General features: G+C 39.3%; 1 long non-coding RNA gene across 2 annotated transcripts; it reads left to right on the top strand.

Moving 5' to 3' along the window:
- Nucleotides 1–4,346: 4,346 nt before the first annotated feature.
- LOC103098856 (uncharacterized) lies at nt 4,347–16,751 on the top strand. Of its 2 annotated transcripts, XR_467823.2 has the most exons (3): nt 4,347–4,580; nt 4,674–4,958; nt 10,759–16,751. It is a non-coding gene; the product is annotated as an uncharacterized LOC103098856 (long non-coding RNA). The 2 variants fall into 2 exon arrangements; XR_008911281.1 differs by having other exon boundaries at nt 4,385–4,958.
- Nucleotides 16,752–72,089: the final 55,338 nt, after the last annotated feature.

A 72,089-nucleotide genomic window follows, 5' to 3' on the forward strand; every position in this document is an offset into this window, starting at 1 on the left:
GGAACAGATTGGACTTATGGTTCTATATAAAGAGCTCAGCATGAGGGGCAGGTAGATGGCTCAATGGAGAGAGCCAGGCTGGAGTTTGGTGAACTTGGGTTCAAATTTGTCCTTACACACCTAGGTTGTGTGACCCTGGACAAGTCACTGAACCCAGTCTTTACTGCTGTTCTGCCTTAAAACCAAAGCTTAGTATTAATTCTAATTCATTCAGGTTAGGGTTTTAAAAAACAACGAAAGAAAGAAATAGCTCAGCATGGAAACAATATAATGAATAAGAACCCTGTGAATGGGAGAAAAAGTCTTTTAGCAACCAAGAAACTATGAATTATCTCTTTGCCACCTGTGCCTCCCATACTTGAGCCCATTTTCCTTAGACCCTTTACATATTTGTGGTAGATTGTGTCACAGATTTTTTTTTGGCAGGGATGTGGGGGGAAGTTTCATATAACAATTGATCTTAATTTATTATCTTAGTAAATAAGCATTTTAAAAAGGTAAATTCTCAACTGATCATCACCTGGGTTGTTGGTGCTTAATCTCAAGTATTATAGAGTCATCCCCAACCCCTCAGAGCTACCCCTGGAATTCTGAAGGGGATCCTCATTCTAGGACCCGAGACTCAGTTGTGAGTGTGGGAAATGGGATAAAGAACCTCAGAACTTGTAGGTATTATACATATACTCCTTATTGTCAGAAAGTCCCCTTTTGTATCTTAGACCAGAATTGTCATGGGGCTGGCTAGCAACACTCCTGAGTGAATCCAGAACCACATTAAAATGTAATTGGAAAATATTTAGCTAAATAAATAAAAACACAACAAAACATAGACAAAGTTAATTTGTGGCTTTCTAAATTGATCTGCAGCCTGTGGGATCTGTATGAAGGATTTATCAGCCCTTGTTCCTATTTGAGTTTGACACCACTGTCTCATGTAATTCTCTTAATATTGGTTTTCTCTTGATGAAGTGGAAAGTATAGGTTCTGGAGTCCAAAGACATGGATTTAAACCCTGACTGTTACCGTTCAGTTGCTGGATGATCTTGGGCAAGTCACTTAGCCTCCAGGGGCCTCAGCTTCCTCACCTATAAAATGAGGGGATATACTTGGCAATATTGCAGGTCCCCTCAATATGAATATAGACAACATTTTTCCTGATCCTTTTGGGAACTGTTTGACTTTCTCAAAAATCCATCTTCTCTTGTTCAATTGATCAATGCCCGCTTATCCCAGCTTATTCTCTCCGGATCCCCACTTTGCCCCACCAAAATCATCATGTGTCTTCTCTAGGTCTAAAATGCAATTAAAAATGATAGAGATCTGTTTTCAGATGGGCAGGATGGAATGAGGAAATAGGCCTCCTATTCCCAGGAGGTCTAAAATTTCATTCCTTTCCTGCTGAACAAGAGAAAACCATTCTAGATTAAACTGTCTTGTTCCCCTTCCCTGAGGGAAAGATGAAGCCACAGTGCTGGTAGGCTGCTATCATGTAAGGGGAAAAACACTCCCTCTATCTACTGTCAGGAAGACATCACTTCAGATTCATATGATCCAGGCAGCTACATGGTTCAGTAGATAAGAGCCAGGTCTGGGCACCTGGTCCTGGGTTCCAATCTGGCCTCTGATACTTCCCACCTGTGTGACCCTGGGGAAGTCACTTACCATCAGTTGCCTGGACCTTACTGCTCTTCTTTCTCCCTAGGAACTGATTCGAAGATAGAAAATAAGGGTTTAAAAAATTTCATATGATTATAAATAAGGAGCTGTAAGAGACCTGGAGGCTCTCTAGTCCAACCCTTTAATTTTACAGATGAGGAAACTGAGGCTTATTCAACTTGTCCCACATCACTATCAAAGGCAATTTGGATCTTCTGGTTACATAGTGTTTTTTCCTTGAACCACTACCAGTTCTGAAATTTATTAACTATGTGACCCTGGAGAAATCACTTACCCTATCTGATCTTCAGTTTCCCCATCTGTAAAATAAAGTTAAAGGCACCACCTGTCTCACTAATCCTAGTTGTGGTAGCACCTGGTAAACTTTAACTTCCTTTCCTCAGGTGAGTAACAGTGGCGACAGCTGAGGGGGTAAATGAGAAAGAAGAGGGGGAGCTGGGAAAAAATCTGGGGAAGAGAAAACTTTTGTTTGGGCTTCTTCTCCACCTTAAGTCCTAATTTTAAATGACAGTTTAGGGAGTTTTTTTTAAAGTTAGACTTGTATGGTCACCACCTTCTTCCCACTGGTCCAGAGTTGGCCTGGGAACGTGGAGCCACTGAGGGTCAATATTAAGCTGCTGAGCCATCCCAATCAATCAAAGGAATGGCTTGGGCCGAGGCCTCCCAACCACGAAGATGCAGGTGCGAAGAACAATTTCTACCCTTTCCCTTGTCCTCTGTTTTAAAAAAATAAAAAGAAAGGGATGTACCCTGAGAGGGAGGTTTGGGCTTTTGGTATGGAGAGAGAGAAAAAAAGAGGAGAACCCCCCTTCCCACAAAGTGGGGTTCAGGGGAGACAGAAGATGTAACAGGTTGGCTCAGAGAGAGGAGAGGGGGTTTGAAGATTTTTCCCTTTCTGCTTTCTCTCTTTAGCTAAAGCTGCTCTCCCCAATTCACTCTTGTCCTTCTTGTCCCCTCTCCACTACTAGAGACCAAAGGATCTCCCCCTTGATCCATTCAATCACACTCAGCTTGGGGAACAGATAACTTTAATGTTAATTCAATCAGGTAATACAAATGGAATAATGGGCAGGGAAGAATGGGAAAAGGAAAGTGGGAAAAGGGGGTCCCTGCCTCTATCTAAACCCTTTTCCTCCCTCCTTGAGTTTGGGGGGAACTCAGGTCGTGGCAACCTGAGCCCCCTGAGAGAAAGTCAGGTTGACTCACTCCTGGGCAACAGGAGCTGAGATAAAGTCTGCTCAGGTTTCTCTTCAGAAAGTCCCTTCAATTGGGAAGTATTGGGGGAGGGGGAGGAAAGACTTCCAGTCACCAGCAGGAAAAGGGGGTAACCCTCAGGAGAAAGTCTTTATCTACCTTCTCTCTTCAATGTCTCAAGACTGAGTTAGAGTCTCTCCTCCTCAGGAAATTCACTCCTGGGGCCCCTCCCCCCATCCAGGTGATCAATTTTATATTCTCTTCAGTCTGGCACTTTTTCTCTAGTGCTAGCCTCTATCACACCTCTGGCTCAGTTCAGTGATTGACTGAGCCTTTGGTTTGCTATACAGATGGTTCAAGGAAATGGAGACCTGCCTTGGACTGGCCTCAGGAATGAGATGATTACTCTTGGTTAAACATTGGGAGAATAAAATGCTGCCAGTAGGTAACCAGGTATTGGGGATACTTAGGGATCCCAGCACAGAGAACAATCTCACCCTAAAATTGACATAGCATCGTACACGGAATCTTGAGCTCTTCAAAGTGTTTTTGTGTTTAGTCAAAAATTCTGGTCCTCTTCATTTACCGAGCAGCAAAGTAACACAGGCCTGCTTGAGAAGGGAAAAGAAAAACAGATGCCAGTTGGTAGCCGCTATTTTTTCTCACCTTTGTTCTTCTTTACTCTATCTATATTTCCCTTGCAGATCAGACACCTAAATAACTTTCTTTTAATAGATTTAATAACTGATTTCAACAAGGGGGCACAAACAGAAATCAGCTATTTAGAACCCTCAGAGAATGAGACTTTCAAGAGTTCTGAATTTTTTGAGGGGAAAGCCACATGTCCCCTTAAGCACAGGAAGGGAGGGGGCAAGAGAACAAGTATTTATTTCTCAGCTACTGCAGGCCAGGTGCTTTACAAATCTTGCCTCATTTAATCCTTGAAACAGGTTTGGGTGGTTGATGCTATTGCTAGCCCCGTTTTACAATTGAGGAAACTGAGGCAGGCAGGCGAGGCCAGCACTCTCTCCACCACTACACATAGCTGCCTCATACATTAAAAGAAAAAAGAAACAACAACCCAAACTGGCCACTCGTGGCAGAAATCTCCTCATGATCTCTGGTCTGAAATTTCACTGGATGATATTGGGAGGAAGCTCTAAGTCTCTGTGGATAACCCACCCACAGATAAATGGTGAGTCAACCATACAATACAGCTCATTCATAAATCTGGTAACTGCTTTAAAAATGTGGTGACAAGACTAGTTTTCCCTTACTTCTCTTTTTAGGCTAAATAAATATGCTCAGAGAATCCCCTGGGACCAGGAGTATCTCTGAGTCCCGGTAAGGGTGAGCTATTAGAATGGGCTTCTTTCTACTTTCCTTTTTCCTTAGGTTTGTGTCCTTGGCCCATGAAGGCATTCTTTCTGCAGGCCTACCTTCTGTTCCTCCTGCAAACCTTTGCCAGCTTCCCAGATTCATCTGCAAAGGCAGTGAGGCTTAGCCTGGCCAAATGCACATTGTTATCAGGTCAGGCAAGCTGGCTGTGTTCTGAAAAAGGGGGCATAATGCTGCTGTTCAACCCAGTGCCTGGAGTCTTGGGCTGCATGCATAAGAGGAGCCCAAGCTGCCTCCTCTCTCTTCTTCAAAAACCCTCACCATTCAAGTGGCAATAGAAGTAGGAACTAGCATCTAAATGGCTCTATAATGTATGCAATGTGTCTTACATATTTTCTATTCCTACCTCCTCTTCAAATCTTTCTGGGAATATAAAAACACACAATGACCTTTCTTCTCTTCAGTTCTCACCAGGCTGCCCTTTGGACTTCTCCTGTGAGTCCTCTTCATCTTGGAAGATCACTTCCACCCTGGAACTCACCTGGCAGAAGTGCCGCCTATACCTGGAGCCCTTCTCTCCAATTGGATGATTTCCTCCAGAACTTCCATTTAAAGAGGGATTTCAGCCCAACCATCTCTTCATTTTTCACCAGGCTGGACTATTCCAGATTTCTGCATCCTAACCCTATTGTGTAGGTTTCCCCCCACTGTCCTTTTCAACTTCTTTTTATGCTTTCCTCCATTAAAAGGTAAGTTCCCTGAGAGCAGGAACTATTTTTCTTTTGCTTGTATTTATGTTCCAAAAGTTTAGTATTGGGGCAGCTAGGAAGCACAGTGGACACAGGCCTAGAGTCTGGAGGACCTGGGTTCAAATTTGACCTCAGACATTTCCTAACCATGTGACCCTGGTCAGGTCACCATTTGCCTAACCCTTGTCTTAGAGTGTTGCTAAGACAGAAAGTAAGGGTTAAAAAAAAAGAGTGCATTAGCTTACTCTATGTTTTTGCCAGTTCACTCTTAAAGTATAATTAACTTAAGGTTAATTAAAACCCTTTAGTTTTTTCCACATAATCTTCTATCTACTAGCCATGCTGCCCCCATCTACTTGTATAATTTTTTAAAAGTTCCAGACTTTTCATTTATTGCATCTTGCTAAAGTCATGCTTGTGGGTTTTGACTTCTAGATATCATTACCTCCTTTTCTAGTTGCATACAAACAACATATTAATAATCCATTCTAAAATTTTGGCAGGAACTAATGTCTCTGACTTATAGTTTTCAAGATCCAGGTTCTCTGTTTTAGAGACAAGAATCCTTGTTCATTTCCAGGCCAGTGGCACCTTCCTCTACCCAGAATTCCAAGTTCTTTCAGTACACTGTTCTATCATTAATCTAAGATTCAAGATAGGTCCTCATTTCCTATTCCTCGTTTATCCTGTCTTTTAGTTTCTCTTAAATATCTTGATTCTACCTTTTCCAATCTGATGATCACTCCATTTGACAGAAAAGACAAGCAAAATAAGAATCACAGTTCTATTTTCACTTTAGTGAAAGATCTCATTACAATATCTACCTCAAGCAGTAAGCTCAATCTTTGCTTTTCTTACTTTAAATATAGTTTGAAGAAGTTCTTTTTGTTGTCCTCAGTGCTATTTTGTATTGCATGAGTATGTGTGTGTGTGTGATCAGCAGTGATCATGGAGTTAGGATTACAGGGCATAAGACTTCGGGGCTTTGATTACATTTCCTTATGGAGGATGTGGGGCATGACTATTGATACCCTTTTATTGAGATGATGAGTACTTCTCTTTAGGTCTAATCTATTAGATTAATTGGCTGGCATAATCTCTTGTAGGTCAGAGATAGCCTTTTGTACTGAGCCTGTTGAAAAGGGGGGGGTTATTGAATGAAATCAAATTTATAAGAATACAAGCCAATTGACAAATGGTCAAAGGTTATAAACAAGCTGTCTTCAGATGAAGAAATCAAAGCTCTCAATAATCATGAAAAAATCATCTAAATCCCTCTTTATTAGAGAAATGCAAATTAAAACAACTCTTAGGTACCACCCCACAAGTATCAGATTGACCAATATGACAATAAAAGAAAGTAATAAATATTGGAGGGGAGGTGCCAAAATTGAGACACTAATGCATTGTTGGTGAAGTTGTGAACTGATCCAACATTCTAGAGGGCAATTCAATGCCCAGTGAGCTATAAAACTGGGCATATCCTTTGACTCAGTAATACTACTACTAGTCTGTATACCAAAAAGACCAAAATAAGGGGAAAGGATCTACTTATACAAAAATATTTAAAGCAATTCTTTTTGTGGTGGCAAAGAATTGGAAATTGAAGGGATGCCCATCAATTGGGGAATGTCTGAGCAAATTGTGGTATATGAGGGTGACAGAATACTATTGTACTATAAGAAACGATAAATAGGATGTTTTCAGAAAAAACTGGAAAGACCTTCATGAACTGATGCAGTGAAATAGGCAGAACCAGAAGAACATTATACACAGTAACAGGAATCTTGTGACATGATCAACTGTGAAAGACTTAGCTACTCTCAGCAATACAATGATCCAGGACAGTTCTGATGGCTTTATGACAAAGAATGCTATCCACCTGTAGAGAAAGAACTGTTGGAGTGGGAATATAGATTAAATCATATGATTTTTCACTTTAGTTTTTTTTGTTTTTATTTTATATAAATATGTTTTTTTTATAACAATGAACAATATGGAAATAGGTTTTGAATGATAATACTTGTATAATCCAAATTAAATTACCATCTCTAGGAAGGGGGAGGGAGGGAAAGCAGGGAGTCAACAACTTCAGAAAACTTATGTGGAAAATTATTACATGTAATTGGTAAAATAAAATGTCTTTTAAAAATAAAAGAAAAAGAAGATTATTTACAGATTTGGGTCTTTTTCTTTTTGTTGGAGAGTTCTGCAGAAAACTGAGTTCAGATGAGAGAATAACAGAACTAAGAGATCTTAGTTCCAAGCCTGTGTAAGCCTCCCTATCTTGGGACTTAATAATGGTTACTTTGGGGGAAATGACACCTCAGAGTTGTAGGCAATGCCCCATATGTCTGAGAAATGAGTTATTTTTCCCAGTTTCCTGGATAAAGGAGGGCAAATTTTCTGACATATGTTTAGTACTTAATGAAGTTACTTTAAATATATTGTTTTTGAAGTGAGAAGAACTTTTTGAGTAGTCTTAGCCTCTTCTGGAAAAGAAGATGATGAGCATGGGCTTGAAGCTGGAAAAAATGGCAAAGAGACTAAACCACAACATGGGAAAGACCTGAACTTTGCTCTCTGCTATTAATATAAATTAGTTGGACTATGCAGGTGTAATAAGAAGAGGACTACTTTAAAAACAAAAAACTTAACTTCCATTTTATAATGGGCTAGGCAGTGGGTGTTAAGTGACTTGCTTTGGGTCACATAGGTAGGAATTGTCTGAGACCAGGATTTCCCATCTCCAGGTCTGGAACTCTATCCATTTTGCTACCTAGCTGCCCCTGAGGATTACTTCTTTAGAAACCCCAACTCTGCTTTCCTTCTGGTAGGAATGTAAACCACAGAATGGTGCCACCAATCCGGAGTCTATATAGAGTTCTGGGAGAGGGAAAGAGTAGAATTTTACTGATTATTCATAGTCCACTCAGAGTCATTTATGTTTTAATTTTCAGTAGAGTTAAATAAAGGCTGTTGTATACCTGATATTCCTTGTACTTTGAGTGACACATGTTGGAGGGGCTGTGACAAAGTAGGAATACGAGTGCATTATTGATAGAGCTGTGAATTGGTAGAGCCTTTCTGAAAAGCAATTCAGAACTATGTACAGAAATACATACCCTTTGATCCTACTATATCATTATAAGTATTAAAGAAATTATAGAAAGAAGAAAAGGATCTATATATGCAAAAATATTTACAGCAATTCTCTTTAGCCAGAAATGGGAAATTAAAGGGATATCCTCCTATTGTGGAATGACTAAAAAAACTGGAATTTAGGGAAATAATAAATTATTATACTATAAGAAATGCCAAAATAAACAATTATGGAAAGTAAAATCCAAAGTACAGAGGGTAGAGCATCAAGGTTGGAGTAGGGAGAATCAGGGTTCAAATCCGAGCTCAAACACTTCTTAAGTGTGTGACTCTGGGCGAGTCACTTAATTCCTTTTGCCTAGCCCTTGCTCTTCTGATTTAGAATTGTTATTAAGATACAAAGTAAGGTTTTTTTAAAAAAGGAAACTAGGAAGACTTTAATGAACTTATACAAAGAGAAGTGAGCAGAACCAGAGCAGTTTATACAATGATGACAAGAAGATGAGAGACCATGGTGTATAAGGACCTATTGAAGGGACTAGGGTTGTTCATTTTCTTCTATTTTTTTCATTCTTTTGGTTTTGTTTTATTGTTTCTTGATGTCTCATGAAGTTTTTTTCTTCAATTCCCCAATTCTAATTTTTAAAGAATGAATTTCTTCCATGACCTTTTGATCCTCTTTTTCCATTTGATTCATTCTATTCCTGAAATTCTTTTCTTTATTGGATTTTTGTGCCTCTTTTCCCAGTTGTCCAATTTTGCTTTTCAAGCTGTTATATTCTTTTTGCATTACTTTCATTTCTTTTTGCCATTTTCTTCCACTTATTTAATTATTTAATTCCTTTTTGAATTCTTCTAGCATCTGAGACTAATTCCCATTTTTCTTTGAAGTTTTTCCTGTGGTTGCTTGGATCTCCCCTATTGACTCCCCATACCCTATTGACTCTGTGCTTTGCTCTTTGTCTCCATGAAAATTTTTTTGTGGTTAGGTATTTCTTTTGCTGTTTGCTTATTTTCCTGCCTTTTTTTTTTCTTGCAATGTGGACTGGGAGTTCTGAAAGCTGCTAATTCTGTCTCCTCTGTTGATGGCTTTCAGGACTCAATACTCTAAGCTATTTTTCACTGGGGCTAAGGGTTTCACCACAGCACAGGCTTGAAAGGCACTATGGACTTCAGGGTCTCACTGCAGACTGGTGCCAAGGCCTGAGATTTCAAGGGTGGGGGGGTCTGAGGTGCTCTTTTGTTGGTATAGCCTGGGTCCCATGATCCTAAAATTGACCTGGCACAGTTGGTTGGGGGGGAGGAGGGTTGGCCAGCATTCCTCTGGGTACAAATTTCCTTCTAGTTCCCCCTAATCCCATGAAAAGTAATTTTCTCTGCCTATCTTTCACGTTATGTTCAGTGGGAGAGCCCCCTCATTCTATCCTGCTTTGACTCCACTTGTTTTGAGGCATTTTTCAAAGATTGGTTTGGAAGGATTGTCAGGGTGGTTTCAGCTTTTGCTGCTACTAAGCCGCCATCTTGGTTCTGCCTCCCAGAACTAGGGCTGTTTAGCTAATAGAGAAGAAAAGGCTTTTGCAAGTATCTGAAAAACTGTATTGTGGAGGTTCAAAGAAGTGGTTTGCACAAGATCACTGAGGTATTAAGTAGCAAGCAATACTCTTCCTTTTTTTATGTTAAGCAGAATTAGTCCTCTCTTTAACTCTTCTCCCAAAGCTCTCTTCACCTATCCGCCTCAAGACCAAGCCAAACAAGTTGAATATACCATATTGATCTCTCTTCTTTGGATTGCTCTAGTTTATCAATGCCTTTCCTAAAATATGGTATCTATAATTTACGACAGTATTCCAAGTGCCATCTGATTAGGGGGAAGGGACCCCAAGGGTCTCATTTTCATTCTGGGTACTCTACTAAGTTAGCTTTTGTGTGTGTGTGTGAATCCTCTCCTATCATCTGTCAACATATCATTGACACTTATTAAGCTTGCAGTCTACCAAAACCCCATGATGAGGTCTCAGTCCTTAAAACAGGTACAATTTGCACTGCCCAGCATCAACTCACATAGTGATTTGGTGATCTGGATTTTGAAAAAGCTTGATGCAAGGGTCATTTTCCTCTGGGATTCACAGCATGGGGAAGGTCAAGCAGGTCTCTGCTCAGGTCTGCCTCCTCCCTGAGCTCAGCTGCTAAGAGCTATAGGCTTCCATTGTAGGATCTCCAATGGATCACCTGACTTAGTCCTTTCTATTTCTGTTATTCATTCTACCTAAGATTAGGAAATCATAAATACATTCTCAGTGGCTGCCTATTTGTTACTGTTCAGTTGTTTTCAGTCATGTCTAACACTTTTTGACCCCATTTAGGCATTCTTGGCAAAGATACTAGAATGGTTTGCCATTTTCTTCTCCAACTCATTTTAAAGATGAGGAAATGGAGGCAAACAAGATTAAGTGACTTGCCCAGGGTCACCCAGCTAGTGAATGTTTGAAGCCAGACTTGAACTCAAGAAGAAGAATCTTCTTGACCCTAGGATTCATCACTCTACCCTCTATGCCCCTTCCCTGCCCCAGCCACATAGTAACCACTTAAGAAAAAAGCCCCAGGAAAAAAATTGGAAAATGAGGGGATGCCCTTCAATTGGGGAATGGCTGAACAAATTGTGGTATCTGTTGGTGATGGAATACTATTGTGCTCAAAGGAATAATGAACTGGAGAAATTCCATGTGAACTGGAATCACCTCCAGGAAGTGATGCAGAGTGAGAGGAGCAGAACCAGGAAAACATCATACACAGAGACTGACACACTGTGGCACAATCGAATGAAACGGACTTCTCTACTAGCAGCAATGCAATGATCTAGGACAATTCTGAGGGACTTATGAGAAAGAACTGTGGGAGTAGAAACGCAGAAGAAAAACAACTACTTGATCATGTGAGTTAATGGGGATATGACTGGGGATGTAGACTCTAAATGAACCTCCTAATGCAAACATCAGTAACATGGAAATAGGTCTGGATCAATGACACATATAAAACCCTGTGGAATTGCACGTCGGCTATGGGAGGGGAGGGAAAGAACATGAATCATGTAACCATGGAAAAATATTCTAAATCAATTAATTAAATAAAAATTTCAAATTAACAACAACAACAACAACAAAAGGCCCAAGGGCCCCTTCTCAAAGTGTGCAGCAATTCTTGCTCTGTTTACCACTGAGGGAGAGGGAGAGATTACATCTGTTTCGGCCTCTTGTGTGCACAGTAGATTCTGGCTTGACAACCATTTAAAAGTCTTTTCATCAACATGAGGTAAGTGATGGGAATAAACCCGAGAATACTTGCACATGCTTTGAATGGGAAGAGAAAGGGTCCCTTCATGAAGAATTTACAGAATGTCTCATCAAGCTATATAAGTTGATAGCAGACAGAGTGTACTGGACATGCTCCAAGGCCTGGACACAGAATGGCCAGTCTTTCCAGACTTCTCTCCCCACCTCTACTACTTTACAATAACTATTCTCTAACTAGGTCTCCTTCAAACTTCTTCTGTGATGTTGCTATTTTGAATATGAGTGTATAACTTTAAAGTGATCTCTCTTATATTTCAGAGGCATCTAGTAGGTGCAATAGATAGAGCATGGTGCCTGGAATCAGGAAGATGAATTCAAATATGCCTCAGACATTTACTAGTTATATGACCTTGGGCAAGTCACTTAACCCTGTTTGCCCCGGTTCTTCATCCGTAAAATGAGCTGGAGAAGGAAATAGCAAACCACTCTAGCATTTTTTGGCAAGAAAATATCAAACAGTTGGCCATACATGAAATGAATGAACAATAACATATTTCCTCCCATTGGGGGTGGTCCATGTTCTAGTCCTTCAAATATCTGAAGACTGCTAAAGATACTCTGAGTCTTCTTTTCTGCAGGATGAAAATTCCCAGGTCTTCTGATTATTGTTCAACTGTTATAGTTTTGTGTCTTCTCTATTGTGACCAGCTTTGCTGGACTTGTTCCAACTTGTTAATGTCCCTCTTAAAATGGGGTGTCCAGAGGGACCAGGTATGCCAGATGTACTCTTCTCAGACCAAGTGCAGCAGGATTATTATTTTCCGTGACCTGGATATAATATTTTACTAACTTCACTTAAGATCTCCTCATTAGATTTCTATTGTTTTCGACTGGGGAACCTGTCTGAGCCCAGATGGAAGCAAATACAAGGAAAATTCCATTTGCTTTAAAATTAGGTTACAGAGCGGAGTATTTGCCCTGCTTACTCTGTGCCTTTCTCTTCCCCCTGTGCTTCCACCTGTTACCCAATTAACACCCCATTATGCCGAACACCTGCACAGAAGCTATTAACAATATCCCTTCCAGGACTCTTGTCACCTTGGCTCAAATGCCACCTCTCTGTTCTGAAACACCTGTGTCTACTGCCAGGCATCACAGGTGTTTGCCTATAGGAAGGCTTTGGCGCTTGCTGAGTTTTTTCCTGAGAGGAGGAATTAATGTGGTAATTAATGCAGATATCCCCCCAGAAGCTCCTCTCCCTCAGCTCAAGGCTAAAGAGATGATCCTGACAGTTCTTTGAGTTTGAGAAAGTAACTTTGGGTACAAGTGAAAAAGGGCCACAAGGCCAGGGCAGTTCAGGGTGGTAGGAATGGGAAGAAAGAAGCAGAAGAGAGGATTAGGGAATTTTTTATTTGATTTTTTTCTTCTTCTCCACATTCTAGTGAAGAGAAGGATCAATGATTATAGTTTCTGAAATTCTAGCTTCTCAACCAACTCTCCTCAGATTTACAAGAGAAGGGTGAGAACTGAGAGCTTCCTAATTACACACCCAGAATGTACTTCATTCCAATTAACAAGTACTTATTAAGTTCCTACTATGTGCCAGGTATAGTGTCATGCCATGGGTATACAAAGACAATAAAGAAACTGGACTAGATGATCTCTTTTCCCCCCTTTGAATTTTTATATTTTTCAGTGAACAATATTCTCTTTCTTCTATCCTCCCCGTTCCCATTGAAAACAAGAAAAAATCCTTATAATAATGAAATAACAACCCCTGCCCTTTAAGTGCCCTTTAAGTGTCTGGGGAGACAACATTTACATATGTAAACTATGTATGAGATAAATGAGATCATTTTGGGGGGAGCAATAGTAATGAAGGAGAGGGTGAGGAATGGGGAAAGTCCTCATCTAGAAAATGGTACCTGAACTGAACTCTGCAGATATGAGGGATTCTAAGCTAAGGAGGTTGAGACTTTATTCTAGGTATGGTAAAGAACTTAGGCAAAGTTTTGATCCAGCCATAGCACTGCTGGGTTTGTACCCCAAAGAGATAATAAGGGAAAGGACCTGTACAAGAATATTCATAGCTGCACTCTTTGTGGTGGCCAAAAATTGGAAAATGAGGGTATGCCCATCAATTGGGGAATGGCTGAACAAATTGTGGTATATGTGGGTGATGGAATACTATTGTGCTCAAAGGAATAATGAAGTGGAGGAATTCCATGGAGACTGGAACAACCTCCAGGAAGTGATGCAGAGTGAGAGGAGCAGAACCAGGAGAACATTGTACACAGAGACTGATACACTGTGTCACAATCAAATGTAATGGACTCCTTTACTAGCAGCAACACAATGATCCAGGACAATTCTGAGGGACTTATGAGAAAAAAACATTCAGAGAAAGAACTGTGGGAGCAGAAGCACAGAAGAAAAACAACTGCTTGATCATATGGGTCGAGGGGATATGATTGGGGATGTAGACTCTAAGTGAACATCGTAGTGCAAACACCAACAACATGGAAATAGGTTCTGATCAAGGACACATATAATACCCAATGGAATTGCTTGTTGGCTATGGGGGTGGGAGGAGGGGAGGGAAAGAACATGAATCATGTAACCATGGAAAAAAATTCTAAATTAATTAATTAAATAAAAAATTTCAATTAAAAAAAAGAACTTAGGCAAAGGCCTAAGGATGGGCAATGGAATGTTGTGTGTATATGTGTGTGTGTGTGTGTGTGTGTGTGTGTGTGTGTGTGTGTGTGTTGATGGGAGAGGCAGCAAGGCTAGTTTAATTGAACCATAGTATCTGTGAAACATAATATTTTAAAATAAGTTTGGAAAACTAGCTTGGAACTAGGTTGTGAAAGACATTAAATGCTGAACAAAGGAGTTTATAATTGATCCTAGTATTAATAGGAAACTAGGAGGTCTTAGATCAGGGAAATTATATAGCCAAATCTATGATTAATCAATTAACTAATATTCATTGTTTATATTTCAGGACCTCATTTGTAAAATGAAGAGGTTGGACCAGATGGTCTTTTTCAGTTCTTTTGAATTTTTACATTTTTCAGTTAACCAGCATTTATTTTCACTTTCTCCTACCTTCTCCATCTCCATTATTTAAAAAAGCAGAAAACAATCCTTGTAATAAATGTAAGTTGCCAAGCAAAAAAAAATTTCTGGAGTAAACAGATGGAAAGCACCGTGAAATGTAAAATGGATAATTTCAAGTACATTAAATGGAAAAGTTTTTGTACAAATAAAACAAATGTTGCCAAGATTATAAAGAAAGCAGAAATTGGGAAAAATGTTCATAGCCCCTTGGATAAAAACCTCATATCTAAAATATATAGAGAATTTTCTCAAGTTTATAAAAAATGATACATTCTCCACTTGATAAATGACCAAAAGATATGAACACATAACTTTCAGATAAAGAAATCAAAGCCATATATAGGTATATGAAAAATACTCTAAATTACTACTGTTTAGAAAATTAAAGCCAAAATAATTCTGAGGTATCATCTCATACCTATTAGGTTGACTAAGATGACAAAAGGGCAAAATGGCAAATGATGGAGAAGATATGGGAAAATGGACACTAATACACTGCTGGTGGACCTGTGAACTGATCCAACCATTTTGGAAAGCAATTTGGATTTATGTCCAGAGAGTCATAAAACTGGGAATACCCCAAGACCCAACAATACCATTTTTGGGTCTGTTTTCCAAGAAGATCATGGAAATATGAAAAGAACCTATATGTTCCAAAATATTTATAGCAGCTCTTTTTGTGGTGGCAAAGAACTGGAAATTGAGGGGATTTTTGTCAATTGGGCAATGGTTAAACAAATTGTGGTATGATTGTGATAGAATACTACTGTGTTGTAAGAAACAATAAGGTTACTTTTTTTAAACCTGGAAAGAACTAAATGAGATAATGAAGAGTGAAATAAATAGAACCAAGACAAGATTATATATAGCTACAAACGTAATAGCTGAAGAATAACTTGAGACTATCCACCTCCAGTGGAAGAACTGAAAAACAGAAACAATGAAAGACACAATCTATATATTCATCTCTTTTTCTGCTATCATTTTTTCCTTTATTTTATTCCAGTAACAAATTTGCACATAAGTTTTCCAAGGTAACATGATTCATGTTGTCTCTCTTCCCTTATACATATCTCTTTACTGGCTGATGCCTTCTATGGTGTGGGGAGGGAGGGAGGATTTGAGATGTTTGAAAATAAATTCTACTAATAAATTTTAAAAATTCTGCATTGACCATGCTCAAGAATGCATGTCTTAGAGGCAGCTAGATAACACAGTGGATAAAGTTTCAGGTATGAAGTCAGAAGGACCTGGTTTCACATCTGGCCTCAAATACGTCCTAGCTGGGTGACCCTGGGCAAGTCACTAAACCTCAATTGCCTAATCCTTACCCTTCTTTTCTCTTAGAACTGCTATAAGGGAAAGATTTAAAAAAAAAATTTCTTATTATGCATCCTGAATCTTGTCTGAAATGATGAAATGCCCATTTCATCATTAGCACTCTGAAATCATGGTTGATTATCACTGATCAGAATTTTTAAATAATGTTATTTTGCCAATTACATGTACAAATTTTAACATTAATTTTCTAAAAGTTTGAGTTCCAAATTCTCTCCCTCTCCTCCCTCCCCTCTCCCTGAGACAGTAAGCAATTTGATATGGGTTATACATGCGCAATCATGCAAAATAAAATTCCAAATTAAGCATGTTGTGGAAAAAGAGACATAACTGATAACTGGTCAGTCTTTCATCAACTGTGTTGTTGTTATTATATAAATTGTCCCCTGGTTCTGCTAACTCCCCCTGTATCAGTTCATTCTGACCACCCCAGGTTTCTCTAAAACTATCCCTTTCGTTCTTTCTTATGGTATAATAGTATTATTCCATTAAATTACCATAACAACATTTACTCAACCAGTCCTCACCCAGTGATGGGCACTCCCTTAGCTTCAGAGTTTTTTGTCACTACACAAATCTCTTTCAGTTCTGATATTCTATGACTAAGATTCTGCTATGTGCCTGGCATGGTGCATTACATATGTATGATGTAAATATGTAGCTCTCTATTCCTGTGACAGACATGCTGTCAACACCCAGGATCAAGTTTACTTCGGGCTGTCAGATCCAGTTGGCTTCAGCTCTAGCCAACAACTTGGAAAAATCTCTCTATTAGACTAGCTGAAGTTGGTATAATTACCTTTGATAATGCTGATCTGACATCTCTTGATGAAATTGCCAAACAGGTAGCTGTTCTCATTTGTGAGTGATGATCTTGTAATCAGTCAACTGAGTCAAGTTTAATGGCTCTATTTTCAAATATATTTTGGCTTTTGTCGTTCAATTGTTTTTGAGTCATGTCTGACTTTTTATGACTCCATTTGTGGTTTTCTTGGCAAAGATACTGGAATGGCTTGCCATTTCCTTCTCAAGCTCATTTATAGATTGTGGAAACTGAGGCAAACAGGGTTAAATGATTTTTCCAGAACCACATAACTAGTAAGTGTCTGTGGCTGGATTTGAACTCAGGAAGATATCTTCCTGCCTCCACTGAGCCACCTAACTTTTTGACATTTGACTGTGAGGTACCAAAAAAAAAAAAGAATACTGGATTAATAAGAAGTAGGAAAATCATACTAGGGAGAACAAAGTTATATAGGAAGGATGCAAAGATATCACAAAAGGCTCCCAGCAATGATTCAATTCCTCCAGAGTGGTTGTAGCTTTTTTACCTGAATTTCATCAACTACTTACTGAGTTCTTGGAACCTGAATGGAAGCAATGCTCAATCATTATGGATCATGGGCTCTTATAGTTAGAGACAGAAGGGACCCTAGTGGTCATTTAGTCCAACTTCTCATTTTATAGGTGAGGAATGGGAGACCTGATTAAGTGACTTGCCCAAGGTCATAGATTTTGTAAGTGACAGAGTCAGGATTCAAACCCAGACCCTTTGACTTTGAATCCATTTTCACATGAAAGTAGCATAATATTCTGCACCCACCAAATGCTTAATGTTTCTTGAATGGTCTGTAGCACATTATTTACTAGAAATTGTAAAATTATAGAATATAAGTACAGGAAGGGTCCTTGGAGACAAAGCTAATGACATTCCAAATGTCAAGCCCAACCCCCATATTTGATAGATTTAGAAACTGAGGTTCAGTGAACTGATGTGTCCAAAGTCACATAGATAGTGATTACAGAGAGGAGTCTGGAACTCGAGTCTCCTGACTCCCAGCTCTTTCTCACCATGGGTTACTATTTGTTCTATAACTCCATCTGAAATCTTCTTGTCCATCTCCTGGTCCTCTGAAAAGTCCCAGATTTCCCATGGTCTACAGTTCTCCACTGGTGTCCTGCCCCATTCCATTCCATTAGAGATAGCTCCATTTTCCCCAAATCTCTCTCATCTGCATTGAGCTGCCAGGGGAGAAAAGTCCTTGGGAGATTTTCTCATCTGCTGTAGCTCCTTTTGTGGTTATGCTCAACATTAGAAGGGTACACAAGGGTAACCTCTGTGTATTCACACAGAGTCTTCCCTCTTTGATGTCCTTGGACCCTTTTTCTCCTCTTCTCTTCTAGACTCTTGCTTAGCTCCACAGCTTCCATGGATTTACTACCATCTCTATGCAGATGACACCTAGATTCACATATCCAGTTCTAACCTTTCCCCTGACCCTCAATCCCAAATTACTGGCCACTTTGGGGGTATTTCAAACTGGATATCCCAAAGTCGTCTCAAGGTCACCATAGCCAAAACGGAACTTGTTATTCCCTCCCCCCCCCCCAACCCTTTCCCTCTTCCAGATTCAGCTTTATCCCAGGTTCTTTGCTCACTCTACCCCACGCATTAGCAAGTCACTTAGCCTCAATTGCCTATCCCTTACTACTCTTTTGTCCTAGAATTGATATGGATTCTAAGAAAGAAAAAAGGTAAGGATTAAAAAAAAAGAACTGAAGTAGGTTCCAATTTCAATTTCCAAAATTTCCATTTCAAACTAGGTAGCAAGCAAACAAGGTTATAAAGTAGAAGGAAGAAAAGAATCAGGAAAAAAGGTCATGCAAGGTAAAATAGACTTGCCTCAAGTTATGTTGTCCTTGTTTCGACTCTGGTCTGAGGAACCCCAGGCTGCTGATCCATCATTTGGGGACAAAAACAACTGTAGGGAAAAGAGTTGTTTCTCCTCTGATCAAGAGAGCCCCTAATCTTGCATTGGTTCCTGTGAGACGTCCATAGGGATGACCCTCTCTGTAGTGACACAGAGAAGCCAGGGCAATCTGTTTATCATCTAGAGATGCTGTTGGGCCTCATCTTGTACCACATAGCTTGAGCTCTGTTTCACAACAGTGTCCTAGAGAATTAAGGAAAACTAGATGTGTTTGTGTATATGCCTATATATACATCCATACATGTATATACACATATGTACACATTTTATCTATATGTACACACACATGATTCATACACATAGGGTGTCCCAAAAGTCAGTGCAATTTAAAATTTAAATAGATTCGTTAGCCCAAAACTGTACTAAAGCTTTTGGGACAGCGTGTATACATACATGTTGGGTGAGTCTTTTTATGATCAACTCAATCCCTGAAGCTTGGACAGTTTCATCTGTCTCCTAGAATATCGGCACTCCAAGGTAATATAATACAGAATTCCTGCCCTCAAACAGATTATGGGCTCGATGGGAGGAAGATCTTTATCAAAAGTAATAACTAAAGAGTGATGATTTTTCTCATATAAAGTTGAAGTATTCCATAAATGTCAGCTATTATTATTCTGGATGTGATTTGAAAGGCATTAAAAGCTTGTCTGCTGGGGAAATATCTTCCCGTCTGCCAAATGCCTGAAATTCCCTTTCTTTAAAGTGATTTTTTTGAGGGCTTTCTGACTGTCATTTTGGCCAAGGGCATTATTTTGCTTTGGAGGGGAAATATATTGTAACTAGTAAACACATCAGAAGAGTTGAGCTTCTTTAATTAATCAATTACTTTCTACCTAGTGGTGAGTGAAGCCCTTGGGTACGAGTCCTGGGACAGGAGAACCTTTATGGATAGAAGAGACATGTGTGTGTGTGTGTGTGTGTGTGTGCGTGTGCTCTTCAGAGGGTAAGGCAGATGGGTTAGGCCAGTGGAGGATGCCAGGTAGCTGAAGAACAGCTTGAAGGCAACTTATCTGCATACTTAAATTGAACTGAGAAAGAGGACACACCACAGCAGGCAGGAATGAAAAATGTAAAGATAAACTTTGCCTACATCATACTTTTATTGACCAACCTCCTAAACTGTAGTCAATGCAGAAAACAAGTGTGTCAAACCTGGTCTCTGCTTCATCTTTTCATTAAGATCAAATCTGCCTTGACCATACTTTAGAAAGAGAAAATGGAATTTGAGGTCATGTATCTAGAAGTTACCTTGTTTCTCTTTTCATTTTACAGGTGAGAGAGAAATTGAGACCCAGAGAAAAATGCTTTCCCAAGGTTTTACACATAATAAGTTAAAGACCCAGTTTTGAACCCAGTTAGATCCTCTTTTAGGCTACTTTCTAGTCTGGCACCCCAGGAATATATTTATAATGTGAATAAGAAGGGAGGATTTAAAGCTGTCATTCAAGTTTCCATTGTAGATCTTTGATCTGGAGAAGGAAAGAATTGGAAGAAAGGTTTGAATACTAGCTGGTTTCAAATGTTTGAAAGATTCTTATGTGGAAGAAGGCTTAGATTTGTGCCACATAACATTGGAAGAGTTACAAGCAAGAAGTTAGAAGTTAGAGAGAGCAGATTTTTATTCAATTGAAAAAGAGGTTCTGGGTTGCCTTGTGAGATGGTTTTGAAGTACTTTCCCCATAGGATCATAAATTTTTAGAATGAGAAAAGACTTTAAATATCACCTAATCCATCCTTGACCTCCCTTCTTTTACAAATGAGGAAATTGAAGTCCATAGTAATTGAAGCTTGTCCATGGTCACATAGATGATTGGAGTCTTCAACTTCCACCATACCACACAATATTCTATATGATTGGAGATGTTCAAAAAGAGTCTAGATGCTGATTTGTCAAAGATGTTTAGGGTACCAGGCAGGGACATAAACAAAATAATCTCAAAGATTCCCTCCAACTGGGATTCTATGATTTTATTAGACTGTCAAGAAAAAGTGAAATGAGAAGAGAAGAAGGTCAAGGGCATATTCTTGGATTCAAAAAGTGGGAAGAGAAAGACAGACCAGTGAAGGAGGCAATAAAAAGAAGAGATAGACAGGAGAAGAACTAGCAGGCTGTGGGGTGGGCCAACCTCCCACAGGGGATGTGGTCTTGGAAGTGGGATGGTGTTGGTGGAATGATGGATGGGACACAATTTTTGCATTCAACCCAAAGCACAGGTTTCACAGGATAAACTGTTCCACCTTGGCTGAGCTCTGGCTTTATTTTATACCTTCATGATCCCACATCTACTTGGCACACAGTTTCATTCTCAACATACATGTTTCCATGGAACCTAACAACAGACAGGAAACCTAGGAAGATAGTCAATGAAACGTTATTGCTAAGTGCAGGATCAGAGGATAGAATCAACATGACCCAGATATAGGTCAGGGAATTCAGAGCACAGATTTGCCAGAATTTTTATGCCTAGAAAAGAGGGTTCTATCTAAGTGGTTATATAAGAATCCTTAGGTTTAATTTCATAAGTGGCCTCTCTTGGTAATATCCTAGGGGGTAATATCCTAGTGAGACATCTGTATTAGCCCTACAAGCATGTTGCTCTCATCTATTTTTCCTGGGACTAAGTAAGAATAATAATCATAGCAATTCCAATAATAAGGGAATATTAATAAGGAAAGTCACTTAGGGGAGTTTCAGAGGGTGTTTTCATCCTTCCTGGAGGCTGCTTTGCAGTCTCCGGTTTCCACGTGGACCATGTCAAACAGCATGGTCTTTGATGGCTCCAGGCACTAGGGCAGTATAAGGCACCAGAAAGTCAAGGAAGGAAAAGTTACTAAGGCAGAGGGGATGACAACAATATAAAAATAGTACAGAGAAACCAAGAATGAAGATGAAGGAAAGGTTCTTGATTAGCAACTAATAAAAAAAAAGTCAATTGAATTTGGTGTTCTGGGCATTACTGAAAACTTTCCAGAAAACATTCTCTACTTCCATAAGAGTGGCTGAGAGAGAAAAGAAAACTTATAAAAGACTTTGGAAGGAATAAGTGCTAAGGAAGGGGTAAGTCTGATTTCTTGGCTTTCTTGGCTATGAATGGAAAGCTGTGAAGAGGCAAAGTTCAGCTTTATATAAGGAAGACTTCTATAAACTAGAATTATTCAAAAGTGAAATGGGGTCCTAAAAAGGCAGGGGGCTATCCATCATTGGAGACCTTTCAGGGGAGATTATTGTATAGAGCAGCTCAAACCAGCATTCATTCCCCTCATAACCCTGTATCTGGCATCCAGACTTCGAAACCATATCCTTTCAATTCATTATTCCCCCTCCATACTCCATTTTCTAACTGCCCTTTATGTACTACCTTTCTCCAATAGTGTGTAAGGTTATTGGAGGCAATACTTATCTTTTTTGCTTCTATTTTATATCCCCAGTGCTTAACATAGTGCTAGGCACATTGTTGGTTGGTTGATTGATTTCCTTTGTACTCACAGAGGGGAAGTGACATCACTGATGAAATCTTTTGACCTGCACATGAATTGGGTTTAAGTGAGGCAGAGTTGCATGATTGACAACCTCATTCTCTATGCCAGAGTCATCAAAGTCCAATGGCAAGACAAAAGTCAAGACAACTGGTGATGGAACTTCCTTCCTTCGTTCCTTCTTTCCTTTGTTCCTTCCTTCCTTCTCCATTCTTGGCAGTGAAGTTGTTCTGAGTAAAGGTGAATTCCAAAGTGTGATCATACTTGTAGATGGCTGAAATGAAATGGGCAAGTGTGTCATTGGAGTGGAAGAGATTGAGAAACTCTTATGGTTAGGCTATAAGTAAATATAAAATAAAAACATTGTAATAGCAATATTGTGGAATGATCAACTGTGAAAGACTGAGCTATTCTCAGCCATACAATGATCCAGGACAATTCTCAGGGACTTATGACAAAGAGTACTCTCCATCTCTAGAGAAAGAATTGTTGGAGTCAGATGCAGATCAAAGCACACTATCCTTCATATCAGTTTATTCATGGTTTTATTTTGGGGATTTGGTTTTATATAAATATTATCAGATAACAAAGACCAACATGGAACTATGTTTTACATAATAAAACATGTATAATCCAGATCATATTACTTATCATCTCTGAGAAGGGAGAGGGAAGAGGAGAGAGACAATTTGAATCTTATAATTTCTGAAAACATTATGTTGAAAATTATTACATGTAATTGGGAAAATAAAATATCATTGAATTAAAAAAAGAAAAAAGTAAGTTCTAGAAGGCATATTTCCCCAAAATAAGCCTGTTTCATTCACGTTAAAAATTTATAGATTAATACATCCATCTTCTTAGATTATTTTCCCTAAAAATATCAGGATATTTATCTGCCATGTCCTCATCTATATTGGCTACCTCTCTGGTAATTTTATCATTAAGTAACTGACCTTGATTTTGAAGGCAACTGAACCAACCAGTTCTTGAAATAAAAGGTTCTTCATTATTCACTTAATTTCCATTTTCTTTCCCTGCCTTCAATAAATCTGAAGCTTTCCTTTGATTGTTCTAGGAGGATTGTGATTTAGATTATAATCTTCAGGCCATAAGGCTAAAAGTTACTCACTTTTTCTATCATTTCTATCATTGTAACTTCTATTCCTTGCAAACCCCAAAATGCTGATTCCTTTATTTTTGTATCTTTTTTAATCCCTTACTTTCTGTTTTAGTAACAACTATAAGACAGAAGAGTAAAACAAAACAAAACAAAAGAAAGCCAGGCAAATGGAATTAAATGACTTGTGAGACATACAACTAGGTGTTTGAGGCTAGATTGGAACCCAGGTCCTCCTGTCTCTAGGCTTGGTGCTCTATCTACTGAATCATCTAGCTGCTTCTCTTTACCATTACTTTCATTTTGCCTATTTTTTTTTTATAATTCTCAATAACCACAGATACAGGCCTTCTAACATCTCATTGTATTTTGGAGATACTCTAATCACATTGATGCCATTCAATTTCACCAAATTTTTATTCGAATATAATAATATGCCTCTTCTTTTTTGTGCTGGCTATGTTTCCATTGAAAGTATTCTTCCTTTTGTCCTTTTTATTAAGGACCCTTTTAAAAAATTACCCCAACTGTTGGCTGTGTTGGTACATAGCACACATCATGTTCACTCCTGATAGTCTGATGAAATAATAGTGTGTTAAAACCCTAGATCTCATGCATTACATTAAATTGAATTTTAGCTTGCATTAAATATGACCTGAAATAATTTTATAATTTTTACCAATTTGAATTCTGCATTAGTTGAACTTGTATTACCCTGACCTGACTATATTCCAAGCAGGACTTATGCAATGATTGCTTTCCGTCTGGTTATCTAGACCCCTTAAATCTTGCTGGTGACGATGACCAAGACCTTGGGTGAGTCACTTGATCTCATTGAGCCTTGGTTGCCTCTCATAAAGCATTGTTAATAATCCTTGCTCTACTTACCTCACAGGGTTGAAATGCTTTGTAACCTTAGTGTGCTATGGAAATGAGAGCTATTATTATCGCCCCCCACACTGTTCCCTGGTTGTTTCTCATATTCGGTATCTGCCTCCAAAGATCAGCTTTGTGATAATACAGTGGTTTACATTTATCTTACGTGTTCATGCAAGAGTTTACAGTTTGTGGTAGATACACATACGCTCACCACTCTATTGGGGTTGGAATGGAGAAGATGAATTTCTCATGTTTAGCTAGAGATCCCACAGGGAGGCAGGGTGACTTACTCAGGGCTGAGGCATGCCACCAACACAGCTGGGAATAGAACCTGAGAATTTTGAATCCCAAGCTGCACTCCACGCTCTGAAGTGCTGAGTTTGGTGTCTCTCCCTCTCTGTTTTTGTCTTTTTAAACTACTACCTTGAAGAGTCATCAATCCCAAGCTGCCAGCAGGAGATGAGGCTCTTGCTGTATCTCTGAATGCCTCTATTACTCATGGTACAGGCATTATCAGTGAGTCATTCAGATAAACACTCTTGGCAGCGTCAATACTAGGGCAGGAGGGAAATAATACAGGATCTTCATAAAGTCTTCATAATGTTTTTTTAAAAGTATTTAAACTTCAGTGACTTAGGACAGACCAATTGTGAATAGAACCTTATTTTTTCTTTTCTTTCTTTTTTTGGTAGGGCCAATAGAACCTTATTCTTCCTTCCTTCCTTCCTTCCTTCCTTCCTTCCTTCCTTCCTTCCTTCCTTCCTTCCTTCCTTCCTTCCTTCCTTCCTTCCTTCCTTCCTTCCTTCCTTCCTGACTTCCTTCCTTCCTTCCTTCCTTCCTTCCTTCCTTCCTTCCTTCCTTCCTTCCTTCCTTCCTTCCTTCCTTCCTTCCTTCCTTCCTTCCTTCCTTCCTTCTTTTCCTTTCCGTCTGGTATCTAGACCTCTTAAATCTTGCTGGTGACGATGACCAAGACCTTGGGTGAGTCACTTGATCTCATTGAGCCTTGGTTGCCTCTCATAAAGCATTGTTAATAATCCTTGCTCTACTTACCTCACAGGGTTGAAATGAACTACAGAACTACAGGTTGATCCTGATCTGCCTGTGTAATGGGTGTAGAACACTCCAGGCTTAGAGTATGGGTGATTGAATAAATTTGTAAAAAGGCAAAATGAATTGGCTTGTTAGGATTGCCATGAACTTTTATCTTGTTTACCATTGGATATAGATGGCACCTCCTTTTTCTCCCTGCAGGATAGAAGAAGTTCCCTACTACCGTGGTTGGACCCTTTATGGTGAAATTATGAGAGGACAGATAAAAGAGCAGAAAGGATGTGGGGGTGGCATCAGTTGGGCTTCATTTTGAATCACTGGAGAGAAGACATCAAATATTCATTTAAATATTTTATTGACAATTCTAGGACACGGTCTTAGAGCCAGAAGATGATAAGGAAGTTATTGGGTCAGTCACTCAGTCAGTAAACATTTATTATGTTAGGCACTTAAATGTTGTTGCTGCTGTTGGTTCTTCATTTTCAAAGGACCAGTGACATCACTTGGATGGTATCTTGACTTGTGCATGATTTGGATTTAAGTGAATCAGAGTTACACAAAGTTATCAGCCTCATTCTCTCTTCCTGAGTCATTGAAGTCCAGTGCCAAGACAAAATCAAAATGACTGGGGATGGCCTGGGATGCAGTGAATGACCTTGACATCTTCAATGTTTAACCAAGCTCAAAGCATTCTGCATCACCTGCTTCAGCAGCCTTCCTGGCTTTTGAAACAAATTGTTCTTATCTGCCCATTCTTCATGTCTTCACGTGTCTGGGGATGACACGCTCCTAACTTGCCAACAGGTTGGAGGCTTCTCAGTTACCCGTAACCTAGTTTGGCCTGCCTGTCATCCTAGTTTACTTGGTTGTGGCTGCTGGGTGTGCTATGGGCTTCTTTGAGCAACAGGTAGGAGCTGGGTGGCCGATGGACACCAAAGAAGGCAGCCCTGAAAAGGGCTCGACAGGCTCTCACATCAGAGGTACTAGTCTTCCCTGAACACCACATATACCTTGAAAGACAAAGAAATGAAAAAGAAAGGTCTTGATCTCAAGGACTTCACAATCTTTGGGGGAAGATAATATATACGTGTGTGTATGTGAGTGAGTGCGTGTGTGTGTGTGTGTGTGTGTGTGTGTGTGTGTGTGTGTGTATGAAAGTTGAAAAGGGAGAGGGTAAATTCCAGATAAGTGCAGCTAGGTGAGAAATGATGAGATGACTGCCTTGGGCACCCTCCCTAAATGGAGAAGCTGAGAAGAGCTGTCCATCGTCCATCCTATCCAATTCTATCCAAACAGAACTAGGGAGGAGTCCCAGGGACAAGAGGTACCAAGGATATATGAGTTTTAGAAACTGATGTAATCTTGTAGGAAGATGAGATTCTGGAGGGCATGAGTAAAGTCCAGAAAGAGTTCAGCCATGTGAGAAATGATGAAATGGGTACTCTCCTTAAAGGGAAGATCCTCTCCATAGATCCTGAAATAGAAAGGACTATCTATTTGGAGGGATTTGGATTAGACCATTTGTTGTTTTAATTTCATTCTACCAAAAGGGCAAACTGAGGCACATCTCCATGCAAAATAACACTTATTAGCAGAGGCATGCTACCTATCAATAAATGGGTCGATAGCTTACCTCCATTCATGCCAAAGACCCTGAGCAAGAGGAAAGTTTCCCTTATATAGGTTTTTGGGTAGTACAGAACAAAGAACAGAACAGGGCAGATGACCTCATGGAATTGAGTACAAAATAAATAGTTATAGAGCTGGGGCAGAAGGAACAACATGATTGGTTGGAGATTTGTTAATGGGGTCTAGGAACGACTCCTCTTCTCTCATGAGACCAAGAAGTGCTTATTGTTGGAGTCCAACTGCAAGATAGTGGCCCAGACTTTTGGATAGAAAACCAGACATACTAGAAGAATAGTTTGGTGGTATAAAGATTTCAGGCCTAAAACTCTCTTTTTGTCACAGAGTCCCCAAGGTTAGCAAAATTCTTTGAGGTAAGAAAGCATCAGCAATTTAGTAGGAGAGATGGATTTCTAAACTTAACCCTTTACAGACTGAACCTAGTTCAGAGATAAAGAACCATGATTTAAGCAGTTACAGAACAAAAGCAATTACTTGTAAGTTGGATCAACAAAAAAGCTATAAGATCAATTTTGATCTTCTCAATTCCAGCCCTCTTACTTTACAGATGAAGAAATTTAGGCTTAAGGAAGGCAAGCGACTTTCCTAGGGTTACAAAGCAATAATTCCAATTGGCAGGATTTTAATTCAGGTTTCTGGACTCCAGAACCACCTTGTTTTCCACTGTATCCCTCAATCTCCCTATTTGTCAGAGGACTTGAAATAAGAATATGATGTATACCAATTATATCATGAGTGTACGAATATATGACATTTATTGAGAGCTTATTTCTATGTTTTAAGTGCTGGAGACACAAATAAAAAATAAGTGACTGCCTGTCACATGGGAGCCTGGGGTTCAAGTTCCCTATGAGGAGGTGCTTCTCTCATTTGGGAGCAGCTGGGAGGTTCAGTGGATAGAGAGCCATGACCAGAGACAGGAGGTCCTGGGTTCAAATCTCTGACACTTCCTAGCTGTGTGATCCTGGACAAGTCACTTAACCCCCATTGCCTATCCCTTACCGTTCTTCTGCTCTGGAACCAATACACAGTAGTGATTCTAAGACAAAAGTTAAGGGTAAAAAAAAGTGAGGTGGTCCCTACTTCCAGGGAGTTTAAACTCTAATTGGTGTAAAGCAACATACATAAAACAGTTCAGCTGTAAGATAGATGACAAAGCCCAGAGGTTCATAGGGTTCAATAGAATATCAGATGACAGTACCTGGTGGAGCACAGGGAAAAAACTGGTAAGGCCTGGAGTAATCCTCTATCTCACTGGAAAGCTTATAGTTGGTGATTCCCAGTTTATTCAAGTAGTATTAAAGGCCATATTTTTCTTCCTTCCCAGCTGTCCAGGGGGCTTGGGTGACCCAGGAGTCATTGGAGGAAGAACAAAGAAAAGACAAAGTTCTAATTTACAAGATCTTTAAGGAAATGGATTCAAATTTTAAAGACTAAGTCATTAATAGATAAAAGATCAAAAGATCTGCTCAGGCAATTGTAAAAGGAAAGCAAAACCAAGCTATCAATGTTATCAATAATCATATGAAAAATGTTCTAAATCACTGATTAGAAAAATGCAAATAAAACAACTTTGAGTTTCTTCCTCATACCAATCAGACTGGTAGAGATAACAAAAAAGGGGAAAATGGCAAATATTTCCAGGAAGATGGGGAAACAGGCAAAATGGGGCAGCAGTGCCAAACTCAGATAGAAATGGGGGCCGCTAAACTGCATGTAAGAATCTCTATAGACCTCTTATTGACTTAGAAAACTTCATATTAATATTATCTATGTTTTATTGTCATTTTATTTTTCATTAAATATTTTGCAATTATGTTTTAATCTGATTTGGGCTGCACTCAGGACTGCATGCACAACATTGTTAGTGCTGCTGTAAATTGGTCCAACTATTCTGAAAAGCAATTTGGAGCTATGCCCAGAAAGTTACCCAACTATGTGCACCCTTTGACCTAGCTATAGCATTACTAGGCCAATAACTCAAAGAAAGCAGAGGAAGAGAAAAAAGGATTTATATGAGCAAAAATATTTATAGCAGTTTTCTTCATGGTAGCCAAAATGGGAAATTAAAGGGTCATTCTTTTGGGGAAGGGCTAAAGAAATTGTGACATATGGATGTAATGGAATGGAATCAAGCCATGAGAAATGATGTCATTTCAGAGGGAACCGGGAAGACCAAGATGAATTAGTGGAAAGTGAATTGAGAACAAGAACAATTTATACAATGATAACAGAGAAAAACAACTCTGAAAGACTTTCAGTCCCTGATCAATACAGTGATAAGCCTCAGGTCCAAAAGAATGAAGATGAAACCTTCCACTAACCTTCTGGGAGAAAGATGATGAACTTAAAATGCATTCACGCACACAAATATTATCTTTGGATATAGCTAATATGGGAATTTGTTGTGTCAGACTACCTAGATTTGTATTAAGGGATTGTTTTTGGTGGGAGTTATTTTTTATTTGCTCAATGATTGGGAGGGAAATGGAAGGGACAGATTAATTTAAAAATTTGTTACTTGTCAAAAAAAAAGAAAAGAAAGAAAATATCATCTTTCTAAGCTCTTTTGGCCCTGCTTGGGTAGTTGAGAGACACCTTCTCAGGTGGGTGGGCATACAGATTGGTTTCTAGAACTGCCAACCCACCTGGAATCTCTTGCCTTCAGAATTCCCAGTGTACATTTCCAAAAAAGAAGACTTATTTCCTAGGACCTTAGGGATGCATTGAGTGTAGCTGCTTTTTCTGCTCAATAAGAAAACCCCATAGATCTCTTTTAACTCTTTTACTCTAGGATTTCTTCCAAATGGGCTTATTCAGGTCTTTTCTTTGCAGGGGTGAGTAATTGGAAGGCTAGAAATTTGCTGGAATTGCCTTTCTGAAGCAGGTGAGGCAAATTTAGGGGCTCCCAGATAACCAGGCAGAGGACCTAGGTCCCAAGAACTTGCTTTTAGCCTAGAACAAAATAAAAGGTATTTAGCACCCTCTCTACCATCCCCATATTTGGGGGGCAAAGATTCAATTTCTTTCCAGGGTGATGTATTTGGTGGGCAGCAGCTAGAGGCTTAAGAGAGGTTCCAGACACTTTAGCTAATTTGTTCTTTAGCTAATTATGATTATCTCCTAAGGACATTCCTGTCCTGAACCCTCTTCTTCCTAGTCTATACCATCTCACTTACTGATCTCATCAGGTCCAGTGAGTACAATTATCTAGAGGATCCCTAGATTTATATATCTGACACTAGCATCTCTTCTGAGCTCTAATCACCAAGTACCAACTGCTTTCTGGACATCTCAACCTAAAAATCCCATAGACCTCTGAAATTCAGCATGTCCAAAACAGAACTCATCATCTTCCTCCCCAAAGCCTTGCTTGCTCTGAACTTTCCTCTTACTGCCAAGAGCATCACCATTCTCCTAGGCACCCAGGCCTGAAACCTCCGTATCCCCCTCAACTCCTCACTCCCATTCCTTCCATATATCCAATCTGTTGCCAATTCTTGTCAATTCTCACTTTGCAACATATCTCTTATATGTCCCCTTCTTTCCACTCCCACAGCCACCACCCCCATACAAGACCACATCTCCTCACACCTGGCCTATTTCAATGGTCCTCTGGTTGATCCCCCTGTCTAAAGTCTGTCATCCTCTGTTCATCTTCCACTCAGGTGCCAAAGTGACCTTCCTAAAGTGTAGATTTGAACATGGCACCTCCCTCAGTAGAAACCCAATTGCTTATCCCCATTAGCTACAGCAGTGGTTCTGAAAGCATGGTCTACAGACTGCTGGGGGGCCTGAAGACCCTTTTGGGGAGTCTACAAGGTCAAAAGTAGTTTCATAATTTCACTGAGACATTATTTGCCTTTTTCCTTCTTATACTTTCGAGAGTGTGCAGTGGAGTTTTTCAGAGGCTACATGACCTGCGAATGAAATATTTCACTGCAAATATGAAGACTGAGTTAATATCTCATCTGCAGAATTCTGTTTTTTCCTTACAAATCTACAGACATGACCAGACTTGTTGTTTTTACATGTTTTCATATAGCACCAACAACTAATTATGGAAAAAAATCTTTTATGGGAATGCTTGGCAACAAACACAAGAGGTGCTGAAATATTCAAAGCGTTGAATACTTTTTTTGAATCTCATGGTTTGTTCTGGCACAACTGTGTTGGCATTTGCATAGATGGTGCACAAGCATTGATGGGCAAAACTGCTGGTACCTTGGCATGATTCAAGACAGTGGCACCAAACTGCTCTGGTACAGGTCATTGTATTCTTTACCACCGGGCTCTCTCAATTAAAACGATTCCAATTTCACTTAAGAATGTGCTTGATGAAGCAATAAAAAATATTAATTTTATTAAATCTTGGCTCTGGAGAGGTGATGAAATGTGTGATGAAATGGGAAGCTTGCATGAAATAGTTCTGCTCCATACTAAAAAACCATGGCTGTCTGAGGAAAAGCTCTTCTGTGGGGGAGCCAGAACCCAACTAGCATTTTTCATGAGCACCATTGTTATTTGAAAGAACAACTGAAAGATAAATGATGGTTACTCAGACTTGAATATTTGGCAGACGTTTTCAGATATGAACAAAGTGAGCCTGTCACTTTAAGGGAAACAACTGACGGTATTTGTTGCCAATGATGAACTACTAGCTTTCAAGTGAAAATTAGAATTTTGGAAAACTTGTATCTACCACTGTGAACTTAACAGCTTCCAAATACTTAAAAGACTTTTCTGATGAGAGCCGTAGTGATACAAATGACTATAATTTAAACAATATTGTATAATGAAACATGCCAACATTTGGAAGATCTGCACAACTCATCGAACCCATGTTTTCCAAATGACCAATGCATGATCACATGCACAAAATCACATATGGTAAAGGATCCATTCAAAGTGAAAGAGCGACATGTGGATTTTAATGTAATGGAGTATGAAAAGTGTATTGGCTTGGTTTCAGATTACACATTTCAATGAACTTTTAAGAAACTACCTCTTTGGGGGTGGAGGGCAACTAGATGGCTCAGTGGATAAAGAGCCATGCCCAGAAATGGCAGGTTCTGGGTTCAAATCTGACCTCAGACACTTCCCAGCTGTGTGACTCAGGGCAAGTCATTCAGCTCCATTGCCTAGCCCTTACCACTCTTCTGCCTTAGAACAGGACACAATATTGATTCTTAGACAGAAGGTAAGGGTTTAAAAAACACAATGTGAAGTTCTGATGTAGTTTCAAGGAAGAATATCTACAATAATCTGAAAAGCCATTAAAACACTCCTCTCCTTTTCCAGTGTCATATTGGAAGGAGACTGAATTTTCTTCACTTACTTTTACCAAACAACATATTGTGACAGATTGAATTCAGAAGCAGATATGAGAATCTAGCAGTCTTCTGTTAAGCCAAACATTCGAGAGATTTGCAAAAATGTAAAACATTTCATTCTTCTCACTCAATTGTTTTTGTTTTGGGAAATATAGTTACTTTTCATAAAATGGTATTTTATGTTAATAGATAATGGGGTTATTATGGTTATTTAAAATGAATTAAATAAATGTTTAAAATTTTTATCAGTTTTAATTCTAATGTGGTAAATATTGATAGGTATAACTGACATAAACAAAAACTCTTTGAGTTTGCCATCAATTTTTAAGAACATGAAGGGTCTTGAGACCAAAAAGTTTGAAAACTTCTGACTGTTAGTATTGAAACCCAAATTTTGGATTTTAATGCCTTTTCCTCACTTTTCCAATTTTGTCATTCTTTACAACCTTCAGCAATCTGGGGATACTGATCTCTTTGCTGTTCTTACTTATGACCCTCCATCTCAAATTATGCACCTTTTCACTCACTGTCCTTCCTCTATGTATGGAATGTTCTTTTTCCTCCTTTCTGGCTCACTGCTTCCCTGGCTTCTTCAAGGCTCAGCTCAAATTCCACCTCTTGCAAGCAGCCTTTCCCGGCACTGTCAGTGACTTCCCTATGAGCTGAATTCCCATGTATCTATCTTTTCTGCACTTAGTTATAGTCATTTGCTGTCTCGCTCATTAGAATATGAGCTTCTTGACACGGGAGCAATATTTTTGGCTTTCTGTGTTTCCAAGACTTAATAAAGTGCCCGGTACATAGGAAAACTTTCCTAAATGCTTAATATTGTCCCACCTAGCTAAGAGCCTGAACCCATTCTACTTTTTCCTTCTTGACCCCACCTTTCACATCTATAAGCAAATACTATCCCTGGTTCCACTTCACAGAGAGCCAGAAAAGGAATAATTTGTTATTGCTCAGTTGTTGCACACTTCTTATGACCCCACTTGGGATTTTCTTGGCAAAACTACTAGAGCAGTTTATCATTTGCTTCTCTAGCTCATTTTACAGATGAGGAAACTGAGGCAAACAGGATTAAGTGATTTGCCCAGGGTCATATAGCTAGTAAGTATCTAAGGTCAAATTTGAATTCAGGAAGGTGAGTCTTCCTAACTCCAGGCCTGGCACTCTACCCACTGTGCCACCTAGCTTCCCCAAGAGAAGGAACAATACACACACCTATTCATAGGAGAGAAGGGAGGAAGAGTCATGTGGCAGGAAGAAAGCAGTGCCACAGCATATCTGCTCCCTTCTCCTTGCCAAGATTATAGAAGATCCAGTGATAAGACCTCACAGTTCAGAGACAAGGACATTTCTTAAGATAGAGAAATAATTAGCATTTGTCTTTGGTTTAGTCTTCAAAAAAGCTCTGTTATTACTCATTGCCTTCTCTAAACCTCCCAGGGAAGGCCCAGAGGAGGAGGTTTAGCTTGGAAGCTTGAAAGAAAAAGTTAAGAGACTCTTCCCTGTGGTAATGTTATGATTCAGCCCTTTCACAGTCAAGTCCAACTCTTGACCCCATTTGAGTGTTTCTTGGCAAAACTACTGGAGTGATTTACCATTTGCTTCTCCAGCTCATTTTATAGATGAGAAACTGAGGCAAAGAGGGTTAAATGACTTGCTCAGCATCATATAGCTAATAAGTATCTGATAACTCTATCCACTCCATCACACAGCCTGCAGTCATGGACCAAGGCTATATAGCAGTGATGGTAAACCTTTTAGAGTCCGAGTTCCCCAACTGTACCCTCATGCCACATGTGAGCTGCCCCCCTACCCAGGCAGGGGAGGGAGGAAGCGTTCTTATTGGGCTGATGGACAGAGGGATGGATGATGTGAGAAATGTCCTCATGCATGATGGAGAGGGGGAGAGGAGCAGCCCCCTCCAGCAGCGGTGCCATAGATTCCCCAACATAGCTATATAGGAGAGCTAGAATTAGAACTCAGGTCTCCTGAGTTCCAGGAGTCATCCACAATGATATTATGAGCTACAGGAGATATATGAGGGCTGAGAAAGTCTAAAGGAGGTCTTAATACAACTCTCAACTCTTTTTCTCTCCTCTCCCTTCAATCCTTAATTCCCAACTTTCCACATCACCTTCATTTTTCATTATTTCCCAACATGGACTCTTCTCTCAAAGCAATTCTTTTATATTGTAATTTGTAAGATTACAAACTTAAAGGAAAAATTCTCCAAGCATTAGAGGTGCCCCAAAGTAGAATGGTTGTTCAAGGCTCCCCCTGACTGGAGATCTCCAAGCAAAGGTTGAAGAGAATCTGGACATTTTAAAAACAAACATCCAAGATGCTCTTTATATGCACTGGATGGTCTGTGAGATTTCCCCTTCCAGCTCTAAGATAGGATCATTCTGTAACTATACCTGACAAATATGCCTTCATCTGGGGCTCCCTTAGAGGAACTCATCTGAAGTGGAATAGTGGAAACGGATACAATAGATAGGCTCTTTCTTTACATAGTTGTATTTTAGGATTGAATGGATCCATTCCTTCCCCTCTGGGGTACAGGGTGTTGCAAATATAACAGGAATTACAATTTCCTCTACATCAGGATGCCTACAACAAGAGGACCTGGAGCTCTCTCTCCTCCCATTCTGGAAACAGCCCTGAGGAATTGGAATAATCCAGGCTGACTGCCCAGAGCAAAAATAATAAGAGGGGGCAGCTAGGTGGCTAGAGAGGCAGTCCCAGAGATGGGAGGTCCTGGGTTAAAGTATGACCTCAGACACTTCATCCCCATTGCCTAGTCCTTACCACTCTTCTGCCTTGGAACCAATAGTTCTAAGGTTCCAAGAAGGAAGGTAAATTATTTAAAATAACAATAATAATAATAATAACAATAGGAGAGAGCAATATCCTAGTCTCCTGTTGCCATAATGGAAAGTGATGCTACAAGGAGCATAAATTCAGCTCTGGTGTGTGACAGGGAGATCCTGAGCCTGCATGCTTTGTGGGAAGATGTTTTCCTATAATATTAGGAAGGCTGTTTTCCTATAAGGAAGATGGTTTCCTATAAATTCCGAGACCTTCAGGGTGATGTCTGAGGTTATGATGGCTCTGTACCAATGAAGAGCTAACTTTTTTTGGCACAATAAAAATCACCCTTCTCTGGTCCCGCAAATGGGACAGCTGAGCAAGCTGGGTCCCTGGGAAAGGGGATGAGCACCACCTGGTGGAGATGCAGAGGATGGCAGAGAGTAGAATGAACTGAAGGAGATTTCAATAGAAAGTCGAGAGCAATGGCTGCCATCTGCTGGAGGAAATTGGAACTAACAACATAAAGGGTAAAACTTGGGATGGAGGTTGGAGATGAGCTGCATTCGGTGGGTAAGTGCTGAAAATGAGACCTCTGGTCAGATAATCATCAGATGCAAGCAAGAGACCTTAGATCCAGGCACCCTTTGGTCCGGATAGAACCGTGCCTCGCAGAGCGTATCTTCCCTTCCTCATCCACCCCGACATTGTTCCTAGAGTGAAACAACTTTTAAGGTCCATTCAAAGCCAACTCCTTTCAGTAAAGAATATTTATTAAAAGCCTCTTTTATCAGATATTTCCTAGCTGTGTGACCCTGGGCACATCACTTAACTCCCGTTGCCTAGCCCTTACTGCTCTTCTGCCTTGGAACCAACACACAGTATTAATTCTAAGATGGAAGGTTAAGGGTTAAAAAAAGAAGAACCTCTTTTTATGCAAAGCACTATGCTAGGCACTGGGGTTGGGGATATAGAAATTAGCAATGACCTTCTTCCCTAGAGCTTGCTGAAACCTTTGTTTTGTTCATTTCTAATGAACTTATCATATGATTCTATATTATAGGTATCTATGTATGAGTCTTCCCCCTTCATATATTGTATTGTAAATTTATATCAATAGTACCTAGTAAAATACTTTGTACATGGTTCAATGGGGATATGATCCGGGATTCTGACTTTAAATGGTCACTATCACAAATATGAATAATATGGAAATGGGTCTTGTAAAAGCAGTGGGATTGCTTGTCAGCTCCGGGAGGGGGGAGGAAGGGGGTTGGAAAAATCATGAATCATATAACCATGGAAAATATTCTTAATTAATTAATTTTAAAAAATAAACAAAATACTTCATACAGAACAGATGCTTTTGAAAAAAATTTTTAAATTGAAAACTTCAATTGAATTCTACTAATGAATTACATCAATCCACTATCTATTACACATCTACTTTGACTGGATAAACAGCACATGGAAAACTTAAAGACTACCTAGATGACACTTATATAGTGTTTTTTTTTCACCCTTTACCTTCTGTCTTAGAACTGATACAAAGTATTGGTTCCAAAACAGAAGATAAGTAAGGGCTTGGTAAATGGTTTAAGTGAATTGCCCAGGGTCACTCAGCTAGGAAATGTCTCAGGACAAATTTGAACCTAGGATCTCCCATCTCCAGGCCTGGTATTCTATCCACTGAGCCACGTAGCAGCCCTTATGTAGTTTTTAAAAGTTTTCAAAGCACTTTTACATATATTATGTGTATGATATAATATAGATTAGGGAAGATAGACACTAATGATATTTTGATATAATAATATGTTAATTATATATTTTAATAATATAAATCATTAATATATTGTAACAAAATATATTAATATATTATAATATAATAAATATAAAATTATATGCATTTTCTAAATATAGAAACTGAGGCTTAGTGAGATGAAGTGATTTACCTAACATCGCACCTTTAATAAGTTTTATATGCAGTGAATGAATGCAATTCTTTCTAACTCTCAAATCCAGCCCTCTGTCCACTGTCCCAAGCTGTTCTGAGCACAGAGAATATTTAATCAACAATGAATTTTTTTTCATCTATGAAAGAATTTACCAAATTATTCTTTTAAGTAGCTGGTTTCCCATATGTCATTTAAGACAGTATTTGGATTCCCTCCTAACTAACTTACTAACAACTTTTAGGTTCATAGAAAAACTGTACTTTATATCTTCTGTCCAAAACTGGCTCTTTCTTTTGATTTCCCTACTATTGTAGATTTGGAGTTGGAAGGGACTGTAGAGACTCTCTAGACCAACTCTTTCATTTTATACATGAGGAAAGTGATCCCTCAAGATGTTAATTGCTCTCTATCTTCAATTCATCACCTGCATTCTTACCTTTTTACATTGTTCTAGTAGAATGTAAGCTCATTGGAGACAGGCACTGTTTTTAGTTTTCTCTTTGTATCCTCTAGAATGATGCCTTCCACGTAGTTGATGCTTTCTTTTTTTTAACCCTTACCTTCTGTCTTGGAATCAATTATAAGACAGAAGAATGGAAAGGGCTAGGTAATCAGGGGTAAGTGACTTGTCCAGGGACATACAACTAGGAAGTGTCAGAGCCCAGATTTGAATTCAGGTCCACCCAACTCCAGATCTCTCTCCACTGTAATACCTAGCTGCTCCTGTAGTAGACACTTAATTATATGCTTATTGGATTGGTTTTGGTCAAATTCACATGTATAATAAGTATTAAGGATTTAGACTCAGACTCTCCATCTCTGAATCTCATAACATACTCTTTTTTTAGAGCTAAATGGAAAATCTTACACTGAATGACATATTTTGGTTAGACTAGGACAGTGATGGTGAACCTTTTAGAGATGAGTGCAGTGCCCTCTCCCCAATCTCATCCTCTAGCCTCTCCATCTCACTTCAGACAGGGGAGGGAGGAAATGCTCCCATTGACTGCTGGGCAGAGGAGCAGGGGAAGTGAGGAATGTCCTCAGGGACATGGAGAGGGGGAGGGGAACTGCTCTACCTCAAGCCCTTATGGATTTCTAGTGATGATCTCTGGTGGGAAATGGCAGGTGTGCCCACAGAGAGGGCTCTGCATGCCCTTTTTGGCACAAGTGCTATAGGTTCACCATCATTGGTCTAGGACCTCTTCCTCAGAGGGAGGAGAGGGGTCAGAAAGATGGAAACAAACAGAATGATGAATCCTTAGAAACACCAGCCCTCCTCTGTCAAGCATCCTTACCTGGCTCACTCATGTTTGGTATATTTAAGACTGCCTAGAATCTGTTTTCCATAGATTGTTACATTTGCAAAGGTGTTCATTTTCTTTTCTCTACTACTGAGTATAAAAGCAACCTATGAACCCAAATTCAGAAGCCCCTCAAGACAATTTGCCACTCTGAAAGAGCTAATAGCACCAAATGGGACTTGATGGATGTTGTGGCATGTACTGACTGAATCAGGACAACATGCAGTTATGCCACATATTTGGGCAGCTAGGTGGCACAGTGGATAGAGCACCAGACCTTGAGTCAGAAGCACTCATCTTCCTGAGTTCAAATTTGGTTTCAGACATTCACTGTGTGACCTTGGGAAAGTCACTTAACCCTGTTGGCCTAGTTTCCTCATCTGTAAAATGACCTGGAGAAGGAGACAACAAATAACTCCAATATCTTTGCCAAGAAAACCCCAAATTGGGTTACAAAGAGGCAAGAATGACTGAAACAATTGAAAAAATAATGTCATGGATTAGCACGTGCCCTCTATCATTGGTTTTAATATCAATAAATATAACTTGTCTCTAAGTGTGGGCTACATCTCACTTCCTTAAATCTAAACAAACTTTTATAGGTGAATTCTAAAATTTGGCTTCACAAATGCAAGGTGAGAGATAGGGAAAAGATCCGTGGGTTTTTCTGGATTTCAAAGTCAATAATAAGGCAACACTATGACATGAGTCAAAAATTTAAAGCAGTCTTTGACTGGATTAAAAGAGAGGTAGCATCTTTAAAGACTGGTTTTCAGCTAGGATCTTTTGATTTTCCTTTTCAGTTTGATTTATCCTGCTTTTCATGGCTTCTAGTAGGTCAATTCTGGTTTCCAGTTTGCTTATTATTTCATTTGATTTCTGTGCCTCTTTTTCCATATGGGCAATTTTGTCTTTTAAGCTGTTATTTTCTTTTTGTATTACAATGAAACAAGCCAGGACACTCCTGAAGGACTTATGTAAAGAATGCTATTTGCATTGAGAGAAAGAATTATGAGAGTAGAAATGCAAAAGAAGAACATATGATCTCACTTATCACATGTATATATAGATATGTGATTTGGGGTTTAGGCCTTTAACAGATTGCTCAATAGCAAAAATTAAATTAAATTAAAAATTAAAATTAAAAGAGAGAGAGAGGGAGGGAGAGAGAGAGAGAGAGAGAGAGAGAGAGAGAGAGAGAGAGAGAGAGAGAGAGAGAGATTGCCCAGGCTAGTGGGGATTATTTTTGTACTCCCCCTTTTACATTCTACTTGTTCAGGCCACATATGGAGTCTCATGTTCAGTTCTGGTCATTCCATTTTTGGATAAATGGAATGGATAAATGAAAGTGTCTAGAAGGGAACCAGGATAGTAAAGGATCTTATAATCATGCATTAGGAAGACAGATGGAAGGAACTAGGGATGTTTAACCTGTAGATGAAAAGATGTGGTAGATGGGAGCAAGGAACCTAGTCTCTCATCTTAAATACAAGTATAATCCCTGACTGAGTATGAGCTGACCTAGAATACTTATTGATTGATTCCTGGTAGATTCTGATGTTTCTTCCAACTATAAAATCCATTGGTTCTAGGACTTTATCTCTTGACTTACTCCAAGTAGCCAGTAACATACTGGCTGGTCCCTTAGAAAGGCTGTGCCTATCCAAAATGAGAGGATTTTCCTTTTATTTGATATGTTTATGGTTGACAGGTAATTTGGACTATTCAGACCCAGGGATCTCTAGGTCTATAATGACACAGTCTGGCTGTATTATCTCTTAGGAAAGAGTGAATAGTCTGACTATATAATCACAGTTTGACAATAGTCTGCCTATTGACTTCTGAAACAACCACTTTCTTCAATCAGCATCTCCCAGATATTGGACTTACTGGGCCAATCAAGACAAATAGTTCACTTAGCTGGATTTAAAAGTAGAGAGGACTATGATAACCTAGTTTAAAATTTCAAGAGGGATGAACAGAAAAGGCTTTTCTGTCTCGGTTTAAGCAATATGAGTACTTAGTCATGTGCCACGGGCGAGGTCCAGCCTCATTCGCAACTCCAGGGTTTCCGGACAGATGGCGAACAATCAGTCAAAAAAATAACAAATGGAAGACAGCTTAATCATTATGGCCATGGGACTGCTTTGCATCTGATAGCTGCTCTGCCATTCCCATGCCTGGGGTTTATTTTTATACCCATTTTCTTGGCACACAGATACATTACCTAACACACATGTTCAAAGAGAGATAATTGGAAAAGTGATACATTAACTTTTAACAAATCACTTGATTAACATTCTATATTCTTGTATTGTGATTACAGATAGAATAAAAGGTTGCACACAAGATAAATGATTTTGTCACAGGTGGCTTAATTTTCTCATTACCCTGTGAGAAGTTTTGATCTTACAAACAACCAAGGAAAATTACTTATTGCTTTTAATAAAGTGGAATAATTAATCAACAGTTCTTAAAAGACAATTCAACAATCATATCATTGAAGTTGAGGGATACTGGGAACACAATTCAAATTTAGACTGGTCATTTCTCAGGGTTCTTTACTAGGAAGTTTCTGAGGTACTGATTTGTGTAATCGAGTTACTGAGGCATATTGAAGCTTGATGTACTTTACTTATTGTATGGGCCTTTATGACTGATTTGTATGCTGACTTCATGAGAATAGGTTTCTCTGAGTGGGAAAGTTCTGGGCTTGGCCTGTAGCTGTGGTTTTACTGGGGATTATGTACCTAAGTAAAAGTTAACCCATGATGGTCTTTTGGGGTTGGATTTGAGGGTCTGATCTTTTGGTGATGTTTTGGGGAATTAGGGTAGAGGTATTTTGCTCTTGCATCATTCCTTCTGAGACTAGGGGGAATGATAGTCATGTCAATTCATAGGTAAGGGACATTGATAAGAGAGGTCATGCAAAGGGGATAGAGATCACATCTTGCCAAGGGCCATTCTGTGGCCTTCTTAGCTACCACACGTGACTCTGTCAAGGCGCCATGGCCTGAGGGCTCCCATCAGTCATGCCCTTTGGATCCTGCAAGGTACTCGTTACTTTCCAGAGATTTATGAATGCAATCTTTTCTGATAGGCTTGGGCAAAGGCATCCTCCTTTACTTAAATAACTCTAAAGAATATACCTAATTAATTGGAACATACTTTGTGATCATATACCTAACAAATGTGGGGAAAAATCAGTTATGGCAGGTTGAGTCAAAGTTCATAGGATCATAGAAGGAGCTGGAAGAGAATCTGGAGATTTGAACTCTAGATCTGGCACTCTAGCCACTTGATCCATTTGAGGCCCAGAGATGTTTAGTGTTGTGCTCCAGTTCATAGAGGTAAGAGTATAGATCAAGAATTGAAAGGGGGGGAGGCGGCAGCTGGATGGCTCAGTAGATTGAGAGTCAGGCCTAGAGATGGAAGGTTCTGGATTCAAATCTGACCTCAGACACTTCCTAGATGTGTGACCCTGGGCAAGTAACCTACCCCCCATTGCCTAGCACTTACTGTTCTTCTGCCTTGGAACCAATACACAGTGTTGATTCTAAGACAGAAGATAAGGGTTTAAAAAAAAGAATTGGAAGGATTCTCAAAAGTGACCTAATGCAACCTACTCATTTTATAGATGAGGAGACTAAGACTCAAATAGGTTAAATGACCTGCCCAAAGTCATACAGACAATGAGCATCAGAGGTGAAATTCGAATCCATCTCTGACTTCAGAGATAGTACTCTTGCCATGCAGCATTCAGAGTTTTAATCTCCTATTGTCTAGCATCATTTCTGGTGTTTTCCCACGGCATTACACTTAGATCTAATATCTAATGGTAGATCTAAATCTACCCTTTTATAAATGGGGAAACTGAAACCTAGAAAGCTAATATATTTGCCCAGTGTTGCATGGGTACTAAGTGGTAGAGCTAGAATCTGAACCTAAATCCTCTGACTCCAATTCTTTCCACTTAATCATGCTTCTTGGAGGTCATTATGAGAAGGTGATCCTTCCAGGCCTTCCTTCCTTCCTTCCTTCCTTCCTTCCTTCCTTCCTTCCTTCCTTCCTTCCTTCCTTCCTTCCTTCCTTCCTTCCTTCCTTCCTTCCTTCCTTCCTTCCTTCCTTCCTTCCTTCCTTCCTTCCTTCCTTCCTTCCTTCCTTCCTTCTTTCCTTCCTTCCTTCCTTCCTTCCTTCCTTCCTTCCTTCCTTCCTTCCTTCCTTCCTTCCTTCCTTCCTTCCTTCCTTCCTTCCTTCCTTCCTGACTTCCTTCCTTCCTTCCTTCCTGACTTCCTTCCTTCCTTCCTGACTTCCTTCCTTCCTGACTTCCTTCCTAACTTTTTTCTTTCCTTCCTTCTCTTACTTCTGTCTTAGAATCTATACTAAGTACTGGTTCCAAGAAAGACAAACATTAAGGGCTAGGCAACTGGAATTAAGTGAATTACCTAGGGGCAATCATCTAGGAAGTGTCAGAGGCAATATTTGAAACCAGGACCTACCATCTCCAAGCCTTGTTCTCAATCCACTAAGCTACTTCTTCTGTATTTCTTAAGAGTAAATATGAAATTGCACGAGACATTTCTGGGGTGTGTTTTATTCATTGACCACTCTTATCATCAGTCAATTCTCAGTCTTTGCCTTTCTTTGTAATGCCAGCTCTTAACACACAGCAGGCCCTTACTAAGTATTGGTTGGCTGACTGGTTGATTTGCTGCTCAATTTTTAGTAATGAAAGTTTGGTTTGCTTGAGCTTTTCTCTTGGTCCACCTGGATGAACATTGCTCTCTTGTGGTAGAAACATTCACATCCAATGTGACCACTGAGCAATCTTCTGACCAACAGGGTTTTAGCCTCCAGGACTTTTCCCCTGGGTGCTTTTGTTTTCTGAAAAACTCCAGTGACAGAACATGATTATGTGGTTTGCAAAAACAAAAGGTTTACAATCTGGTACTGGCTAAGAGACAGAAAGGAGGAACAGTGGAATAGACTGGGGGCAAGCAACCTCAGCAAGACAGTAGATAAACCCAAAGATCCCAGCTTTGGGGACAAAAATCCACTATTTCATAAAAACTGCTGGGAAAATTGGAGGACAGTGTAGGAAAGATTAGGTTTAGATCAACACCTCACACCCTACACCAAGATAAATTCAGAATGGGTGAATGACTTGAACATAAAGAAGGAAACTATAAGAAAATTAGGTGAACACAGAATAGTATACATGTCAGACCTTTGGGAAGGGAAAGACTTCAAAACCAAGCAAGACTTAGAAAGAGTTACAAAATGCAAAATAAATAATCTGGAGTACATCAAATTAAAAAGTTTTTGTACAAACAAAACCAATGTAACCAAAATCAGAAGGGTAGCAACAAATTGGGAAACAATCTTCATAAAAACCTCTGACAAAGGTTTAATTACTCAAATTTACAAAGAACTAAATCAATTGTACAAAAAATCAAGCCATTCTCCAACTGATAAATGGGCAAGGGACATGAACAGGCAGTTCTCAGCCAAAGAAATCAAAACTATTAATAAGCACATGAAAAAGTGCTCTACATCTCTTATAATCAGAGAGATGCAAATCAAAACAACTCTGAGGTATCACCTCACACCTAGCAGATTGGCCAACATGACAGCTATGGAAAGTCATGAATACTGGAGGGGATGTGGCAAAGTTGGGACACTAATTCATTGCTGGTGGAGTTGTGAATTGATCCAGCCATTCTGGAGGGCAATTTGGAACTATGCCCAAAGGGTGATAAAAGACTGTCTGCCCTTTGATCCAGTTATAGCACTGCTGGGTTTGTACCCCAAAGAGATAATAAGGAAAAAGACTTGTACAAGAATACTCATAGCTGCACTCTTTCTGGTGGCCAAAAATTGGAAAACGATGGGATGCCCTTCAATTGGGGAATGGCTGAACAAATTGTGGTATATGTTGGTGATGGAATACTATTGTGCTAAAAGGAATAATAAAGTGGAGGAATTCCATGGAGACTGGAACAACCTCCAGGAAGTGATGCAGAGTGAAAGGAGCAGAACCAGGAAAACATTGTACACAGAGACTGATACATTGTGGTACAATCGAAGGTGATGGACTTCTCCATTAGTATCAATGCAATTTCCCTGAACAATCTGCAGGGATCTAAAAAAAATACTACCCACAAGCAGAGGATAAACTGTGGGAGTAAAAACACTGATGAAAAGCAACTGCTTGACTACAGGGGTTGAGGGAATATGACTGAAGATAGACTCTAAATGAACACTCTAATGCAAATACCAACAACAGGGAAATGGGTTCGAGTCAAGAACACATGTGATAACCAGTGGAATCGTGTGTCGGCTATGGGAGAGGGAAAGGTGGTGGTGGGGGGCAGGGAGGAAAAGAAAATGATCTTTGTTTCCAGTGAATAATGTTTGGAAATGACCAAAAAAATAATGTTTAAAATTAAAAAAAAAAAGGCTTCTTACTGCACAGAGAGCCTTAATGGTCCTAGTACTTTGTGGAAAATAAAATATTCTCTCTCTTTAAGTTTTAATCATGAGAGCCTACAGCACCCTGAACAGCCTAGATGCTAAACCCTTTATAAACTGCACCCCCGTCCCCATCTAGTCTTTTATAATTTACTCCATTACTTACTCCACATTCTAGCAATACTGGTCCCCTTGCTGTTCTTTACACAAGACATTCCGTCGACCCAATCCATGCCTTTTTGATGCCCCCCCCCCCCCGGCTTCATGTGCCTCTTTGTCCTTCTTTATCTTCACATCCCCTTAACACCCCCCCACCCCACCTTCCTTCAAATCTCAACAAAAATCCCACCTTCTGCAAGAAGCCTTTCTGGATCATCTCGATGCCAGTACTTTCCTTCTGTGATTACCTCTCCAATTTTTCTTGTGAATATATCTTGATTTTACATAACTGTTTTCATACCATCTTCCCCATTAAACTGTGAGTTTCTTAAAAGCAGGGGCAATCTTTTATTGTCCTTTATATCTATAACAGGCTTAACATAGTGCCTGACACACAGTGGGTGCTCAATAAATGTTTCTTCAATAACTGGTACACTCTTTTCTCTCTGTCTGTCTGTCTGTCTGTCTCTCACACCCTTTACTGAGATGGAATTGTATCAGGAAGAGCATGAAGCTATACAGACTCTCCTGAATCATATCCAGATAGAACCCAAACTGCTTACAAATGGATGATCCATTGAATCAGTCATGTGAGGAGCAAATGCAGACCTATAAGGCATCTTCAGGTGGATTGCTCTTCCTGGAAGCTAGAATTTAGTTGGAGTATGTCAGCACATCGCAATGTCCAGAACAGCCAGTTCAGTCAGGACTATAATGAGAGATAATGTAAAGCCTCTAAAAACAAAGTTGCATCTTGATATCCATGGCCAAAAAAGGAACTGTTAGAGTCTGATTGCAAATCAAAGCATGCCATCTTCCACTTTATTCCTTCTTAGTTTTTTATTATATATATGATTTGTGTCTTCTACCTTGATAAGAACAATATGGAAATATTTTTCGCATGAAAGCAAGAAACCCATATCAGTCTATTTTCTACCTTGAGGAGGGGGACAAGAGAGGGAGAAAATCTGAATCCTAAAATGTCAGGAAAAAGTTGCCAAAAATTGTTTCTATGAATAGCCCTATCCACATTCAGAGGAAGAACTGTGGGAGCAGAAACACGGAAGAAAAACATCTGCTTGATCACTTGGGTTGATGGGAATATGATTGGGGATATAGACTTTAAGCGATCACCCTGGTGCAATTATCAATAATATGGAAATAGCTCTTGATCAATGATACATGTAAAACCCAGTGGAATTGCATGTTGGCTATGGGAGGGGGAAAGGGAGGGAAAGAACATGAATCATGTAACCATGGAAAAATATTCCAAATTAATTAATTAAATAAAAATTTTTAGTTAAAATCTTTTTTTCTATGTATAACTAACTAACTAATAAAATAACTAAAAAATTAATTAATTTTTAAAACTAGGTTGAATTTTGCCACCATCATATGCATGTAGAGGAGTTTGAGAAGAAGAAAAAGAGCCTTCTTGATGCAAGTTAATAGAATTGCTGCAATTAAAAAACCCCTATAACAGTTGGTTTCTTAAATGGAACAACTCAGTTAAACCTTTGGGTTTGGCTATATTCATTGGAATCCTCAGGAGTTTTCCCTGATGTAAATCTGTGTCTGTGTGTCCTTAAGCATGCTAGCCCTTGGGAAATTCTCTAGGAGAGGCACTTGTGGCACAATTTTAAGCCCCTCCCTGCTCCCCAGATATTTTGTGGGCTATGTACCTCCCTGAGGAGTTGTGGGACAGGCTAAGTTGATGGCAAACCAATGGCAGTCATGCCAAAAAGGGCACTAGCACACATTTTTTTTTTACTAGAAAGTCAGAGGGACTAGGAGTGGAACTGCTTCACTCCCTCTCTCCATGAGCCTGAGGACATTCCTTACTTCATCCACCCCTCTTCCCAGCAGCCCAATGGGAGCACTTCCTTCCTCCCCTGTTTGGGGTAAGGTGCTGGGGTGGGGCTGGGCCAGTTCACATGCTACATGAGAGTGTGGTGCAAATGACAGCCTGTTGAGTTTGTAGTGAAGGCGATTCCCATGGTGGGGTTGGAGAAGAGCTAGGTTTGAGGGGAGCATAGCTCACAGCATGGCACATAGCTGGAGGAGAGCAGAGTACTGGGGCCACTCTCCTCCTCCTCTCCATGCACACATCTCATCACCCATCCCCTTGCCCAGCAGCCCTAGGGGAGCATTTCTTCCCTCCCCTGTCTGGGGTAAGGGAGGTGATGGGTGGGGAGGGGGGGCAGGGCCCAGCACTAGGTCTTGTGGGGCAGGACATGGCAGTCAGTCCCTGAAGTGGCAGGCATGGCACTCTTTCTCTAAAAGGTTCACTATCACTGGTCTAAGGCTTCTGAGATAGGTGAATTGATTGAGATAAGACATTCCTGAGAAAGCCTATTACTATGTGCTGTGCCTGTCTGAGTTCTTCAACCTCGTGATGTGTTTGGGAACTGAGGACGTGAGTGCGCTATCTCCCTCAGAATATCATAGGCTATTCCTGAGAGAAAGATCCAGGGCGCTGATTGAAGCCATTCCACTTGGGCAATGGGGAACGTTCTTGCTCAGGTAGTGGAGGAATGTCATGAAATAAACCAAGAGCTGTTGGTAATGGCTATGGCTCATGGCCTCAAAGAACCAGGGCTGGGAAGTAGAAGCAAGTCAAAAGCCATCATGAAAACAAAACTTGAGGGATCTAACAAGGCCTGGGGTCAGACTCTAGGGATTAGAAACTAAGGAAAGGGATCCAAGATTTGGCAAAAAGTTATCTGCAGGTGCATTTTTATGGCTGGCTGTGCACAGCTGGCCCCTCCCTCCAGCTTCCTCTGAATTCAGCTAAGCTGGATAGCTCCCGCTGCCTGCCCTGCCTGCTCTCCATGACAACCAGCATCTCTAAGCAGTGGTAGAGGGGGATGTGGTGTAGGTCTCATACCAGCACAGGTGCGGAAGCCCACATGGTGAGGATGTGGGTGGGTGTTGATAAAAGCCACCATGGCAGTAGGGGCCACCAAATGAACAGCATGTGTGATGCCTATACTGTAAACTCAGCAGACCGTCATGCTGGGCTCGATTTATTTTTCTTTTCGCTAGCTCTAATTTGTGTTAACTCTGATATGTGCTTCCCATTTTATGTTAATGAGATGATTTGCACCGGGTCTTATCTTTTCTGGGTGCCTCTGGGCAAGTCACTTAAACTTTCACTGCCTCAGTTTCCTCCTTTATAAAATGGGGATAATGATAACATCTAATTCACAGGGTTGTTGAGGACCAAATGAGACAACTTATGCAAAGTGCTCTGGAAATACTACCTCATTCTTTAAATGCTAGCCATTATTAGTCACTTTTAGTTTTTCCTAGACCAGTGATGGTAAATCTTTTAGAGACTGTGTGTTGCTCCCTGCCCCCACTGAGACCATGTGCCCTGCCCTGCCCCAGCTCACAGCCTTACCCTGGAGTGGGGAGGGGAAAAAGGAGGGGAGTGATCGGATACTCCTCTCAAGGGAAGGAGTAAGTGCTTTGATTGGGCTTCTGGGCAGAGGGGCTGGGAGGAGTGGTGAAGAGGGGTTGGAGAGCAGTTCCATGGAGTCTCTCTGCCTTTCTAGGAAATAACTCTGGTAGGCAATATGTACCCACAGAGAGGTCTCTCTGTGCCATCTTTGGCATGCATACCATAGGTTCACCATCATGGCCCTAGACTATTGTTGACAATTCAGGAATTTGGATTGTCTGGTGTAGACTTCTGAATTAATCTGATAAATTGTCTTGAGTCTCATAGGAGGGATATATTGTTGCCTAGATTGGTATTCTGAAATGCTGCTAGGTGGTGTAGTGAATAGAGCACTGGACCTGGAGTTAGGAAGACTAGAGTTCAAATTCAGCCTCAGATATTTACTAGCTATGTGACTCTGGGCAAGTTGCTTACCCTCTATTTCCCTCAGTTTCTTCACCTATAAAATAGGTATCATAATAGCATTTACCTCCTGAGCTGTTGTGAGGACTAAACAAGATAATATAGTTTGCAAACCTTAAAGTGCTACATAAATGCTAGATATTTTAATTGTTGTCCTTGATGATGTTGTAAAATAGCTTATAGAGGGGATTATTCCCTTCTTTAGTCATTGTCCTACTTTTAAAATGTGTTAGCATATAAAAGTGTCTCATATTTGGGTTCCATCATATATTAGCTCAGCAGGAAATCCAATACTGTTGAATCTCAAGTGGAAGGGAGGAGGTGCAGCTGTTGTGTCCAAAGAATGAAATGGCATTGTTGTCTATGCTGAAGATACATCTAGCCAGTGAATTTATAATAATAGATGCCATTGTTCTAATTTAATTTCTTTTCATCAGCTTATAAAAGTCTTCAAGTTCTTCATTTTTATATTTTAATTATTTTATTTTATTAATTTTAATTAATAATATAATAAATTATTTTAAAAATAATAGATGCCATTTTCAAGGTGCTTTAGAGGTTCCAAAGCACTTATTTACATTATCTCATTTGATCCTTACAGAAAGGCTGCCAGCTAGTCAACATATCTTTTTTTAAAAAACTCTTACCTTCTATCTTAGAATTGAAAGCTGTTCCAAGACAGAAGGGGATAGGCAATGGGGGTTAAGTGACTTGCTCAGGGTCACACAGTTAGGAAGTGCCTGAGGGAAGATTTGAACCCAGGACCTCCCATCTCAAGGCCTGGTCCTCAATTTACTGAGCTGCCTGGCTACTCATGATTATCACTGTTTTTCATATGAGGAAACTAAGGTTCAGAGAGGTTAAGTGACTTGTTTCTGATCAAACAGCCAGGAGATTAAAAAATAAGTCTCTCCTTGCTTCAAGTTCATCCATCTTTCCACTACATGATTCAGCAGTGCCAGTGTCATCATTGTTGGGATAAGAAAGACATTTCCCCGTATGAATCTATGCATTAAGTGCTATAACTAGAGGAAAGACTCAGTTGGGAATTCAGTAAGGCTGCACGTGTGTGCATGTATGTGCATGTAATCCATGCTTGGATCCATGCATGACCATGTTGTATGAATGGACATGTCTTGCTTGTAAACATGTGTGTTCATGTGTGCACACATGCGTGTGTTTTGGGGGTGTGTATGTGCATTGGATGTGTGTGTGGAGAATTCTCTTCTTCAATAAGAAGAATCATCAGAGAAATCTTAGGGCTCAAGATACTATCTCTGAGCCAGCTGTTAGTAATTCCCTGAAATGACTGTGTTTTTTTTGTATATAGTTTTTAGCTATTCTTCTGTGAACGCCTTGTATCCCTCTACTCGGCTGAGGTCCTTGGATGCGGTAACTGTCTCAGTATTGTATCCTTTCCCCAGGACCTAACATAGCACCTTACACAGAGAGGCATTGAATGAATGCTTGTTGATTGATTTGTTGACTGATAGCCTGTCTGTGCCCACATGTCATGCCTTACATGTCCTACTTCTGTGCCGCTATGTTGCCTTGGGATCTGGGCACAGTGAGCATCCAAGGAAACCACGTCATTGTCCATAACTTCAAGTTCACTGAAAAGCATGTACCTGATCAAAACCTCACAACGCAGGGTAGCTCCATGGCTCAGACACAGAGCCAGTCCTGGAGATGGGAGGTCCTGGGTTCAAATGTGACCTCAGACACTGCTTAGCTGTGTGACTTTGAGCAAGTCACTTAACCCCCATTGCCTAGCTCTTATCTCTCTTCTGCCTTGGAACTGTTACTTGGAATCAATTCTAACACAGAACATGAGGTCACCTCCATATTTTGAGGGGTCTAGAAGGGACTGATAATATAATGGCCGTATCTTCCAGAAGATATTGGCAAGCAAGTGCCCCCTCCTTCTTCCTCTAGAGTTTTCCTCAGCTAAAATCTGTTTTTTTGTGTTTTTTTTTTTTGCTACAGATACACTCTCAGTGCTTATATTGGAGTTCAGGGGCCACCTCAGAAAGTTTAAAGCAAGGGGCAGCTGGGGAGCTCAGTGGATTGAGAGCCAGGTCCAGAAATGGAAGGGCCTGCGTTCAAAAGTGGCCTCAGATACTTCCCAGCTGTGTGACCCTGGCCAAGTCACTTGACCCTCATTGTCTAGCCCTTACCGCTCTTTTGCCTTGGAAGCAATACACAGTATTCATTCCAAGACAGAAGGTAAATGTTTAAAAAAAATTCTAAAGTAGACTAGGGCTCCTGTGAGAAGTGAAGAGGCCCTTGTAGGCTCTGATATTAGATTTCTGAAATATAAGATTTATCATCATCTAATTAGAGAAGGTTTGGCTGAACAGGAAGAATTTGAACATCTTACCCAAATGATAGATTAAAAATGTTAGGGTATATAGTATTCATTTATTCCTCTGACATTCATTTGAACTGCCTAAAGGCTAGCTTGATGAATAAATAAGCATGAATTTATTTAATGTCTCCTTGGACTTTAGTCTCTATAATCCTGGGATATATAGCACAGTGTCTTTACACACATAGTAGATTCTTAATAAATATTGACTGCCTGGAGTCAGCCACAGCTCTATAATGTAAAGAGCACCAAATCTGCAATAAAATTCAAATTCTTTTTCTGTTATTTACATCCCTTATGATTTTGGGGAAAATCCAGTTTAATTCAAACAAAATTTTCTTTTGTTGTCATTGTTGTTCGGTTATTTTGTTCATGTCTGACTCTTTGTGGTCCTGTTTGAGGTTTTCTTTTCAAAGATACTAGAGTGGTTTGCTATTTCCTTCTCTAACTCATTTTACAGATAAGGAAACTGAGGCAAAGAGGATTAAGTACTTTGCCCAGTGTCACATAGCTAATAAGTATCTGAGGTCAGATTTGAACTCAGGAAGATGAGTGTTCTTGACTCTAGGTCTCATCCACTGTGCCACCTACCTACTCAAATACATTTCTTAAGTATGTTTTAAGTTCCAGGCACTGTGGTTGGTGCCGGGATATAAGAACACAAATGAAATAGTCCATACCCTTGAGAAGCTCACATTCTGTTGGTGGGGGGGAAACATGTTCATAGAAAATAAAAATACAAAATGTATAAAATGTAATATTGAAAAATTAATATTTTACCAAATGTAATATTTAGGAATTGGTTTGGAAATATAATATTAGTTTTAAAAAAAGATTATTGTGGTCGCCATTTGTAAAATAGGGAATCCTTAAGTCAGGAAGATGATAGTAGCTTTTAACAATATAATTTAGATATAAATATAGTCTAAGAAAGAAATAAGGAGGGAAGGAAATACAAAAATATTTCCTAGCCTACCACCCTAATCTTATGAGCCCATGAGAGTGTCTTTCACTGGAGCCACCAATACCGAATCACAGAAAGACCCCCAGCCAAAGACCACCTCTCCTCTACCTTCTCCATGTCACTTCCTTTCCCTTTGCACTGGTCAATTACATCTCAGGAACCAATCTCTCTATTTGGAGTGTTCTGGTCAAGCTAATGGGCTGGTTTGGATGAGCAGAAAGTTCACAACCCTGGGAGGAAGGGGTTCCCTTTACACAATATCTAAGCAGTGGAAGGTGGTGGTATGCTTCTAGCAGTGTGTGAGGTGGACACTGAAGGTTGGTGAGCAAGAGGACTAGTTAATCCTTGGCTGACCCCCACTATTGTGTGGGTGGCACCCCTCTTCCTAACCTCCTCCTATAGGGCCATGGATTTTTCCCTAGTCAATACCCTTGTCTCTGCCCCTTGGGGGTAGATTTTCTTTCAAATCTACTGGAGGAGTTAATCCTGGCAAAGGGAAAAATTCCCGGGGTACCACATCACATACTAGTTCCAGTTTGTTGACAATGCCCACCAAGAAACTCACATGCACCTTGCTGTTGGTTCAGATTCCTATGCTTTGTGCTTTTAGGAAGCCACAAAAATATAAATCAGTAAATTCTTTTTTTGTTCACCTTGAGCCTTGAACTGAGAAGGTCCTGTCCATTAGGCAGAGGAGCTCTCTCTCCTTCCTTCTAAATATACTTTGTAAAACAAAGTCTCCTACTTCTTTTGCCACCACCCTCTTGGATGCTTCACTATTCTTCACAACTATCCTGCTTTCTGTCTTGCTTACAGTGTTTAACCCTAAGGGCATACATTAAACAGGGCTGCAATGAATAACCACATTTTCTCAATGAAACCAGTTTCTTTCAAAATACATATTGAACTTTCTCTTTGCCTGTCTCTGTCTCTCTCTGTTTCTTTCTGTCTCCAAATGGCTGAAGCTCAAGAAGCACCAATTTCCTTCTTCCTACTGACTTCAGGGATTGAAGCTGCGCATGTCCTCCCCTCATCATTTGACTTACTTCTCACCCCCTTAGGCTCCTACTCTCCCCAAGCCTTTAGGATGAGAAATCAGCCTTTCAGAAGCAGCATTAGCTCCTTTAATCAGTAGCAGAGAGCACCAGTAGATTTCTGTCTCTGCCAGGCACTCCAACTCCTTGGTATCCCCCGAGGAGCACCATATACATGCAATGTAATTTTGGGGAAGAACACTAGTCACCGGGGGGAATTAGGATAGTCTACCTGTTGGAGAAAGTCTATCTGTCCTTATGCTATGGAATATGTTGCCAGAACGGGTTTCAAATTCGGTCTGGTCATGAATATACTTCATAATCTGTCAAGGTAGAAATCACATATACCAATGGCAACACATAAACTTGGTGTTTGTAATGTGGAAATGAAAGCCATTTTGAAAAGGGGACTTTCTAGGTCTCAGTTCTCCCATTTGTAAAATGGTACAGAGGAGGGGAACTAGGTCTAAGTGTAATACAATGGAAAACACCAGATTTGATGCTATAGAATAGGGGATTGAAATTCTGGATGTTGAATGGGAAGAATACTATTTCTGAAGTCAGGGAATTTGGATTCAAATTCCACCTCTGATGCTTATTGTCTGTGTGACCTTGGGCAGGTCATTTAACCTATTTTAGCCTCATTTTCCTCATCTATAAAATGAATAGGTTGTATTAGATCACTTCTGAGGTCTCTTCTAATTCTTGATCTATAATCTTATCTGGGTGATTGGCAACATATCAATTTTGTGTATTGGTTCCAACATAGAAGAGTGGTAAGGGTTAGGCAATAAGGCTTAAGTGACTTGCCTAGGGTCACACAGCTAGGAAGTGTCAGATTTGAACCTAGGACCTCCTGTCTCTAGGCCTGGCTCTCAATCCATTGAGCCACCCAGCTGCCCCCAAAAGTTTAAAAAAAAGAAATGTAGAAGTGGAAGAGAGAAAGAGAGAAAGAAAGAAAGAAAGAAAGAAAGAAAGAAAGAAAGAAAGAAAGAAAGAAAGAAAGAAAGAAAGAAAGAAAGAAAGAAAGAAAGAAAGAAAGAAAGAAAGAGAAAGAAAGAGAAAGAAAGAAAGAAAGAAAGAAAGAAAGAAAGAAAGAAAGAAAGAAAGAAAGAAAGAAAAAAAGGAAGGAAGGAAGGAAGGAAGAAAGAAAGAAAAGAAAAAAGAAAGAAAGAAAGGAAGGAAGGAAGGGAGGGAGGAAGTAAGGAATTAAATTGCTTGTTGGATTCAGTCAGATCAAATTCTAACTCATTGAATATTTCCCTATAATGGCAATAGTAAAAGACTCAGAATAAAACCCAATTGTGGGTGTTCCCCCCCCCCCCAAGTATGTACTGTTTTTAGAGAGCAATATAGGGTGGAGAGGAGAGAAAAGCCTTGTTCCTATTGTTCAGGGGAAACTGTTTAAGAATCAAAGCGATGAATAGTAGTGACAACAAGAAACCAGTAGAGGGAAGTAGTAATCCAAGCCATAGGACTCACTGGTAGTAAAGACAAGGAGAAGTCAAAGGATTATAGCTGTAGTGTTAGAGGGGTCTTCAGGGCCAGCTACCCCAACCCTCTCGTTTTACAAATGAGGAAACTGAGATCCAGGGAAGTAAAGTGACTTGCCCAGGGTCATACAGGCATCAGAGGTTAAATCTGAATATAGGTTCACTGATTCCTGAGCCTATGAGTTTTCTACTGTATCTTGCTACCTCCACTGATCAGGGGCCCAAATAGCTATGGTACCTGCTAGCAAGTGCTAAATGGTAGAGTGTCAACTATAAGAACTATAGACAGACCGAAGTAGTCTACTTCAATAAGCGTGTCCAGACACCCAGAAGTTCAATTACTGGAACCAACACTTGTTTATTAATCTGTTGCTCCGTACCTAACTGGCCAGGGCAGCCTTCCTAGTGAAAGCTGTGCCGAGGCAGTTACAGGGTTTTTATAGGTTTACATACGTGAGAGAGGTGAAAAGGTAAGATGAGCTCACACACAGCTAATGAAGGGTATATGGCTTTAAGGTAAAAAAAGTGAGATGTGGCCTGGGGCAGACTGACCAGGGAAATCAAGTCTAATTGGACACAAGCCAGAAGTACCATCTACTGGGGAGGATGGACATTCTTTGGGTATCTTCTCCTATACCTGATTTAGCTCGTCCTTGAGGAGCCATCCCCTGCCCATCTGTTGTTACAGCCTGAGAAAGCACATTCCTTAAGCCTGCTTTCTATAAGGGAAATATGCTTTATCGATTACTACCGTTACCAACGGATCAGGGGCCTCGTTTTACTCTATTTCAAGACTTGCTGAGAAAGGGAGATCAGTGTAGGCTGAGGAGTGGGGAGTGACAGATGCAAGGTCCTACTACCTGCAGGACACATAGTAAACAGTTAATAATTTGCTTTTTGACTTGTTTTGGAAGAAGTGGGAGTTGGAACTGTCTCTGCTAACTTCTGGGAAGTGCTGCTACAGAGACTCTGAGTAAGCCCAGAGAAAAACAGTTCATACTGCTGGATGACAGCATAGTATTCTCCTTTTTCTCCTTTCAACTTTGGAAGCCACACACACCTAAGAAGCCCTTTTCTCATCCCTCCCAGTCATTCAGTAAGCCAGCTTCCAGCATCCTCTTTTGAACTACAGGCTTTAGCTGAGTGTGGATTTAGTTTGACCCCAAAAGCTAAAAAAATTAAGAAAAACCATTTCCCTCAAGTTCTTATTATGTGTATATCAGAAATAACGAGTATAACTCTTATTTATTTATTTTAAAATCCTTATCTCCCATCATAGAATCAATACTATGTATTGGTTCCAAGGCAGAAGAGCAATAAGGGCTGGGCAATGGGGGTTAAGTGACTTACCCAGGGTCAAACAACTAGTCAGTGTCTGAGACCACATTTGAAGGAAGGAAGGAAGGAAGGAAGGGAGGAAGGAAGGAAGGAAGGAAGAGAGAGAGAGAGAAAGAGAGAGAGAGAGAGAGAGAGAGAGAGAGAGAGAGAGAAAGAAAGAAAGATTACTTTGTAAAGGAATATTCAGTGATTTGTGGTGCAAATGGCCAGCTCTTAAAAGAAAAGGTAGGGACAATCTGAAGGTATAGAGCAGCTCTGCCATCTCGTGGACAGAGAGACAACTGCATCTTGTAAAACCTAAAGCTGGGATTCATAACCTTTTTGGCAGTCTGGTAAAACCTATGGATCCCTTCTCCTGTAAGTTTTTAAATGCATAAAATAAAATTCAAAGGATTGTAAAGGATCCTAATTATACTGAAATGCTACTATCAAAATATATGCAACTATTTTAAAAGTTCATGAGCCCTGGGTTAAGAAAAACAATTCTGATATTAAATCAGTTATCAAAAAGCTGGGAAACTCTAAAATCTTTTCACATGGAAATTTGGAGACAAACCACTCAAGATAACTTCAGTGATTTCATTGTTACCTGAAAAATTTCTCAGTAAATATATTGCTTAATGCTTTTCCCCAGTGCATTCTCCTTGATTCTTGACTCATTATGTATTTTGCATCTGATCTTTTCTCTCTATCCCCATAGCTACTACCCTAGTTTCCAGCCTTAATAGCCTCAGGCTTATACTATTTAAATAGGCTCCTAACTCCTGCCTCCAATCCCCCCACCAATCCATCATGCCTACTTCTCTGTTCTTTCTTAATTAAAGCTCTACTAATGCCACTCCCTTGTTCACAAACCTTACTTCATTATCTAAAGGATAAAATGCACACTTTTTTATTTTTATTTTATTTTAATAACAAATTTACACATAACTTTTCCAAATTTATAAGATTAATGTTGTCCCTCTCCTTTTTTCCCTCCCCCTTCCAGAGTTGACAAGCAATTCAATCTGGGTTGTACATGTATTATTACTCAAAACACATTTCTATATTATTCATTTTCATAAGTGAATTATCTTGTAAAACCAAAACCTCAAAACATAAACCCATATAAAAAAGTGATAAATCATGTTTACAACTTCCACAGTTCTTTCTCTGGAGGTGGACAGCCTTCTTTTTCATAGAATTGTCCTGGATTGTTGTATTGTCCCTCAGAATTGTCCTGGATTGTTGTATTGCTGTTAGTAGCAAAGTCTGTCACATTTGATTGTTCCACAATATTCCAACTACTGTGATAATGTACTCGTGGTTCTGCTTATTTCACTCTGCATCAGTTCCCGTAAGTCTTTCCAGTTCTTTCTGAAATTGTCATGTTCGTCATTTCTTATAGCACAATAGTATTCTATAACCATTATATATCACAATTTGTTTAGCTATTGAGGGACATCCCTTTAGTTTCCAATTTTTTTTGCCACCACAAAAAATGCAGTTATAAATATTTTTGTACAAACAGATCCTTTTTCTTAAAATTCAAACTTTTTAGCCTAAAATTCTAAGTCCTCTACAGTGTGTCTAATGCCCACCTACTCCTCAATATGAGCTCTTAATTCATTTAAGTTCACTGCTGTTGTTCAATTGATTCAGTCATGCTCAATTCTTCATGATCCCTTTTGGGGTTTAGTTATTGGAGGGATCAGCTCTCAAAAGCTCATTTAATTCATGCTAGAATTGAACGATTGAATATATGAAATGAAAAATAGGAAGGAACAATATTTTTCAATATTAGTTATCATAACATTCAGCAATAAAATAGTGAAATTAAATATAAGATTGTCTTGAATATTGTTGTTTGAAGAAAACAGGCTTAATTAGAGCAGAATGATAGAAAGATAACTATACAGATTTATAATTTTATAATAATTTTTAAGAGGCTTTCAAGGGTAATAGCATCGATTCTGTTATATATAGTTTATCTTTCTTAAAATTATGGGTTTTTTCCCCCTGCCTATCTGTGTATCAGCAGCACTAAATTTACACTTAGTTATGCTGAGGTACCATTTCATACTTATCACATTGGTCAATATGACAGTAAAGGAAAGTGATAAATATTGGAAGGGACATGGCAAAATTGGGACACTAATGCATGGAGATGCAAACTGAGCATTAAAATAGAATACACACAAAGTTGTTGAGGATCAAAGAAGATAACATTTGTATGGTGCTTAAAACATGGTAATGGCACATGGTAAGTGCTTAATAAATGTTTGTTTCCTTCTTTTAGAGTTGTAAAGGACCTTACAGATGTAAAGCCATCTAGTGTGTGATGAACAAAGAATCTATAAGATGGTGGACTCCTTTCACAAAGATACAAAATGGAGTCAAAGTAGTCTAGAAGTCAGACGGTGTCACCTTATTGTAATCCTAAACCCCATTTCCTCAAAACCACATCAGTTCAGGCTGACTAGTCCCAAACTGATAAGCTATCCCGTAAAAGGCTATAGGATATGCAGATAGATAGGACTGAAACCATACATGTGTTGCTTGGTTAAAACATGCTTGAATAATTAGGATAATTGGTTTTATAAATTGCCGGCCAGATTAGCTAGCTTTAGACATAAGATTGTAACACCAGTCACTGGTGAAAGAGGGGAGGGACCATCATTGCATTAGGGACTAGAATAAAAGGAGGCTGCCTGCTCCCGCACTTTATACTTGTTTTCTGGCTGTAACATTTGTAACACTGACTGAGTACTCATTCTCAGGAGCCTTTGATGCACTGTAGTTCAAGATTTTTTTGAGTAGATGAGTTCCTTTCATAGTGTAACATCCAAATGATGAAATTTAGGACTAGGAAGGTTAAGTAATTTGCCTGGTGTCACATAGGTTTTAAGCAGAAGACCTTAGACTTGAACCCAAGTCCTGTGGCTCCAAATCCAGTCCTCTGTTCACTTCACTGACAAGATATATATCCAATTAATGTATTACATAGCAATAAGCAGTATTTAATAAGTGCCACAAAGTGGTTTCAAATGTTCCAGAAATTTTAGAGCAGATGGTGACAAATTCAATTTGGGGTGACCAGGGAGGAGAAGTGACATTTCAGCTGTGCCTTGAATAATGGGCAGGATGTCAATATTCAGAAATTATAGGAGTGAGGGAGAAGATATACAGGGTGGAGGGAATTGTAAAGACAAAGAAAGGATAAAGTTCAATGCATGATCTCTACTCATTGATGAGTAGTCTGCTTGGGATGAGCATAAAGTATATCTGGGAAAGTAGTGGTACATTTGGCTGGAACAATGGATTTGGTGCACATTGGGAAGGGATTTGACAGGCAATAAATATTCATCAAATATTTTTGAACACAGAGTAACATGAGAGAAGTGCTACGGGGGGGGGGAATCTTATGGCTTATTGGATGAAATGGGAAAGAATAGAAGGGAGAGGAAATCAGTTTTGAAAGTATAGTAATAGTTTGGAAAAGAGGTAATGAGAGCTTGACCTAGGGAGGGAACAATGAGAATGGGAAAGAAGAGAGTGATGAGGGAGACAATGAGAAAATAAAATCAATAGGGTTTGGGAACTGGGGTTGAGGGAGAGAAAAAGGGCAAAATGGGCTGGGATTTTAGCCTAGTTAACTGAGAATCAATGACAGTACCATGAACAAAACTCCTGAAATTAGGAGGAAGATCAGTACTATAGGAGAAGATGAATTATTTTTGTACGCGTTTTCAATATATTGAGTCTGAACTATCAGCAAAACATTCAGGTGGAGAACTGTTCAATAGGTAGTTGGAGAGGTAGATCTAGAGTTTAAGGAAGAGGATGAATTTGGAGAGAAATTTGGGAGTCATTCATAAAGGGATGATAGTTGATACTGTAGAAGTGGGAAAGAGGGGGATAGACAAATAGACAGACAGACAAACAGACAGATGAGAGAGAAGAGGTCTGTGGATCAACCTTGAGGAATAATCATAGATAGGAGGAAGAAGAACCAGCAAAAGAATAAAAGAGTAGCTAAGAGAAATCAATTTTATGGAAACCAAGGGAGGAGACAGATTAGAGCATAAAAGCCCAAATGTGGGGGTCCCACCTGAGCTTTAATTAATGCACAAATATGCATTTGCAAACATGCATCTCTCAGTTATACCATGGGGGAGTCTGGTACTCTCAGGGTTTTAGTATCTTGTAACTGTTAGTCATGGCAATAGTGAATTAGTTCTGATTATGGTGATTTTATGTGTTAATTAAATGGTTTGCTTTTCTTATTCTGAAATGTTAATTTGGGATCAATTAGGGCCCCAATGGTATATTTTTAATTTGGTTTCCTTAGAGACAAGGGAAGTAGAAACAGCCAGGATTGACAAAGGAGAACACATAGTAGCTCTGGCTAACTAGTTTCTGTTGGGGCCAGCATCTGGTACCTCCCATCCCAATCCCTCTCACTTCTCCGTTTCTTCTATGGTTGGAGCCCTTTCTGGGGAGTTTAGCAGCATCCCTGGGAGTCTAGAATTCCTGGGCCTTGTTCTACTGTTACTTGGACTTTTTACAAAATAGCCCTTTAGAGACCTAGGAGTGAACTGTTCCAACACTTCCCCACCCATTCACCCCCAATAACTCTCCCTTGTGACAAAGAAAGACAATTAAGCCAAAGTATCTGATAGAATGACAGTATCTGATCATATACACCAACTTCTTCACTAGAATTTTCCAGTCTTTTGCTCTGAGAAGATAATAATGCTTTCATTATTTGTTCTCTGGGAATGATTTTTCATTTTCTCCAAGATCTGTGTCCTTTCAGTTATTTCTTATTCACATTATTGTGTTCACTGTGTCTATTGTTCTTTTGAGTCTGCTTATTTATTCAGTATAAGGTCTTCTTAAATTTCTCATATTCTGTCATTTCTTACTGCCCCCAAAACGTTCCATTCCATTCAGATTCAGTATCAAAATTTTGGCCCCAATTCAATGACACCAACTTTATTTCCTTTTCTTTGCTATCACAAAGATTGAGGTTAAGAACAGTTTGTTGTATAGTGACCTTTGTTTCTTCTTTGACCTCCTCAGTATTTATGCCTAGCTTTGGAACCACTTTGTTAAAGAACATGGACAGATTAGTCACTTCAAGTCATTATCCAGAATGGTTGTACCAATTTACTGCTCTACCCACAGTGGTAATATATATATATATATGTATATATATATATATAAATGTAATGGAATATTACTGTGCAAGGGGAGATGACAAATATAAAAGAAGCATGGAAATAACATGTATGAGCTAATATGTAGTGAAAGAAGCAAAATCAAAGGCATAATATACTGCAATGTTATCCACAAACAGGCATGTCTAGAGGACCTCACCATTCATAGGGAATCCATGTTCAACTTAGACTTTGCATTGGTTCTTCGCCATCTTGGTAATAAACACCTTTATCCGGTGTTCTTCTCCCTATTTTATGCCTTGCCTGGTATATAATCAATGGGTGAATGAACAGGGTGATTTTTGTCATTATATCTCTTAAGGAATCATGAATGATTATGATAACCTTGTTGGAAAAGAGTTTCTAGATAGTGTTTTCAAACACTATCAAGTCAAATACCTTTTCATAATCAACAAACAATAAACACAATGTGATCTTATATTCTCCACATCTTTTAGCCAATAGAAAAATGATAAAGATGTCATCTATTGTTGACTATTGTTTATGAAAGTCTGCTTATTCCCTGTTAATACCCTCATTGAGGATGCTCTTATTCTTGTATAGGTGAATCTCAAAGACTTTTTGTTAGGTTTGATAGTAAGCATACAGGCTGATAAGTGTTGATATTTTCTCAGTTAATTTTCTTGGGGTCATGTCAACAAACAAGCATTACTTAAGCAACTATTACATGCCATACATTGTGTTAAGTGCTAGAGATACAAAGAAAGGCAAGCGACAATCTATGCTCCCAAGGGATTCACAGTATAATAATGGGAGAAGCAACATGCAAATAATTACATACAAATAAGCTACATACAGGATAAATTGGAAATAACCAACAGTGGGAAGACACTACCTTTAAAGGAGAACAGGAAAAGCTTCTTGAGGAAGAAAGGATTTTAGTTGGGATTTGAAGGAAATTGGGGAAGCCAGGAGGAAGAAAAAAAGGAAGAAGAGAATCCCAGGCATAGGAGTGATATGAAGACAGGCAGAAAAAATATTCAGAATTGGGACATGGAGTGTTTTATTTGAGAAACAGCAAGGATTCCAGTATTAGTAGATCACAGAGTGTAAGAGGGGAGGGAAGGGTAGTGGGGAGGTAATCTATCAGAAGACTGAAAAGGTATGAAGAGACTTTGAATGGCAGAGAACAGATTTTATATTTGATTCTGGTGGTGATATGTATATATATATATATATATATAGTGACACTGTGTATTATAAGGATGGTATTATAAAATATGTATTGTTTTATTAGTTTAGGAATAAGAAGTAAAGTGGCTGGCTTGAGAAAAGACCTGGAGTTTGAAGCAGAGCTGAGAGAGTGTGTTAATTTCAACTGCTGACTCTTATAACCATTTTTCTATGTCAATTATTCTCTCTGGTAGTTTGGGAGTTGCTCTCTGGGAGTTGGCAGAGACACTCTCTCAGAGTTGGAGGATGTAACATCTTTGCCTCTCTCTGTCTGAGGGAAATATCTGAAGGAGCTCAGTGTTTTCCTTTCTCAACTGTAGTTTTTATAGATTGGTTTATATCTGAGAAGGCCAAAGAAAGATCTGGTCTTTAGTTTGGACTCTGAGTAGACTCAGAGTCCTAACTGGATTCTTGTTGAGACTCAATCAACTAGCCTTTGTTATTTTATAATTTGAAGGTGAAGTTAAGATTTATAAGGATAATAGTGGTAGTTTTTATTTATATAATATAAATTTGGGTTAGTCAGATCAGGGAGGATTAGTGTAGCCTGTGAAACACAGGAGAAGTGGTTCCTTGTGGAACCTGGGAGTTTATTTGGGTGGATTTAGAATCCCTTAGAATTAGAAATCCTTATATATTTCAATGAATATTTTATGTTTATAAGAGTCTCTTTAGCATCCTTGTGTCTGGACCTGAAGGGAAGTTCACATTTGAACTTCACTTCATCACTGAGGATACTTTTGATTATCTCTATCAAAAGTATCCAAAAGTATCCGAACAGTTTGAACCTGATTAGCGAGTTAAAACAGTTTTGAAAACTTTTGAACCTATATATTGAACAATTTTTCCATCTAAATATTTTATTTTTACAACTTGCCAAATTTATTTTTACAGGATATACATAAAGCAACTGAAAAATATATAAAGATATATAGATAGAGATAGATAGATAGATATAAAGATATAAAGGCATATATCTTTATATCTATCTCTATATATGGTAGATGTTATTGAATAGGGGAACAATATGTAGACCTGAATGTTAAGGAGATCAGTTTGACAGTTAAGTGGAGGATGAACTGGAGAGGAAGACTTGGAGCAGGGAAATCAGCCATCAGGTTATTGTGAAAGTCCAGGCATGAAATGATGAGACCTGACTCTGAGTAGTGACAGTGTCAGGGGAGAAAAGGGAACATATATGAGAGTTGTGATGAAAGTAGACAAGATAGAACTTGGCAATTGATTGAATGAGAAAGAACAAGGAGTTGAAAATAACATCTAGTTTGTGAATCTGGAGGAACTGAGATGTTTGATGCCTTCCACAGAGGAAGAGGGGAGGGTTTGAGGGAAAAGAGAATTTCAGTTTTGGACTGTAGGAAAGGGAAAGAGGAAAGGGAAAAGCATTTATTAAGAACCTACTAAGTGATAAAGTATGAATGCAGACCAAACCATACCATTTCTTGCCTTATTACCTGAATGAGTTTTTTCTTACATGTACAATATTTGCAACATGAGGAATTTGGAAATTCATGTTGTATGACAACACTGGAATAACCCATATCAGATTGTTTGCTGTGCAGAGTGATAAGGGAGGAAGTGTGAGAATTTGGATTACAAAAGGTCAGAAAGCAGTAGTTTCTATATGTACCTGAAATAAATGAGGGGGGTTGGAGATTGAAAGTGAAAAAAAAACCCAACACCCAATATGTGTCAGACACTGTACTTAGTGCTTTACAAATATTATCTCATGTGATCCTCACAACCACCCTGGAAGATAGGTGCTATTATTATACCCATTTATAGATGAGGAAACTGAGACAAGCTGAGGTGACTTGCCCAGGATCACACAGATAATGTGTCAGATTCTAGATTTGAACTTGGGTCTTTCTGACTCCAAACCTATGCTCTATATACTACTGTCACATAGCTTTCAAATTGTGAGATGTCTATGGGACATCTAGTTTAAGATATCTAATAAAGGGTTGGAGAAAGAGATGACTGGAAGTCAGGAGAGAGGTTAGGGCTACAAAAGTAAATCTGAAAATCATCCGCTTTATAAATAGCAATCTTTTCCATGGGAATTGATGAATTCACCAAGAAAAGCAGAATGGAGGAAGAAGAGGGCCTAAGATAGAGACTGAATGTACTCAGTTAACAGGCTATTAACTAGATGAAGAAGAGACTGAAAAGAGGTGACCAGGTATGTGGGAGAACCAGGATAGAATAGAGTCAGAATCCTAGTGAGAAGAGAGTACCAATGAGAAGAGGGGTATTAATAAGTTTTGGGGGGTTTTTCTGTGCCTTTGGTGTTTTCCCCTCCTTTAAGATAGCTTGTTTTTTGATCCCTCAATCCCTTCCCAATTGTGTTTCCTCCAGCACATATTTCTTCTCTTTATACCCAGTTCACTCTGATTGTTTTCCTCATATTTGTCCTCTTTTGTGATATTTCTGCCTCCCTTCATGGTTCATCCAAGACCACCTTGTCAGGGACCAAGCTGAGGCTTTTCCACTCTACTTAATGGTAAAAGCAGCTTCTCAAAGTAATCTTTTTAGATCTCTTCCATTTTCTTCTGTTTGTTTTTCTGTCGTTTTTGGCCTTGGAAAGCCTTTGGTTAATTGAATCTCTTGCCAAACTTTCTTTAAACTGGTTTTATCCTTCATTGCTTTTTTCTACATTTGTAAAATAATACGGCTCATAATTGTCAATCGTCCTTCTTTGTATGATTTTACAAGTGAGTTTATATTCTAAACCAGTGTTGCCTTTGGCTTCCGTCTCCATTTGGCAAGGAAGCAAAATGTTTGCTGACTAAGGTGCTTTCTGATTTCTTTTGTTCTTGTTATGGCAATAGATTTATATCAGTAAATTTCTGTATAAAATTATTATAACTGGTGCTGATGTAATTTATATTGTTCATTTCCACATTTTTATTGCTAATCGCTTGTTTAAATAGTGGGTTTAAGTTTCAATTGGATAGTATATTTTTATTATTATTATTCTTTCATTTTTTCTTTTTGTTAATTCTGATCTTTGCCCTGACAAGTCAGTGGTCTCATTGTATACAGACAGCTGATTCAGGGATATCTTCTGCCTTATTAACAAGTCTTTTCCTGTCTTGTAAAATGAAATCTATTTCTTTTTTTCCTCATTATATTATTTGGTGCTTACCAAATCTAGTCCATACCAATTCTCTCTCATTAAAAAAAAAACAAAACAAAACAACTCTTACCTTCCATCTTGGAATCAATACTATGTATTGGCTCCAAGGCAGAAGAGCAGTAAGGGCTAGGCAATGAGGCTTAAGTGACTTGCCCAAGGTCACACAGCTGGGAAGTGTCTGAGGCCACATTTGAACCCAGGACTTCTCGACTCTAAGCCTGACTCTCAATCCACTGAGCCAACCAGCTGCCCCCATCTCTTTTTTAAAGTACATGATGTTTCTATATAATCTATAAGTCTCTGACTTTGCTCATCACTTTTTCCTGAAGCACATTTACCCATCTTTGCACTGAAGTCACAAAATGTCACAGCAACTAAGTGTCACACTGATTTTCATTTGTAGGGTCCTTTCCATTTCTTCATAGACTTTCTTTACCTCTTCATTCTCAGCAGTCAATGTTGCTACTTAAAGCTGACATTATTTTCATGGTGGCCTTTTTGGCAGGTCTCATCGTTAGTATCTCAACACTAGATGATCAAATATTCTGAGAAAGTATATTTTTTGTTGCCTTTGGATGTGGGGTGAAACCAAAATAATGCGGCCTCTTCAAGGACTATCTGTGATCCAGTGTTCCGTTTCACTGCAAATTGTTATTCCTTCAGATTCTTTTTATACCCGGAACGCCAAGATTGATAAAGTTATGTTCTTCACTTAAACCCTTTCTTAATACCAAGAATGTCAGGACTGATAAGGCTGATTGATCCCAGGGCAATGGTTTCACATTTAGAAGACCAATAAGCCAACTAGAGTTTAGAGGTGCTCTAAAACTACGTTTCTTGGTACTCTATGCTCACCTCCTGGAGAATGGACACTTGATTGTTAATATTTCAGTCATGATCAGTCAGGAAGCAGTTAGGACTGGATAGTAGAAATCTGTAGTGGATCCACTCAATCTGCTTATGTGATTCCTTCAAATTGGCTGATAGTAGTAAGAGCTCATGAGGTGTATTGTGGAGGAAGTCCATTGTTGGGGCTTAGCTAGACATGAGAAGTGAGTGGATAAGGGAGAAAAGGAGTCAACAGCAGAGACTGCTCTAAAGTTGACCTGATTAACTATAGGGGTCAATATTGGGAAACAAAGAAAGAGAAGTTAGAACAGGAGTGGTGGTTTGACAGAATACTGAGATGTAGAGGAAACTGGAGGGCAAGGTAAGAATGAAGAATAGATTTGTGACTTCTTTTTGAATGGTCATTTCTAATTCTCAACTTAAAAAATTTATTCATATAAAGGAAAATGACAAATGTTGGAGGGGAAGTAGAAATATTAGGATGCTAATGCATTGTTGGTGGCGTGGTCTGTGTGTGAATTGGTCCAATCATTGTGGAGGGCAATTTGGAACTATGCCCAAATAGCTATAATAAATGAATAAATAAATAAATAAATGACTATATAAAATTGTGCTTACCCTTTGATCTTATCAAAGATCACTACTGGGTCTCTATCTCAAAGAGGAAAAAAAAAGGGAAAATGTGCCTACTTGTACAAAAATATTTGTATTTGTCTTGATTAGGGAGAATGCCCCAAAACAAATTAGCCCTACAGCTATATATATAATATGCCTTTCCCTGACAGGGAAGCGGGGCACACTCCTACCCCAGGAAGGGTTCAAGAAAAAGCCTTGTTTGCTGTCCCCCCAAATTACAAACTGGCAGCTGCTCAATTGTTTGAATTATACGACAATGCACCAGGATATGGACCTATCATTTCCAGCCTTCCTCAGCTTTTGAGAAGGTTCAGTTTTATTTACAACTGAATTCCTGAGTCAAGGAGGAGTAAAAGAAGCCATCTCTGTGAGCACAGCTCTACAATGTAGAAGAAGAATAAACAGGATAGAAAGTTTCTTTTGGTTTTCCCCCTCCTTTTGCCTCAGATTGCTCCTCCAAATTGTCTCATACTTTATATTGTTTGTCTAGTAAAGTGAATCTGAAGGACTGTCCTAGATAGTGGTGTAAACAAATGTGATCATGTCTATTTCACTTTTGGTTCTACAAATACTTTTTGTACAACATTAAACAATGGCCCTAAAAACAAAAATGACTCCGTTAATCCTCTAGAAGATGGACTTGTCAAGCGTCCAGCCCTGGATTGATGATGAGCTGCTGTAAATGGTGTAAATGGCAGCGTGCACAATGAGTGATGGGAGCAGACAAGGTCACTCCTGATAGCAGAAATGAAACAATAACAGGCTCAGGGACAGCGCGCCTTGGCCAGACAGGAGCCACTGAACAGAATTCCTGGGAGTCACAGCTCCCTTCCTTGGACTCTTCATTTACTCCATACTGAAAGAAACACTTGGTGGGTGAAGTAGCATTCTGGCTCACTATTTCCTTCCCTGGCCCCCTGCAATGATTCCTACTTTCCTCATAGTTGAGGTTCCTGCTGCTTCATGAGGAAAGGCCTGATGAACCTAAGATATCAAAGTATGTATTAAAAAATAAATTTTCTCTCTTGCTCCAGAAAAAAAATGTTTTTCTTTTTTTAAACATAAGCCATTGTTATCTTTATAAAGCACAATATCATGCGGCTGCTTGTTTCAGAAATAAATGTCCGTTACAACTGCGTGGGCAGTTTTGCAAATGGACCATCCAGCACACAGTCAGAAGCAGGACACTAACTCAGGCCAAAGAGAAAACCAAAAGCAAACAAGGACTTTGGGTGGGGGGCCCCAAGGACAGCTCCACCCTCTCTGGGATCAGGGAGGTGTAGAAATGGAACTGAAAATAAAGCCTAGGAGTGCTCTGAACCCTCTGCCCACCATACCGCTGCTAAGTGCAACAACACCACATACACAAAATAATGTCCTTCAGTATTTTCTTATTGCTGTTCAGTCATGGGGCTGTCATTACTCAACAGATTCTCTTTATTTGCACGAGGTTCTCAAGATTCACTTTCCAAGCGGAGAAGAGGAACTTTGCCACGCGTTAGTGCTTCTCCATGAGCTTTGGGGCTCCAGTCATGTGTCCCCAATCTTCCTCTGTCTCTGAAGCAGCTTGAAGCTCAGAGTCCAGAGACTTTTTGTGGTGACCAATAGCAGGGGGCAGAGATCATGAACCATGTAACCATGGGAAAATATTCTTAATTAAAAAAATAAAAAGGGAAAAAAACCAAGATCCTCTTGGTTACTGAACAGAAGCAGATAAACATTTTCACAAAGTCGGAATTAGTGTATTGCACAGGATGATGATTACATTGAATTGTAATAAGAAATAATATATAAAATTACAAAAAAAAAGTTATCACTCTTCTAAGTAAAAGTAATAAATGCTGTTTCCACATTTTTTTAAATTGGACTTATGACTTCATTTGGTGTGAGGAGCTCCCTATGAAGACCTCCCTTTAGAAATGCTAACCAACACTTTTTCTGCACCTTATAATTTAGGGGAGACTGAGGTTAAGTAACTTTTCCAGACTCACAAAGCTGATCAAACTGACTGAGGTCAGCTCTCTAACCAGGGTGTCATGCTTCCATTTTCTTTCCTGGCCCTATTCTTAACTTCTGGACTTCAAACCCATGCCTCTACACCTTTCTTATTTTGAGACCTCTACCCCCTGCAACATCGTCTTTCTTGGTGTGCTTTTCACCTTGGAATAACCCTCTATAAGGCCCAACTCCTTCTCTCATTGGCAAAAATCTTCCTGAAGCTTATATTTTGTGGAGGGCCCTGTTACAAATAAATTATCATAAGAGTCTGATTTGAGGGTAAGAATATCAGTTTATTGATTATATCAGGTTTATTAGTTAGGACAGCATCAAAACTGATAAAAATGATATAGGTCACCAAGGCTCTCTCACAACCAGGGACAACCTGAGCTGGGTCAGTCGGACTAATAAAAAGATTTTTAGGACCTCATTACTGAGCTCCTCCCTTAACCATCCCAAGACATCTTTAATTGATGATAGCTAATGAAGAGGTGGTCCTTCAACCTATCTACCTCCTCCTCATCCCTATAAGTGGACATGTCACATAGGCTGGAAAAGAACCCTTGTCTTCCTTCATTAACCAAATTCTACTTAAAAGGAAGATATTCTTTGGCATTCCCAAGGACAAAGAAAATGCAAAAAGCAACAGACTAGATATTATCACTGAACCAGATCCCAGACACAGGAATATAGTAAGTTTCCCTAATATATAGGAATTAATTCAGCATAAGAAAAATGAATTCTCATAAGGACCTCTTGTCCTTGTCCCTTCAAATTATGTTTCTACACCAGGTATCTTCAGCTCCCTTTTGTGTGTTTTCATCCACCATTAGAATTTAAGCTTCTTAAATAAAATAATGTCCATTAAAAAAAAAAAAAGAATTTAATCTTCTTGAGGTTAGGGATTTTCTTTCTTTTTACTTGTGTTTATATCTACAGAGCTAAGCACAGTACTTGGCACTTAATAAGAACTTAATAAAATGTCTGTTATCTTTGCCCCTTCCTTCCTTCCTTCCTTCCTTCCTTCCTTCCTTCCTTCCTTCCTTCCTTCCTTCCTTCCTTCCTTCCTTCCTTCCTTCCTTCCTTCCTTCCTTCCTTCCTTCCTTCCTTCCTTCCTTCCTTCTTTAGCTTCATTCCTTACTTCTTTCCTTCTTCCCTCCTCTCTCTTTTTCCTTCCTTCCTTTTTTCTCCCTCCTTTCCTCCCTTCCTCCTTTCCTTCTTTCTTAATGCCTTCTTTTTAAATGTTTTTTTTTGTTTTTAGTATATCAATAACATTAATAAATATGAACATTTTCATATACAAAGAACAAAAGGAAAAAGAATATGAAAATTTGAATTTCTTTTATTTAGAGTTTGCCCTCCCCCAATTATGTATGGCTTTAAAAAATAAATTGTGTAATTCAAACTGAATATGGTAGTTCCAACAGTGACTAGCTTGTCTATGTCATCTTAACAATTTTCTTCTTCTCTCTTCTGGTTATTCTTTAAATTTTTTCATTTAAAGAATTTAATATAATTAAAGACATAAAAAAAAGACTTTCTTTTCTTCCTTTTAAAATATATTATCATGGGGGTAGCTAGGTGGCTTAGTGGATTGAGAGCAGGCCTGGAGACAGGAAGTCCTGAGTTCAAATGTGACCTCAGACACTTCCTTGCTGTGTGACCCTGGGCAAGCCACTTAAGCCCCATTGCCTAGTCCTTACTGCTCTTCTGCCTTGGAACCAATACACATATTGATTCTAAGATGCAAGATGAGGAGATTTTATATATATATTATAGATATATGTATTATATGTATATGTATATGAATGAAATATATAAATGTATATGTATAAATGAAATCACTATTCCCTAATTCATCCATCTTTTTCCCCATGAGAAAAACAAAGTACTTCCCTTGTAATAAATAAAAATGGTCACATAAAACAAACCCTCACATTTGTGTTTTCTTCTTGGCTTTCAAAAGCTTCTTGGCTTTTTTTTTTTCTTGGATGAAAAGTAAGCTACAAATCAGCTCATTTCCTCCATTGAACTTTCTTAGCTCTAGCCATACTAGTATACTCTGCCTCTTCAGCTTGCTCACATCTCATTTGCATTGCATTAATGTACAGTTATTTACATATCTTCATGATATTTGGCATGTCTTATTGGGGAAGGGGAAGGTGATGAGGGTCCAGCATGGTGTATAGTGTTAGACTTTGAGTCAGTAGGGAATTGAATTAGAATCTGGCTTCTGAAACTTGTAGGTTGTGTGACCCTGGGCAAGTCATCAGAACTCTTTAAAGCCTCAATTTCCTCACCAGTAAAACAGGAATAGCAATATCTATGGTACGGACCTTATGGGGTTGCAAGGATCAACTAAGATGAAGTATGTAAAGCTTGGAACACTACGTCAGTTGTCATTTCAGACATGTGCCTTATTTCCCTTTTAAGCCTCTAAACTTTTAATTCACAATGCTCAGAGCTTTGCTCATACAATTCATTCATCCGTCCATCAATAAACAAACATTTATTAAGCACCTACTATGTGTCAGTCACTGTGCCAAGTCCTGGGAATACAGAGTTTAAATGAAACAGTTGCCACCCTTACAGGGATTTCATTCTTGGCAGGGGATGGAGGGTAGGGAGGAATAACTTGTACATCAATAAAGAAAAACAAACTATATACAATGTAAATGTAAAGTAATGAGGTGTGAGGGAACAGGGAGGAGGTCCACAGAGGTAATCCAGTTAGTGATCCCTGTTCTTGATTCCCATTTCCTCTTTGCTATTCAGCACAGTCTGGAGGCTTGGAGCTGATCCCATCCCCTCCCTCCTCATCTCCCCATCTTGGATGAAAAGCCTTAGTGACCTAGGCCACCTCTGCTTTGCCAGTCCAGCTTTTCTTCCTCCTCTAGATCTGCCAGTGTGCCCAAGTTCCCATCTGGCTCCTTGGCTCTTTGTTCTCTTACCTCTTGGCCCTCCAAGCAGAGGGTGATGAGACTGTCAGAAAGAATAGCAGATGGGGTGAGACTGCCGCCTTGACGCCTGCCCTAGAGTCTGATAGCTTCTGTTGACAGGTTTTCCATGGCAATTCTCAGCCGCCATTGTGTCTGTACTTGGCAACTATAATTTGATTAAATCAAAGTTTTTGGCTACTTTAACAACTGGCAGCAATAAAACCAGTGCGCTTGGCCATGTGGTCAATTCAATTCTGTT

This window comes from Monodelphis domestica, chromosome 4 (assembly GCF_027887165.1).
Source record: "Monodelphis domestica isolate mMonDom1 chromosome 4, mMonDom1.pri, whole genome shotgun sequence".
NCBI lineage: Eukaryota > Metazoa > Chordata > Mammalia > Didelphimorphia > Didelphidae > Monodelphis > Monodelphis domestica.